This window comes from Cydia strobilella, chromosome 1, assembly GCF_947568885.1.
Source record: "Cydia strobilella chromosome 1, ilCydStro3.1, whole genome shotgun sequence".
NCBI classification, from domain to species: Eukaryota; Metazoa; Arthropoda; class Insecta; order Lepidoptera; family Tortricidae; genus Cydia; species Cydia strobilella.
The window spans coordinates 27,845,173-27,917,261 of NC_086041.1; the positions used below are offsets into that span (position 1 = coordinate 27,845,173).

The window sequence follows — 72,089 nt, forward strand, 5'->3', positions numbered from 1 at the left end:
GACAGACAGACGGACGGACGGACAACAAAGTGATCCTATAAGGGTGACGTTTTTTCCTTTTGAGGTACGGAAATAACAATAAAATAAATTTAAGCTATAGGTAGTCTGAAAGTACTCTATACATTTTCTATACAAGAAATACATGAGCGTTCCATAATATTTCCTATGGCTACTTCATAGTTAAGAGAACATATTCTAACTACAACATCTATAACAATGAGATCAGTGACATGTAGTTATATTCTCTTAGTATGGCTTTGTGGCATTTCCAATCCCGTGGTATGTCTGCGATAAACAAACGAATTCTCGACTCTCAGTCTTCTCAGTTTTCTAGGTTAACGCGTGCCCCTGTCTGAGGTGTCTGGGAAATGCGATAAATTAGAAAATTTATTAAAACCTCCCATTTCCTTTGTCCCTGAGTGAAATGACAAATCGCTTGGTTTATTTATATCCTTATACCTACACCACACCTGCACAACGTGATACGTATGAATGATTTATTTAACACAAAAAGAACCGGAAAATGCGAATCGGGTTACTTATAAGAGGCCTTTTAAGGGGTTCACTCACGGTACGATTAATTGCTTCGATCACTCTGGTGAGGATCGTGACGATCGGTCGTTTCGATCGATGCGCGATCGAAGAATGCAATGCATGCGGCGCCTGCGCAAGAATGAGACAAAAATAAAATTGGTGATCGCAAAGAGCCATACAATGTCGATTCATCGTTACGATATTTATGAATGCACGGGTTTTTGTTGCGATATCCGATATCGTCTTCGACTAAGTAAGTAAATCGTTAACGATATTAACATACACTATCAATCCGTCGTTTTGATCGGTCTGTAACGACGGAATGTACAGATTAATCGTACCATGAGTAAACACTGAACCCCTTATGGTGTCCGTCTTTTTTTTGTTGCAGTATTTTTGTTAGAGCGGTAATAAACAAAACACATTTTTCTGAAAAAATCTGACTACCTAAGTACGACGGTTATTGTCTTTTTTTTTATTAAGTACAACATTCACTATGGTGAAATTTTATTAAAATTACGGAACACGGTAGATTACATAATAAAAGTACATCATTTCTTACCCAGAGTAGGAAACCAAGAAAAGGAGTAAGTAACTAGTTACTTCTCATTATTAAAACCCAAAAGATTATATAATGGAAACGCAAGATTGTATTGTAAGTAATGTGCTGCTCCATTTTATTCAGTGTTTTTGAAGTAAAATTTTTTTTAGCGATATAATATCATCAAGGATAATTTATTTGTAACCGAGCTAATATTGATGACCGAGCAAGCGAACAATTCTAAAATTAGAATCTTGAGGGTTGCGAAGGTTTAAAGGCAGGAGGCTATATTATATATTTCACCACACCAACGCGAGGAAAATAATAATTGTAAAACATTACGTATCAAACCTAAATTAACTTTTACCTTTTAAAATCATCACTTAAGAGAAGTAAATTCTACCAGTGTACATGCGAAAACAACTTAAGATTTGCATCAAATTACTTTGCCACTGTTGATGATAAAATAGAAATTTCTCATCACTTTTTGAAGAATAAATAAATAAATATTAATAATAAATAACTATTATTTATTTTACGTAATTATCACACTCATATTTATGGTTAGTATGTAAGTACTTATAGCTATGTTAGAATCTACATTTTATAGAAAGTAATAATTACTAGGTCAATGTTTCTAGAAGCACCTAAATAGTTAGTAGTTAAACATAATAAGTATTTTTAGAGACATGCAAATCATCTCAATGCCTCACATATGGGAGTCTAAACCATGAAATTCGTTTGCGCATAGTTGTATAAAAAGCAATCTATGCGCGCTTCAGCAAACATCCCTATGTGCAACAGAAGCGGGGCAGCCCCACCAGCACCCGGAACGCGTTGTTAGGTTGTTATATTGGACCCGGAGGGCCCCGCAGGCCCGCTGTGTGTAGTACGTCCGCTAAATAAAGAGAGCCCTTACGAGCTTGTCTGGTGAAAATATTTTTCTCTCGGTGCTTATGTAATGACTTGCGGCGGCGTACAGCTGCAAAAGGGTGTTCGAGTAAGGTAAAGAGATTAATGTATAGGTATGATATCGCTTAGCCCCTTATGGCAAATTCCCGCCGTTTGGCCCGCTGCCCGTCCACGGTCGGAAGCGTCTATCGCTTTAAGTTTCAGTATTGGTAAAAATGTACAATTTCACTCTAGGGGAAGGCTTGGTGAGAATAGGCGAATTGGTTGTATCGGTTACATCGGGTAACGTAGGTTTCAGTTTTAGTATTTTTCAGCAAATGTGAATGTAATTACGCGTAGGAGGAAACTAGGGAGGTGGTCTAGCTATTCTTGGAATATAATATAATAAATTGTGCCCTAATAAAAAGTCTTAGAAACCTAATTTTATTATTATGATGGTATTATTTCGCATTTGTGTCATATGTTTCTACTTAATTATCTCCTAAATTAATTCAAGTGCCTGATGAAATGAATATAATGAAGATCTGAAATTATTTGCGTGTGTTTAGAAGTTCAGACGATAAGCTTACGCAACAATAGGTAAACGATACAAGATAATGAGATACCTATTCTATTACATGAAACGGGTGGTAAGAGGAATACGGCGCGGCGATCCGTTGATATGGGAAAAGATACTTATTTGTTGCTGACACCTCGCGAATAGATAGTTTTACGGACAATATGTACTCGTATAGATTATGTTTTATATTTTTAGAGTGATATATTATTGGTTCATAGTTTTAGGTGGTTTTGGGTAAAATCCGAAAATTTAAACAACATTAATTTGTATTCAGCGTTTACCCGTACACATCTAGATTCTAGGTCTACCCAACGCTGGCTGGGTAATGTTAGGTGTTGCATCTGGCATTATTAAATTTTAGGGCTTTACCAAAGAGGATATAATATTATAGAGCGGTACTGTCATAGTAAATTTTGTAACCACAGTAAATTCACTGCCATCTATTGACACACTTAAAAATGAAGATTTATAAATATACGATAAAATGTATTATATGGATAAATGTTTTTTTTTAATTTGCATTAATTATTTTTATGATATTGACCCATGTTCTTTCACTGATATGCGTTAAAATTTGTTAAATAACAAACGAAACCGTCAACGCCCTCTATACGAGAGTAGACCAAAGGTACTGGCGCCATCTGATCGAGAGTCAAATTTTCGCGATTTTCGAGGCACGTTTTTTCCTTAGACTGAATCCATCTATTACGGAGTTATATCTATGTTTGGCTTTACTCAAAAGGCTCGGGTAATACTAGCTAGTTATACCAGGGTAAACTTGAGTTTTAACCTTCTAATATTACCCGTAACATACCTATATAAGTAAATACTTACTTAATTAACTGTTTTGTTGTTTACCTAAATACTTTTTTATGTTATAAATTATCTTCAGGCTTCCGCAAACAGCGAGAACATTGTTGTACATCTTTTTTGTGTTTTAAGAACTTAAGTACTTGAAAGCTTTATCTTCGAATTTCTAAAACACGATCATGCAGGTAAGAAACTAAAATATTTGTCGGAAATGATAATTTGTCTAAAAACTGTAATAGATGTCATATATTAAAGAAAAAGTGACGAAGCCCTCCAGTGGTGAAGGCCGGATTCGAACCGGCGTCTTTAGCTATCGCGGCTAACGCCATGAACCCCTAGGCCACCCCGCCACGGCGGTGCCCGTCCGAATTTCTCGACTATATGCCATCTTAGTAAGACTAGGCGTCTTTGACCAGCTCTAAGGGCAAGCAGTGCGCGCTTGCACCTCCTAAACGAACTCCTTACGGATTTACGTTGTAGCGAGAGAGACTGGTGCTGCCATCTATGAACAAGTTTGGGAACAAATCAAATTATTTTATTAAATATAGGATGGCAGCACCAGTCTCTCTCGCTACAACGTAAATCCGTAAGGAGTTCGTTTAGGAGGTGCAAGCGCGCACTGCTTGCCCTTAGAGCTGGTCAAAGACGCCTAGTCTTACTAAGATGGCATATAGTCGAGAAATTCGGACGGGCACCGCCGTGGCGGGGTGGCCTAGGGGTTCATGGCGTTAGCCGCGATAGCTAAAGACGCCGGTTCGAATCCGGCCTTCACCACTGGAGGGCTTCGTCACTTTTTCTTTAATATATGACATCTATTACAGTTTTTAATTTATATATAGTAGTGTGACTACTTTAAAAAAACACAAATCAAAATATTTAATAAAATAATTTGATTTGTTCCCAAACTTGTTCATAGATGGCAGCACCAGTCTCTCTCGCTACAACGTAAATCCGTAAGGAGTTCGTTTAGGAGGTGCAAGCGCGCACTGCTTGCCCTTAGAGCTGGTCAAAGACGCCTAGTCTTACTAAGATGGCATATAGTCGAGAAATTCGGACGGGCACCGCCGTGGCGGGGTGGCCTAGGGGTTCATGGCGTTAGCCGCGATAGCTAAAGACGCCGGTTCGAATCCGGCCTTCACCACTGGAGGGCTTCGTCACTTTTTCTTTAATATATGACATCTATTACAGTTTTTAATTTATATATAGTAGTGTGACTACTTTAAAAAAACACAAATCAAAATATTTAATAAAATAATTTGATTTGTTCCCAAACTTGTTGATAATTTGTCTAATTAGATATTTTAACTTTAACTTTCTTTGCTTGGTGTATAATTGATATACAGTTAACTTATATTAGTTACTTAGACAGTTGTTACAGACTTATTAGTACTAACGATATTTTTAGAGCTTTGTGACTATCTTGCGATTTAATAAAATTTCAAAAAATTCGGCAATAAATATTAACAAGTGTACACAAAGTATCGCAAAATAAATAAAAGCATCATCTTCCTCGCGTTATCCCGGCATTTAGCCACGGCTCATGGGAGCCTGGGGTCCGCTTGACAACTAATCCCAAGAATTATTAAGTTTTGAATTAATTAAGTAGGCACTAGTATTTACAAAAGCGACTGCCATATGACCTTTTATTCCAACCCAGAGGGGAAATTAGGCCTTAATAGGATAAGTCCGGTTTCCTCACGATGTTTTCCTTCGCCGATAACCGACTGGTAAATATCAAATGATATTTCGTACATAAGTTCCGAAAAACTCATTGGTACGAGCCGGGATTTGAACCCGCGCATAACCCGCGACCTACGGATTGAAAGTCGCACGCTCTTACCGCTAGGCCACCAGCGCAAATAAAAGCATATAGAAAGAAAATGTATGGAAGGAAAAAAAATCTCTCATGTATTCTGAAGTTGGCAGCAAATTACTCACTTATATCCTGCTAAACGTTTAGCGCAAGAATTTGCACCTTGCTAAATGAGAACATGCCAAACGGCGCCCTGCCTGTCGGAAATGACATCTGCGTAGACGCGCAGTTTCGCCATATCTCATTCCACCAATTACACCTATCCTTCCTTAGGGATTTTATGTTCCTGCTAGGCGAGTCAGGCATTTTTGAGAGATAAGTGTACTATACCTATACATATGTTACATTTTGTAATGTCTGATTAAACTATCGTTAATTGTCACTGTAACCGAATTTAAGGCAAAAAGGGTACCACCATTTTTGTGATAATCGTGATTATGAGTATTAAACCAAGGTGCCGAGACTGCCGAGGGCAGATTCGGCAAACTATTTGCTGGGGTCTCTCCCCCAGAGGTCGAGGTTGTTAAACCACCAACACCTGGGGCCCTATTCGAGATGCACAACTGTCAGTTTCGGCTTCAACATCAGTTCAACAGTGGAATGAATCATTTGTTCATCAACTGTGGAAAGTATCATTTGGTTGTACACCAAAACTCATTCATTGAAAAAATTATGCAACAAAAATCAACTTTGTTTTCTTACTACTATACGGTTTAAAATGGCTCTGAACTCTGCGTGGTTCGGTTTGGTTTCGTTGTCACCTAACTGTGGATTGCTAATGTCAAATTTACCTATTTGACAACACACGATTTCTTCCATTCAACTGAAGTTCAACACGAAACGTCACTTAACGCATGTCGAATACCGCTCCTGTTTGTAATCAAATTGATTTAGGCTTCATGTCATATGTCGACTTCCGGTTCGAGCGCCATCTTGATAGTTAGCATCGTGATTAATTACTTTGTTTTTTGCTTATTAATATTGTTTAAAGTGTAATATCGATAGCTTATTATACAGTAAACTAATGTGGTAGTGTGCAGTGAATGGAGAATTAATTTTGAAGCGCGTTTAACCACCATCTTGGAGTCAACGGCCGGTAGTCCACGTGCTTCTTGTAAAGTCTAGCTATCGATTTACAAGAGCTAACAAATCACCGTACACTGTCTTGTACAACCGTACAATTTTTGTCGTTTGTAAACCTCTCAATACCTTGATACTGGCGAAATAGTCCCACTGGGCTGAAGCCATAATTTTAAAAGAAGAAGAAGAAGATGTCATATGTCATAAATGAGCATCTAAGTAAAATTAAAAAACCGGCCAAGTGCGAGTCGGACTCGTGCACGGAGGGTTCCGTACCATTACGCAAAAAAACGGCAAAAAATCATGTTTGTTGTATGGGAGCCCCTCTTAAATATTTATTTTATTCTGTTTTTACCATTTGTTGTTATAGCGGCAACAGAAACACATCATCTGTGAAAATTTCAACTGTCTAGCTGTCACGGTTCATGAGTTACAGCCTGGTGACAGACAGACAGGCAGACAGACAGATGGACAGACAGACAAACGGACGGTGGAGTCTTTGTAATAGGGTCCCGTTTTTTCCATTTGTATACTGAACCCTAAAAATAAATACCTACTTTTTACAATTTCTTCACGACTCATTCACCCTGCTCGCACATAACTACTAGTCTACACTATGTTTAATTTCAGGTGCCTATACTACAGTTTAAGAGGAAAAAAATCATGCAATATAACAATTAGTTCTCTCATAAAATAAGCACCTGATATTATTCAAGTTTACGAATACAATACATGCTGTCGATTTACTTAATGTTTACAGTAAATACCTACATTACGAAAATATTATAGGTACTCTTATTCGTCTTATAACATAACAGATGATAACAGTTATAACTGTCGTTCACTATGTCATTCCAGTAAAATTAAGTAGGTATCTAGAGATATGTACCTACTTATTTAGTTAAATTTAACTTAAAAAAAATTAGAAACGAACAATGAAAATAAACAAGTAGATACACAAAATTCAAGTTCATAAATTGAAGCCGTTTTCCGTTTTCCTGAAACAAAGTCACTCCACTCAACCCAACTCGGCAAACAAAATTTCGTTGATCGTGTATTTTTTAGTAAGTAGGTACACAAAGTTCACCATGCAATTGGAAAAGGTTCGATGCTATTAATTGTCCCGCGAGTAACAAGGGGTTTTTGTGGAGTCGCACTTGTAGGACCGAGAGGCGGTCGATGCCGGGCGGGGTTGTGCCATACGATACGGCCTCAGTGTGCCTCGCGTCCGCCCCCACGACGCTCGCCCGCGCCCGGTGCACTCGCCGCGACTCGCTGCGACTCGCTCCGTCTCGCCCGACGCGCCCAGCATCGCTCAGCCGGCCCGTTGCGGCATGTAGGAAAAACGCTACAGGTGCCCGCTTTCCTTACTCGCCTCATGAAAAATGAGTGTATCTTCATGTAAACGGACACAAAAAAGTTTGTTCCGTTACGTAACGTGTGTATTATGTGTTTGTTAGTTGTTTAAGTTAGAAAATTCTGAAAAGTTTCGTAAATAAGTTAGGAATACATACACAATATCGAAACTTTTAAAAAAGCAATTCAGCTATCAGCCAAATTTTCTTTCAGTATCTCAAAATACTTACAGATACAAATAAATAAGTAAATATTACGTTAAAGTTAAGTTAAAGTACGATTTTTTAGACGATGGATATAATTAATTAATTTATAATAATATAATTAATTTCGGTAATCTTTAAGCTTATAAAAGTTATCAAGGTCGACTTTTGCTTAGCAGCTCAGTGCGCATGATCTGCGCAAGAGGAGTCAAAAGTTTGTACATAGGTACCCATACTACAAGGATGTACCTGTAGTAGGGTTAGGGCTAAATTTCTTGTGACCTGGATTTTATTCATCGAAGCCGGTGCGCTTCCGCGAGTAACTTGCCGGCTCGAAGGAAACTTAACGGGCCCGGATCTAACGAGATTATTATTTATTAGGTACAGTCTCGAGACACTTGCAAATACACTTAGTTTTTCCTGAGATTTGTTTCAAATCCGTCCTTCTATTTATGTCTTGAAGCTTTTGTATTTACTTAGCTTGAATGAATGTGTTTCTTCTATAATTGTACCTATACTATATGAAAAGATTTTTACTGAAGTAAACGGACCTGAAACTTTTAGGATTTCATTGTCGCTTAATCGGTATCACTACTTACCTACAGTTTTGTTTTAAAAGCAAAAATAAGCGTATAATTACATACACATACCTACATATCGTTGAGAGAAGGGAAATACTAGATACAACTGACGTACTATAACGCATACATACATATATACTATTTTCTTTTACTAAATTCTCGAGAATTTGTACGCTTTTAGTGAACTCTCCTATTTTTAACCAACTTCAATTTCATAGAAGGTGGTTTTGTATTCGGTTTTTTTTATGTATGTTCACCGATTACTTCAAGACCTGTGGTCCGATTTAAATAATTATTATATTTTTTTGTTCGAATCGGTATCACTACTTACCTACAGTTTTGTTTTAAAAGCCAAAATAAGCGTATAATTACATACACATACCTACATATCGTTGAGAGAAGGGAAATACTAGATACAACTGACGTACTATACGCATACATACATAATACGTACTATACGCATACATACATAGTATATATTATATACTATTTTCTATTACTAAATTCTCGAGAATTTGTACCTTTTCAGTGAACTCTCCTATTTTTAACCAACTTCAATTACATAGAAGGTTTTGTATTCGGTTTTTTTATGTATGTTCACACATTACTTCGAGACCCGTGGTCCGATTTAAATAATTATTAAATTTTTTTGTTCGAAAGGTCTTCAACGTGGTCCATGAGGAATTGAGGGAACTCTTCAATTTTTAAAGTCACATGTAAGCACATGATTGCAATTAGTTTAATGTTTTACCATCTTACTGCTGTTACACGCACGGCCTAAACATTTTGTTTCGACATCGAATTTTGGAAGAACTCTAGCCTCTAAGGCACAGGTGCTTTCCTAGTTTAGGAGTCGAAAGTTTGACCTCTCCATACTGTCATGTTTACAAACCCTTGTGTATTTGTTTGTTATGTGACGTGTTCTTTATGTTTTATGTTACAATATAGTAAATATATTATTATTTGTATCTCCTCAGATTTCACGGGCCTATAAATCCCGGTCTTTTGATAGGCTTATATCTTATTTTTGATATTATTATTAAATGATTGGGTGTTTTCTTAAGCATTTCGAGCATTTTCTTTCGACAGCCACTAATTTGATGAAGTGGACCTGATGATGATGATTGTTTTGATGATAATGATGATGATTTTTTAAATGTAGTGCCTATGTTCAGCGATTACTTTACCACCCGTGATCCGATTTGAGTAATAATTTTTTTGTTTGAAAGAAGTTATCTCCAAGGTGTTTCCGTAATATTTTTGGTTCTGATAAAATGATAGAATCCACGAGGAATTGAGGGAACTCCTCAATTCTTAAAGGCACGTGTATGGAGGTTTCGTTATTTTATAAAGTAACTCAAACATTTGCTTCCGAAAACCACCAATTTAATGTTGGTGGTTTTCGGAAGCAAATGTTTCCGAAAACCACCCCTCCCTGAGTTTGACACTGCATATTCGCTAACGTTTTCCTTACTTACTTTTTATACATCTAGCTCGCACTAATCCGCCATACGAGCGAGAGCGAGCGAGATGCATAGAAAGTAAGTTACGTACATCACGCTAGCGAATATATCAATGTTCAAGACCACGAACGAAATGTGGAACTTCCCTCGAAATTGGGTGTATTATGATTTTATGATTTTTGATGTAGGTACTGTTGGAAACGATCAAAGAAACTGAGAGGTGAGGGGTAGGTGTACTTACATTCCATTAATATGGGAAGTCTGCTGGGTATAGTGATCACATTACCTTTGACTGGACTAGACTTCGTTTAACTACTAACAAATTAAATTTTACACATTACAAAAAATATGTAAATAAATAGTACCAATTAACTAATATAGAAACTATAATACGTTTGGAATAAATAATCTTTATTATTAATTATTATGAACATTCGAAAGTCTTAATTAGGGGTCTCCTTCGCAACCCCTAATAACTTTTATCCTATAGTCACTTATCCTAACCGTTTTGTCCTAATGGGTAATAGCCCTAATGCTCAGTCGTCATAATACTCATTCATTAGTCCTAACCGTTCTTGCTGTAAGTTTCAAGAATCCTAGCTAATTCGACTAGCCATAACATTTTCATAAATACTTTGGACCTAAAATCACTTGCCATAAAAGTTTTGTCCTATGCTGCTGCCTCCACGAACACGATCTGTTTCCAGAAAAGTAGGTAAAATTAGGTTGGAACCTCCACGTGGCTGCGACCTCCACGAAACCTAACTGTTGACAGAAAATTAAATTGCTTTAGGTCTGGGTAACACATATGGATATTAGGACAAATGATATTTATGATAAGTTGCTGTTAAGGAAACATATATTAGGACCATGAAGTCACTATAACAAATAATATTAGGATATAATACATTAAGACAAAAATTGGCCATACGATTTTAGGGGCTTACGAGCGTAGATCACAATTATTAGGATATATGAGCGTTATGGCAAAAAGTATTAAGGAATACAGAAATAAGAGAAAATACTTTTCGAATCCCTATATAGATCCTTTCATTAGGTCCACCTTACTGCGGCTTCAGAATTCATTAAAACCTGTAGAAGCAACTTTAGATTAAGCGTAACTTTCAACAGTGAGCATTTTCAACTTTTAATGGATATCAAGGGTGCGGCATATGTGAATCGCCGCGCGCGCGGGATTGAAAAATAAAAGTAATATTGCTACCAGCGATAATTGCGGCTCTGAACTACAAAAATATTGCGGTACATTATTATTCTCTAATCTTTAATATTATTTTGACTTTACGCAACGTTTTCGATGAAAAAACCTTTGTGGAAAGTTTACCGTTATATATACTTTTTAAGTGTGAGATTTTGGATGCGAACGATTTTTAATGATGTTGAAATTTAAAACAAAAAAAAAAACTTTAAAAACAACCATTATATGTGTAACTCTATCTTAAATAAAAAGAAATGAATTGTTGTTGCTTCCTGATTGAGACTTTATGACTTTATAATGGCACCTAATGAATTGTCAGGGGTACACCAAACAGAAGCTGCCCTTGCCTGTGTCATGATACGGACGTAGAGGTGTTATTAAAACTATTAGATTAGTTCCAAATAGGCTACTACTATTCTATTGGATGAGAAACCGGACATCTACCTAATATAACGGTATCCAATTAAATCTCCGGCAGAATACGACTGGCCCTACTCAAGATGGGAGATCATAAAAACCGACATCAAAAATGACTCGAGAGCAAAACCGATGTAGTAAATATATAACCAACTCGTTACTTGTGTTTCCACATCTACCCCCGAGACCGCCGATTTTGGAACAAGCTTTAGAGGCAAGTTATTAGTTGGGTAAGAAAAGAGCATTCAACAAGAATTTTAGTGATATATACTTACAGGGATCCAATCCCCAAACCATTAATTACGAAATGTTCATACGTGACATCTGATAGCACAGAGGGACTCAATTAGTTAATGTCGATCCGGCGATAGGGCGTGACCACACGTGCGCAAGTATCGGAATGAAAACAAAAACACCGACATAATACCCAATTGTTTGTTCCACCTAATGGACTCACAGGGACTTATTGGACGTGAAATAATCAAGGTAAAGTGGGGATTAGATCTAAACAATAACTGCCCTTAATTACAATGACCATTTTAGAAGTCAGAGCATTAATGGGATTGATATGCAATTGACAAACGACAAGAGCTTGTAGTTTTATCGAATATGATGATGAATGACTTTGAATATACAAACTATCACACCCAGAACCCTAAAGTATCAGTTTCCCCTAACTACTTGAAGTTACCTTTGTGTATTTGAAAATAAAGTTTGTTTACTTGTGCTAATTTACCGATAAAAATTGCATTTTCATTTGAGATCAAAAGTAGAACTTTTCCTGAAACTCCATGAATCATTAAACATAACGTGAACATGAGTTTATGAGAAACTTCTGAGAGAGCTAATCTTTTAACTCCCAAGACATAGGCTACATCAGACTTGGAATAATCCCCTATTGAATGGAGCCAGATACTTTTGCGTGTCTCGAAAATTTATTGCACCAGATTAAGTACAGTTTCGGGGTAAAAAATTTATAAATATATTTTGTTTGAGGTGCCCTCTTTTCTAGAGAGGGAAGCCTTGTGGTGAAAACACGTAGTAAGAACAAGATATCTGAAAATTATTCCAGCCATTAAATTGAATTATGCTTCGCTGCTTACCTATGACTAAAAAGGTGTGACTTAAGTGAGGTACTTACAGTTTTATACTTAAAAATATTTTATGTAGGTACTATTTGTTATAGTATGTACTAAAAACGAATATGTATCAAATAACCAACTTTTTATAAAATAAAATCCATCCATATCCATAATATACTATACTATACTATAATATACTTTATACTATATATACTATAATATTATAAATGCGAAAGTCTCTGTCTGTCTGTCTGTCTGTCTGTCTGTCTGTGTGTTCCCTGTTCACGCTTAAACCGCTGAATCGATTTAGATGAAATTTGGCATAGAGATAGGTTGAGTCCCTGAGAAGGACATAGGATAGTTTTTATCCCGAAAATCATCCATTAAGAAAGTAAAAAGCGGGGTGGAATTGAGATAATTAATGAAGTGTCTGCTAATTTGTGTGCATAATATGCTCAAATTGAATAATTGCTATAAGACTTTCTCCAGGCGCTATTCTTACTCTAGCTGGGGTTACTAAGTCCACGCAGACGAAGTTGCGGGCAAAAGCTAGTAAATAATAAAATAAATAGTTTTATTTTCAGGCAACACGTACAGTAAATAGTACACCCATATCAGGCTAATTATAAATACTTAAAACTAAAAGGTAAGAGGTATATATAAGGCTTACTAGCTTTTGCCCGCGACTTCGTCTGCGTGGAATTAGTAATTTGGGTACCTTAATTCTTTAACAAATCTGCTTTTTAATCCATCCTTTTTTCACCCCCAAATTGGTCCACACTATACATTTCCACCCCATTTTTTACACCCTCAAGGGATGATTTCGGGGATAAAAGTTATTTTATATCCTTTCCCACAGCTCAAACTATCCCCATACCAAGTTTCATCTAAATCGGTTCAGCGGTTATTGATTCCCCATACAAATATCCACCCCCCTTTTCACCCCCTTGAGGGGTGAGTTCTGGGATAAAAAGTATCCTATGTCCTTCCCCGGGAGTTAAACTATCTGTATACCAAATTTCAACTAAAACGGTTTATCGGTTTAAGCGTGAAGAGGTAACACACAGACAGACAGACAGACAGACTTTCGCATTTATAATATTAGTATGGATAAGGTAAGAGGTAGGTACGACGTGATTGTTTGGTTGTTGTTTGTGCTGTTTTAATATTCACCGCTTGTAAAATAAATTTAACATATTTTTACACAACAGGTTACATGACTTGACATGCACAGACGCGTTCATTATAGGTTGGAGATTTCAGCAAAACAATCGCCTGCGGCCGAATTGAGCGCCATCTAAGCGTTCTTTTCGTAATAATTATTTTATACCTATATATATGTGAACCTTACTGTATGGTTAGCTGTCACTAGAAATATTTTAACGAAATATTAATCCTACCAAATACATTTTCATGTAAAATGTTGCCAAGACGAAATCATAAGGCTCGCACTGTCAAAAAGTTATCAGATCTCTTGTAGAGCCAAGCTTCTAACTCTACAAGCCCTTACTTCACAAAATATATGGCTTGGCCGTTTATGTAGGCCGTCCTTATGGTTTCGTCTTGGCAACATTTTACATGAAAATGTTTTTGGTGGGACTTCACTTCTTTTTATAAGTTGCTTATGACAACCTTCAATCCCCTAATTTAAAGGCTTGGGGGTAATTTACTATTAAAAATCCAGAAATACGTATCTGGAGGCATCTTTTACACAATCTGCTTTTTACTGATTCGCCATACAAACTTCAACCCCCTTTTTCAACCCGCCGGTTGGGTCGCAATCGGCAATTTATCGGCAATTAAAAAATACGTTATTTAGTTAATAGTTGTTTACTGTGTTTGTCTCCTTTTCAATGAGTCCGTCAACTCCGTCATAGCTTCCAAAAATAGATGCTCAATAAACAACCAAACACAAAACAAAATATATTCTATGTATATGTTTACACTTTTAGCCTAATGACAATGTAATAGGTACGCTATAAGGGTAATTCTTATTCTTTTTTTGTGTTACACGTAAGAATAGCATATATTTTTAAGAAAATAAGTAAACTATATATCAATATACTTAGCAATTTAACTCTAGTTTTAGGTCAACCTAAATGTATGATCCTAAGAGTATTAAAAACATATTAAAAAAAATTACAAGTGCGAAATGTCACGGACCGTGTAGTGTGCTTTCCCCGGAATTTGTGCTATATTTTTTTGGAAAAAATATGACGTGAGTTTGCAATATTTTATATCAAATATAAAACACTAATCGCTGGTCTACAACACTGTTTAAAAATTGTATGGATATATAACGACTTTATATAATTTAAAACAACATTACATTTTGTGCTCAGTTTTCGTGTCACCACCGCGCGTGGTAATATATACATGCGGTACTCGGTAGAAAATTATCTTTACTACTGGCAGCCTCTTTAAAGTTTATTTAGAACAGCAACACTGTGTTGTTGTCAGATTTACAAATGGCTGAAGAGAGAAATTTTGTCGAAAATCGTTTCTTTGTGTTCATTTGAAAAAATGGTCAACCTTAACGCGTTACCGCCGTGTTTGAGTTTTAAAAGTAAGTACCAGTTTCAGCTTATTGTTTGTTACATATGTATCAAAGAACCATATTTGAAATATTGTCCTCGGTTACCGCGATAGTTACTCATGAAATAAAACTATGAAAACGGATTATATCGCGTATATTGAATTTATAATACATCCCGACGTTTCGAACTCTTTACAGCGTTCGTGGTCAACGGGTGACTGAGGAAAAATTACAAAGTGCAAAAATACCCACATACTAAAATAATGAACAATCATAGAGTACAAACTTTAAGGCTGGTTGTACATGCAAAATCGGTTCATAAGGCTAGTTATACACTACAATTATTTTCAAGTAAAGATATATATATATACGCGATCAAAACTACGCCGGCTCCAACCCTACACCACGGACCCGAGAAGATTTAATTCCCTCCTAAATTGTAGGAGGGTATCCCAATATGGGACCGGCAACAAACTCGGCGGGACACATCTTTTCAAAACATCAGAATGTCCAGCATCATCCAACACTAAGGTCTCAGTCTATGTCTCGCTTGCTCCTTTATCAGATGGACTACAGGATCCCAAGCTGGTGGTAGAGAAAAGCCATCTTCCCTATTAAAGTTTGGATATTTCTTAATCTCAATGGCCTCGCGCAGCATTCTGGGTATGTAACGCTTCTCCTTGGCAAGAACCAGAGGCTTCTCAAACTTGATTGAGTGATTGGCTTTATCCATGACATGCTCACAGACAGCAGACCTAGGTCGACGGTGCTTGACATCAGCTATGTGTTCCTTCACCCGAGTGGAAATGCTCCGCTTCGTCTGCCCGACATATGATAGGCCACACTCAGAGTCCAGCCTGTACACTCCTGCAGTCTGTAGAGGGGTATTGCATTTTACAGGCCTCAGGAATTGTGACATCTTCTTCATTGGCTTGAAATATGTTTTTATAGAAGCACGCTTCAAGATGTGGCTGATCCTGTCCGTGACCCCCCTGACAAAAGGCAGAATGGCAGGCCTGCGCTCGACTGTGGGGATTCCATATTAAATTATTCATAATGTAAAAAACTGACAATCACGATATAAATTCCTAAGAATTTACCATGTGTAATGTTAAGTGCAATTGTATATTGTGAGATAAATAAATCATATCATATCATAAGATATACCTCGTACATTGCAGATTAAGCTAACTACTTAACATTTGCAAAATCAAGGTAATTTTTAGATAATACCGAACACGTTGCAAATTATCACGACTGTGGCGTCAAAAATCTGTCACTGCCACGGACTATTGAGTCCACGTTCGTGACATATCGTGGTCGTGATATTATTAATTCGTTTAATAAATTTAGAGGCACATGCACTCCTCAGAAATGGGATTTTATTAGCTATCGATCATTTGCTATTTTTGCCCGACTGCCAAAGCTTAAACCTGTTTTTCGCGTGTATGATGTGTATCCAATTCTTTCTCACGCTCTACAGCCTTTATAGTTTGACGGATTTCAACGTATGAGCTGTCATTAGGTTTGTTGTAGTCATATGAGTGACTTAGGCTATGTTAAAATTATAATACAAATCAAAATAGTGGAATTGGCCAAAATGCCTCAATGTCACGACTGAGGGACACTTTGTCACAACCGTGTTTATGTACTCATTTTATTTACCTTTCCTGAGGGTATTAAGCTTAACCATATGCATCAAAAATTTGCTTTTTGTATGTACTTTTGATATATGTAATAATATATGAAAAATAAAAACATGTATAACAAAAAAAAAATCTGGCCACAATTTAAGAATCACCCATAAACGTTTGTTTACACACATAACAATATAGACAGATTTAGCGTCAACAGTATCTACGTTTAAGGTTGTTGTTGCCCCTGAATTGTTTATTACCAGAGTTCATGATTATGTGACTGCTGTGTTATATTTAGGTAGTTACTGATGAAGTACATGCTTGTTGCTCTTTCAGATTGGATCGATGAAAGCAATTAAAAAGGGAAAGGTGAGTAAACACAATTTAGCCTATATTAGAGACTCGTGTTTAGTAAAATAGGTACCTACTCTATTAGATCAGCAAAATTTGGAGTTTGGAGCGCGTAGGAGGCTATTCTATCGGTCGGGCATAACGTGGGCTAGGTACCACGATGTGACCTTTGAAATGTTTTCCTGGTTTCCTTAGAGTATACTTATCTTAAGTTCGATTTGGGAACTCGCTAACGTATTGATGTTAGAACAATTTATCGTATAAGTTTTACGTTAGTTTTATAGAATACTCTATCAAGATGCGGTAGAGGTATGCTTTAAAAAAATCGATAATTGAACTTAAAAGCGCACTGGCGTGGATACAAAAGTTTGATAGACGTTGTCTCGTCTTTGCACGCTCAGTTTATCCAGAGAGTATGACGCAATTTTCTCGCACACTATAACGCGAGGGATTCGGGCTTTGTCTTTTACCTTAAGGCCTCTTTTTAGGGATGGATTCCCAAAAATAAACCTAACCTTTATGTATGACAATGTAAAAATGCTGTTCCCTAGACCTTTAGAGAGTATTTATATACGTTAGCGCTATTTTTAACGCGTTGGGGTAAAAGTCATTTAATATTAAACAAGCTTTGGCTTGGTTGTACATTATTGATTAGAATTATTTATAATTGACAATTAGATAGTTATATAATGAATGGAATGGGTATAAAATTGATTCATGAAAGATTAAGATTACTTAAGGTTACATTTGGCTTATTTGTACATTATTGACTTAAATTATTTTTAATTGACAATTAGATAGTTATATTATCATTATAACTATCTAATTTTCAATTATTGACAATCTATCTAATTGTCAATTATTGACTCCCCGCCCGTCCCGCGCCCGTTTCTTTATCGCTGCGTAGTGGGATTAGCTAACCAAGTGTGTTCCCACAACTACTTTTATCATTTTCATATCCTTTCCAGCCGTTAAAATAAAATCATAAAGGCTACATTTGAATTGTAACCGCAGCAGCATTACTGCTGCAGCGTTGCAGCAACAGTAAAACATGACATTTTATGATAAAAATATTATCACTTCTAAGTAAAATTATAAAATATTATGTAGGTACTTGTAGTAAAATAGCTAAGTATATTATGTTAACTTCAAATTTTAGTGTCGAAGAACTTTTACCAGTACCTACCTATAAAAAAACCTTCCAAACATAAGATTTTGATTTGACGTCAAATTTATCTTCACAATATATTTGACACCTACGTACTTATTAAACCACATTTAAAATCCGGTCTATCACGAATTTATTTTGCTACCTTTATTTACCGATGTTTCGACACACACAGGTTTCACTGGTCGTGATCGCAGCTAATATGTGATTTAATATGTGTTCAAAACGCGAAAGTTTTAAATGTTATACCTACATACTTACCTGCAGGTGATAGTTCCTGCCTTTTTATTCACATTCGGGATAAAATCGGGTCGCGTGAGCCCTAGCCTGGCACACGTCGCGCCTCGCTTTGTGCAAACCGCTCCCGAGCTCGTGCTCAACTCGAGTGCTAAGTGCATCACCTTTTTGTTCATGCCTGTTTTATTCACTTAGATACCTAAGCCATTTTTATTAATTCTCGCATCACAAAAGGTAAGCTATAAAATATTTATTTATTTATTTAATCGTATGGCATAAAATATTTAGTTCGAGGCCAACGTCTATTATAATATCATTTATTTGTGGTTCTTCGTGAATCGAGCCAAAAAAGTAAATAAACAGCTTAAAAACCAAGGGCTTTGTGAACTGCCATGGTAAAACGAATACATTATGTATTTTAATATTTCATAACAAGAAATACTTGCCTTTTTTTCTCACGCACCCTGAGCAAGCGAATTCCCCTTTATACTCTGTTGATAGACAACCTTTTTTCGTGAATAGTTAAATTGTCCGCCGAATTTACATTTAGGTCGATGCTGACAAAGGGTAAGGCTCTCCAGCGGCGGTACCACGGTCGCATTTTTATCGCTTGTCACCATGCCTGTCACGTTCTAACAAGCATGTTAGTGCGAAAGTGACGGGCATAGTGACAGGCGATAAAAATGGAACCATGCTGCGCCCGTAAATTGTGCCCCATTTAAGATAGGGGGGTGATATAAATGAGAGGGTTAGGTTTTAGTTAGAAGGCAACTCACCTGCAATTGATCTTGGGTAACCTGGCATTTTTCAGCTCGTGCTTGTAGAGCGATATCGTGGGTGTATATTGATAACACTTCATGTATCTTGTGAGCGCCATTTTACATTTTATAAACGATGCAGTGAGAGTTTATCGCCAGTGCCAGACCGTTTATGATGTGTAAAGATTGCAGTCTTTGCAAAATTATGACACCTCGATGATTTAGCTCTCTTTAGACACTCACTTAAACTTGTTTTACAAAATATACTTGCAAAAATACGAACACAGATCATGAGATTCTATGATAAACCCATATAATAATATAAATTCCAGTATTCTCACTAAAAAGCACTCAAAACGCTTCCGTTTTTTCGTAAATATTGCCTGAAACAAATGAATGAAAAATGAGGGACTATTCAGTCGGAGGAAGGCATCACGGCAGGTGATTTTTCGTACTTAGCGCGAGATATCCGCCGAACGGTAGAGAAATTATTAACCGGCTGCCCGCTGAAAAGGGAAAAACCCAATTCCTGAAAAATATAAGAGGCTTTTTTATATGTGATATATTTGTGTAGCTGCAGTATCTGGTTTTCAGGTCAGTAGTAAGTACTTATCTTCAAACGATTACGTGCGATTTTTTTACAATGAAGCGATATACGAGGCGCCGAAAGTCAATCTCGCTGTACCCTATTTAAGTGCTCGGGCCGGCGCTTCTTAGCAAGTAGGTACCGCTCAAAAATATGTAATGTTGTCAATTGTTCAGCTAATCAAATTTGGCTATATACCGACAGAAGCGCCACCTTTCGGGTCCAATTGTGTTTTCAAACCATCCAGGAACCCATATTTAGGTACAAATTACTTTGCCTCAAATGTGGATAAAATGCAACTTTCTTATCAGTTTTTGAAATACAATAAGAGCTGGTGTGGTGAAAAAAAAAAACTCTAGACAAGAGTCAGAGTACAAACAACAGATTTTAACGTAACCGGAATGTTTATATCCATTTAATCTGGCTGACGAAGCATAAATGATCGAAATCGGATTTCTATTAAGCCAAAACCCTACTTAAGCATCACGCAAAGGACCAGTAAATCTGGTGCCAACGGCATAAATTCCTTTTTGGTCCCACTGAGCTCATTTACGAGGGATGCTGTAAAGACTCGTACCCTAAATATTTCCTAAAACAGAAACACATAAATACATCCTCCTCTTTTTACGAAATCGGTTAAACATTTACCTATTGTAAAATTATTATTTTTGGCTTGGCCGTAAAGCGGCCGTTGCGAGTCACCAAACCATTCTTGGCATACCGATATGGGCAACGAAGAATTCCCAATCTTCGGGGTTCGGGGTCCCATAATATCGCTGCCACGTCCCCGCGCTGAGTGTCAACATTAAGCAATTGTATTAAACTCCCAATAGTTTTTTTTATTTTACTAGGGGGCAAAGTTGTTGTTTAACCGCTCGTGTTAATAGTGATACCCGAGCAAGCGAAAGATCCCAAAATTGAACTACGAGCGTAGCAAGTGGTTCGAAAAGTGGAATCGTGAGGGTTTCAAAGCACGAGGGTTAAACAAATCTTGTTTCACAAAAAATTTCACCACACCAACCCGAAGAAAATATTAACTGTAAGATACCAAACAAAATCTAATCCAAATGAACGTCATTAAATATTTATCATTCAAAAACATCATTTATAATATAAGTCAATTCTACCAGTTAACATAAGGAAACAATTAAAAATTTCATCTGATTACTTTGCCCCACATGTGGATAAATGCAACTTTCTCATCCGGTTTTGAACAATCAAGAGAGCCTTTACGAGCTGGTACTGTGAAAGGAATTTTTAGTGTTGAAAAAACAATTCACAGCGAAATAATGTTTACTTTAAAAAAATTGTAACAAGAATAAGCAAAAACCTGACATAAGAGTGTAAGTTTTAGGTATGGATTCACGTATGGGAAATTGGGAATTAGGTACATAATACACAACGAGTAAGTATTATAGGCCCATGATCTAATAGTAGGTATGTAGATAATTAACATCGGAAAAGAGGTAGGTAATTTAAAAGTATAAATTATAAGGTCAAACTATTTCACAGATTCTTTAGACGACTTCTTTTCCAACTTTATACCCCTTAAATATTGATACAATGATTAAAAGGTAATCTTAATTACTTTTTCGATCAAATAGCAATGAGTCCGTTAAGGTAAAATATGTAATAAGAAATGAAATTTAAAATTAGAAAATTATCTACTACTACTAATTTACTCCGCATGAACATGGTCTTTCATATTATGCATAAAAAAACCGGCCAAGTGCGAGTCGGACTCGCGCACCGAGGGCTCCGTACTTTTTAGTATTTGTTGTTGTAGCGGCAACAGAAATACATCATCTGTCAAAATTTCAACTGTCTAGCTATCACGGTTCATGAGATACAGCCTGGTGACAGACAGACAGACGGACAGCGGAGTCTTAGTAATAGCAAAGAGGATATAATAAGATAGAGCGGTACTGTCATAGTAAATTTTGTAACCACTGAAATTCACTGCCATCTATCGACATACTTTAAAACTAAAAAGATTTATAAAAATACGTTAAAATGTATTTAAATATGGATAAATGATTTTTTTATTTGCATTAATCATATTGCAATCACTAGTGGCGCCATCTGATCGAGAATCAAATTTTCGTGATTTTCGAGGCACATTTTTTCCTTAGACTGTATCCATCTATTACGGAGTTATATCTATCTTTGGTAATAGGATCCCTTTTTTACCCTTTGGGTACGGAACCCTAAAAAGTAAAAACAATTCAATAACAATAAAAATAGTTAAAAAAGTAAAATTTAAGAATTTCGATTACGAACTCTTAAGCACCGGAGGCTTTGTTAATTTGCTATAGCAAAGAGTGGCGCAAAATAAAATCCGACACTTTTCCATTTAAACTTTTGGTATCGACCCGCAATGGCGGCATCGCTGACGCACTCGCCTCGCAGTTTCATTTTAAAGTTGCCCGATGAATTCAGCTACACAATTGTGGTTAAATTAATATTGTTTTATTGTTAAGTTCGTTTGAGATAAATGAGCAGGTAAATTTTCTGATAAATGAGCAGCTGAAAATGCTGAAATTAGGGAGATAATGTTATCTTTATGAGAAGTAATAAAAATACTAACCTTAAGTATCCTTACTTTAATTACCTATCTATAGATACCCCGGCTTTTGTTATTTATTTCAGGTATCATTTACAATATTTTAAAGGCACTGAAGTATATGTGCGAACAATACCTACCTACATTTAATTTTTTATTGCCTTGGTCGAGTTTAAAACAATAACGAGTTTTATTGCACCCGAGTGGTTCAGAAACAAAAATTTATTCAGAGCCAAGTCCTGAAAAGGACAAAAACTTGCGGAAATCATTAAAATTAGATTCCGGTAAATTAATTGCTTCCATTTGACATGATAATGCGCTTTACACAGATGAGATGTGAATAAATAAATGTAAAATACTTATTTAAGATTCGTTTATGAAAAATACAGTGTTACCACAATTTTTTATTGTATGGTACTACTTCGAAATGAAACATTTTTGATAATAATATATATTTTTATAACATTTTTGCAAGCGTGATGGGCACCTTTGCGTCAGGAGCGATGCGGGATGGGTTGTTGGACTAGTTTTTATGGGTTAGTTTAGGTTTAGTTTTAGTTAAGTTTATTGTGGGTATTTTTAAGTAATAGGTAGTTTTAATGATGGTATTTTTTTATTGTAATTGTATTGTATTGTGTTGTAAATTAATAAAGTTTTGTTTTTGATAATTAAAATCTAATTGTGTCTGCGAGCCTGGTGGGAATATAATATTGTAAAATACAGAATAAATGACTATTGTGAGTTTGGAATTATTTGAAGCAATATTAGTAGAAAACTAGTTTATAATTGAGTTTGCCTTAAGACTGGAACATCCAGTTGAGAAAATAATTACACAGCAGTCTCAGTATTTAGCTTTACAGAAGTTAATTAGCTAAACTTGCTGGTGCAGCTGCGACGGGGTGTAACCCGAGAATGTTTACTACGTAAACAGACCTAAGGCCTGCTCCGTAACGAATTTGGCAAAATCAAAACCCTATTATTGGTACCGAAATTGGCTGAATCAAGATTTGTTTTTCTATTTTTTATTTGAAATTTGTTGAAAAGTATTATATATTAGTAAATTCATCATTCTCCATTTCTCCCCACTCCTGTCGTAAGTTTTGTTGTATGCCCTCCATCATAATTACATTCGACAGTGTTTTTACAAGCTTTTTATTAACTTGCAATGTACCTATGTATGTATGTTTGTTAGGGTCAATGCATCTAAAAATTTGCATGCATATGTAAGTCGGGTTACAATGCAATATTATGGTACCATCGAACTGATCTGATGATGAAGACAGGAGGTGGCCATAGGAACGCTGTAATAAAACAACTAAACCTAATTTTGTTTGGGGTTTTTAGAATTTTCTCGATGAGTATTAGTTATCTGTGGAAAGAAAAGTACAAACAGCGATAAAATGAAATTTTTGCCAAAAACTTATTCGACACATTCTTGGATTGAGTTATATCAAGAACTATCCTGTTTTAAATATTTTTATTGCATATCGTTCTTGTCGTTTTAACGAAAAACTTACTCGGACACTCAACCCCTTACAGTTCAATAGGTGAATACTGTGGGACTTTGTTGAATCTAGTCTTGCCTTTTAGTAATGGTATAAAGTTGGTTAACAGGTTGTGTTGGAAATTAGTTATACGTAAGTTTCGTCAACATGTATCAAGTTTTTGACAGCAATTTGGCGCAGAATGATTTTCGGCATTCACATTTAAAAAAAAATGATCATCTGATAATTCTTTAAAAAAATGTTTTTAGTATAGGTAATAATTTCGTGATTCTGGCAATTTTAATGGTGGAGTGTATATATAAAGTAGGCTAGACAATAATTAAAGAAAAAGCACTGAATTTGGCAAATTCGTTAAGAATCAGGCTTTATAAGTGCAGCTAGTCTATTAAGGAAACAACATGAGGAAAAACATTATAAAATCGACTAGAGGGTATATTTTGGGTGACGGAGTACGAGCCAGTTTAGCCATTTGGTACACGCATACTGGAGGTCAAAACAAATTTTTTGACCCGCAGTTCTTTAAAAAAAACCCTTAGCAGGGGAGTGCTATTTTTTTGTATGGGATGTTTTTTTTTAGAAACCTATCGCGTGTGGAATTAACATTTTCCATTCAACTTTGAGCCGCTTTTCTAAGTCAGTATCTACCACAAAAACTAAACACACTATATCAACTGATATAAAGGCGAAGTTAAATTGTTAAAGAGGTATTCTCCGTTGGGTATATGGTTATTACGTATTTAGATTTAGATTTATTTATTTCATAATATTATATTACATTATAAATTATTTTAACTTAATCTATACGAATTTATATTATGATCGTCACTTATTATATACAAATGTCAATACAGATAAAAATTCATCACAAAGTCAAATAAATGTTGGGAAATAAATATACGATGTCAATATTAGCATGGTTACGAAAAAGATGTCAATATGGCTAGTTATACCTAGGTATCTCGTAATGGTCGTCAAATTATAGTAAATGCATTACAATATAAGAATAGGTAAGCAATATCATATCATATAATTAATTAATTTTATATATAATTGTCAAAGAAAAAAAAAAACGTTTTTTTTTTCGCACCGGTTGCATATCAGTTCTGACCAAAAGGCTTAAGGACTGTTATATGTAAAAAAATAGCTGTTTTCTTATTCTTTATAAACGTAAATCTCTTTCGTTTACATTTTCGAATATATATATCGCCATCACAGAAAAGACTAGATGAAAAAAATGTTGTACAAACACTTACAAAATCAAGGCATTTAAACGAAAAACTAGCAGTGTAAATCTAGTCAGTAAGACCTGTTCAAAGGGTGTTAAAATAATTTTATGAAACTGGTGGTAGACTATGGCGGACTGGAAATGGTCATAAGCCCGGGTTTTCTAATATGAATATAGAGAAGAACATCATAGCTGCGTTGTAAAAAACGCCTACCCAGTCTGTATTATATTTAGCCAAAAGTGCAAAACGTCCAAAAAATCGACAGTGGAGAGTCTTTAAAAAAATAACTCTATAAAGATCTACAAACAAACTAAAGTACCTAACAAAAATGAAAAATAGTAATAAACTGAAGTGGAAACCACATCTATAAACCTTATTCATAAATTACAACAAAAAATCCTGTGTTGTAATGGATGATGAAACATACCGCAAATTTGACTTCAGATCGCTACCCAGTCAGCATTTTTGTTTCGGTCCTGATAAGAAAACCGCTAGTGACGAGTATAAGATAATTAAAATGAATAAATTTGCGAAGAAGGTTCTCGTATGGCAGGTGATCTATATATGTGGCAAATTTAGCACTTAAAAGTTTGTTAACCTATCTGTAAGTGGCGAAATGTTATACTAAACAGTGTTTGAAAAAACTGTTGTTGCCATTCATAGATCACCACAACAAGCCCTTTCTGCTTTGGCCTGGTCAGGCCACGTACCATTATCCAAGAAAGCGAAAAAGTGGTACTAAGTCAACAATATCGAATTTGTGGAAAAACACCTTATTTCTCCCAACTGCTCTGAATTCCGATCCATTAAAAAATATGCTCGTATGAAGCAGAAGCTCAATAGAATGCCAGTTGAAAACTTCAAGCCGAAATGGAAAAAACCTTAATAATTCATTACAGTGTCCTATGTACAAAACCTGATGGTAGGCATTACAACAAAATTACGAAATTTCTGGATGTTTAAAGTCAAAGATTGCAAACATGCATAGGTACATACATGGCTATGTTTTGTTATACAAGTAGCACAGCATGAACATAGAGCATATACATAATATCATAACTAAAAAGCACCTGACAAAATTGCCAAGTATTAGTTGGAGTGTATTAAAATAACCTCCAATCGAAACCCTTGCCCTACCCTAGTATGAAAGTGAAATGTTTTGTAAAGCGTTAGATCAAGTTGTTCCCATTTATCACATAGACGATTAGATGTACCTAAGCGTAACGTTGATTGATGACTGGTCAAGAAACGGTTTCGTGTAAGCAAGGCTCAAGACACAATGGCCATACGGCCATTGCGTATATACTTTATATTTTAAAAGTGTACCTACGTTAAACTTACAGTTTATTTAGCTAGGACCGACAATTAAGCACGTAAACGTTGCAGCTATAAATGAAAATCTCCATTTTCCTAAATTATTGAAACCTAAGTGGCGCGAGCTGGTGACAGTTTCGTGTGAATCTATAAAAAAAAGTAAGGTATCCAAAACAACCTGACAACGAATATATGTCCCAAGAAAATAAATGTACTGTATACCTAGTTACTCAGATTTAATGCTATTCAGTTTTCAGTTTCAGTTCAATGAACATCCTATACGTATTAGAGAAGTCCGAAAAGATCCAGATGAAAATTTCGGGTGAAATACATAGAGACATATTGAGGGTTCATTGAATAAAATGTCATGCGGGCGGCTCATCCCTATTATTATCATGAGGGACTGATGTCCAATGATAACACAGTCCTTCACATAACAAGGCCTGCCTTATACTTGGGCCTCGGTATGAGAATCCCCATTACTCAGTTGAAGTAATTTCTTACGTACCGCAAGCATTTTCATAATGAGAATTCTTATAGGTACCTTTAAGTTGCTTTAGAAAAACGTTAAACTTAAAAAAACTTACGTTTATCTTTCCTACAGCGCTTCTAATATAATATTTCATTAAAAATACAAATTTGTGATGTTATTAGGCATTAACTAACATTGAGCTCATTAAATAAGAGTCTTTATTACTGGTACGGGTATATTCTGATAGTATCTCCCGTGAAATGTGCTTTGCTCCCCACTGTGTAATTCCTCCCCCTGCCTGCTATACACATCAGAAAATTTATAATTATGGGAAACTTAACTTTATTATAAGATTAAATCTCCAATGATCATTTTTGAGATGTGGCCCTATAGCAGTCAGAAGCTCATTTAAGTGTTACGTAGTGATGGTTTACTTTAAATCGGGATAAGTATATTTGGTTCTTGATGTGTTTGGGGGAAACGACTCTAATAATTACAAATATCTGGTAACTACATAATTATGGATGGACAATGGATCATATAAATCTGAATAAAGAAATCATTTTATTATTATTATGTCGATGTTGCTTGTCCATCATAGGTATAGAGTTACAAAAACAACAATAACCTGCTTCCTTATATGATGTGCAAAATAAACGTATATCGCTTTACTTATATTCATTTTTGTATTTTTGTTGGTTTCAGATCTGGTGGCGATGACAAAACAGGGCAACTGAAAACACGATGCTAAGCACAAGTGATTAATCAGATATTGGGTGGTGATGCTGCTACCACCATGGGTATGGCATTTCTGGATTACACTGCTCATCTGTTCCACAAAAGAGGGTCAGTATTTTTTTTAATGACGTTTATGTCATCGTAACGTGCGTACGTAACAATATAAAAGATGAAATATATTCTAAATCATGCAGAAAATATTCAAAAATATTATATAGGTAGGTATTCACAATAACCGACGTCTATCGGTTTCATTTATCTATCGTTGTGTTTTTAAGCATTTTAGGTCTCATCTCTGCATACTATCCACAGATTATATTCAATATCATGTCATATTTAGTCGTAATGTTGCGTAGTTCTGCAGGAAAACAGTTATGATCTAATATTCAGCGAATCTTTATTACAAATACCGTTGTTATTTTTTGCTTGCACTTACCTAAAATAGTTAGTAGGTATCTACTTTTAGGTAAATGTCCTTATGTTTGAGAGGTTAAAGGTCCAATAGTTAAGCTCGATCCGTATGTGGCCTCTATTGCTAGTAATTAGGAAAGTATTATAACACTATCAAACACATTTAAGTAACATTGCATGGTGTATATTTTAAGCATATCAAATGGGTAACGTAGAGGCACCAATGACCGACAAGAACCAATAACCGAAACTTTTTTTTTAACTAAGATAATAAGAGTAGGAAACCGATTTCTTAGTTTTGCAACACTATGCACTAAATTTGAGCGAAGTCCGTCTTTTTGTTTGAAAATGGCAGCGTGAAAATCCAGTGCGGCTAGAGATCTGGTGAAAATAACAGAATTTCTTATATAGAAATTCTTAAGGAAGTATAATAATATAGTATAGTATAAGAAGTATTAATAAAATAATACACCCTAGATAAGTTTCAAGAATATACCTTACCATACTCAATCGTTACCTACTTTGCCTTAGTGATGACTAACTAACTCTTAATTTTATAGATATCCTAAAAGTGTCGATATTTGGTGCCACTACACTAAATAGTTATAAAAAATGCAATTTTTTATAAGTATCTAATCTATTAAATAAAACTAAAGTAAGGCTAAAAAGTACTGCCTCTTTTCGCATGGTGCCGAGGATGCTGCTGGCAGCATTTCCCCGCTGTATTGTGATGCTTATATACGTTGCGCGAGGAAGCTCTTCAGTTGCCAGTGAAGTCGACTAGTCTTTTGGATAGCTTTTTGAAGAGCTAAAGAGTTTTAGTACCCCACTGGCCAAGGGTCTCAGCCCAAAATGGCATAAAAAATACCTGGGGCCAAGACCCCTGTATTTTTGAAACTTAAGCTTTTCGGCCGTTTTAGTCTACCTACTTAATTAAGGCCTTTATATGCCATTTCTCAAGGCCTTGTAGAGCATTAGCTTAGGTAGTTTAGGTACTCAGTGTATAAAACATTATACACCATTTTTATTTTAAAAATATGCTAATGCCGCAGGTGGCGTGCTCACTGCATTGAACGATCAGAACTATTTCAGTAATTTATGTATAAATATATAGCCCTGTCTGAGATTTGATTTTATACTTCTGTGGAGAGGTCGACACCCTGTATTTGTATGCAGCGGAGGTGCCGACCGTCCCCGGGGGGTTGCAAGGGTGCCAATACCCAAATACAATTACAGTTTGCGTAACGTTGTTCGGTTACGGTCTCAGTCGGGATATGACGTGACACAAATTACATACCTAGTTTGGTATGTACCTATATGGCTTAAATTGAGTAATTTAATTTTCTTTGCTAGTGTAATAATAATTATTATAATTATAGTTTTTTTCTGTTATGGTGTTTGTAAATTTATATTGTGTGTAATTGCAGCTGTCAAATAAATCATTTATCTATATATCTATCTAATGACTAAGTATGAACACACACACATGTTACTCGACTATGCATAAAAACCAATAGCCGTATTATGACATCCGACAGTTCCTTCTCTTACAAATTAATATTGAGTTCGAACTTATTTTTCAAAGTCAATTATGAATGAGTGCCGAAAGTCATTGCCTTAGCTATCATCATACTTATCATCATCATTCGCTTGCCCTTGTCCCATTCACTTGGGGTCGGCGCAGCATGTCTTTTTCTTCCATACATCTCTGTCACCCGTCATCTCATCATTCACTTGCGTTAGTTTCATATCATCTTTCACACAGTCCATCCACCTTTTCCTCGGTTTTCCTCTCCTCGTACTTCCCTCCACATTCATTCTTAATACCTTTCTTGTCACATGACTTTCATCCCTCCGCATCACATGCCCGTACCATACTTATTTATTCAAAAATAGTACACTTAAAAAAAAACTTTATTATGCCATATTATGTAAGAAAGAGAGAGAAATGGAGAGATTATTCTTGTTTTGTTAACTAAATAACTTATGGTAGTTATGGTTCTATATATTTTACAACATAAGAAAAACATTACCTGTATTTAAAACACAAAAAGCGATTAATAAAGAAAAATTGACAATCGCCTTCAATCACTGTTATTGACAATCGCTTCATTTAGGGGTATATGCGGTAGCCAATACCTCGTTTTTCTGATTTTAATAATCATCAAGTGACAATAATTAAAGTAGAGATTTAGTAGATAATAATTAATGCCTTTAAAAACCATGAATTTGAGGTCTGCAAATTTAACTTGAAATATATTTGTACGATATAACAGTTGAATATGGCATGCTTATAGTTAATATTAACGGCTACAGCCTAGTCAAATATCGATTATCCATCATTTCTAGTTATTTCTGTATGAGTTCACTTCAAGGGTACGTCATAATGTCAGTTCCAGTGTATTTTCTCACGCTGCGATAACGCTTTGCAAAGGTTTATGTAGTATATGAAAAAACGGGTGGAAGATTTCTCGCACCTATTTAATAATAAAAACCGGTATTTGTTGTTATAGCGGCAGCAGAAATACATCATCTGTGTAAATTTAAACTGTCACTAGCTATCACGGTTCATGAGATACAGCCTGGTGACAGACAAACAACGGACAGACGGACAGACGGACAGCGGAGTCTTAGTAATAGGGTCCAGTTTTTACCCTTTGGGTACGGAACCCTAAAAATTAGAGCTATAGTAACTAAGGTACTACTACCAAATTGTTTTCCTCTTATACCTTATCTTGGCATTGTAACACCCGTGATACATGGAACATTAAACAATTTAGCAGGTATACTTTATTACTTAACAAAATACCTCTACTATGAATATGTCGAAGTACCCTCCTTTATTATACCAAAAAATAATGCATACAAGTGTCATTGTAAATTAATTAGTAATAATCAAAATGGCGTTTCATACTATAAGTTATGCACTAATTTCTTAGATTAGTATATTTTTTTCACACATCTATATATATAAACGTAAAAGTCCTGACTGACTGACTGACTGACTCACTTAAATCAACGCCCAGCCCAAACCGTTGGACCTAGAGAGCTGAATTTTTCACAATAGGAAGTTATTATAATTTTTTTTAAATTCATGAATAAGGGGTTGAAAGTTTGTATGGAGATCATAATTTTTTTTGAGTGCGAGACTTGAAACTTTGTATAAAGGCATATTATTAGAATACAAGAAAAGTGATTTCAGCGTTTTTAAAAATTCATTCCTTAAAAGGGTTAAAAAGGGGTTAAAAGTTTGTATAGGGTCCAAATTATATTTTAAGCTAAAGAGTTTGAAACTTCGTAAAAAGGTATTTCATTAACAGAGAAGAAAGCTAATTTCAGCGTTTTTGAAAATTCATCCCTTAAGGTGGTAAAAATGGGGTTGAAAGTTTGTATGGAGATCAAATATTTTTTTGAGTGCGGGAATTTAATCTTTGTGTAAAGGCATATTATTAGAATACAAGAAAAGTAATTTAAGCGTTTTTAAATGTTCATCCCCTAAAAGGGTTAAAAAGGGGTTGAAAGTAAGAGCCCATTACAAATGCTTTGAAACTTCTTAGAAAGGCATTGTATAAGATTACAAAAAAAGTTATTTCAACGTTCTTAAAAAATTCAACCAAAGGGTTAAAAAGGGAATTTAAGTTTATACCTATAAATGTGGTACAAGTTTTCTTTTAAGCTAGGAAATTGAAACTTGGTAAAAGGGCATTATATTAAAATACCTAGACATAACTGATTTCATCGTTTTTTAAAAGTTTGTATTAATAAATTTTGCATTGGGAGCGAACATATTTTTTTTAAATAGTGGACTTTAAAATCTTCTAAGGGGATTGAGAGGGATTATATCGAGGCCACTTTTTTTTTCAGTTAGAGGCTTGCAACTTCGTAGTTTGTGAAAGTAAACTTCATGCGTTGTATATTTATTAACAACCTAGCGACCCGCCCGGCTTTGCACCGGTGCAATGCTGATGTATTATACATATAAACCTTCCCCTTCATCACTCTCTTCATCACTCTATCTATTAAAAAAACCCGCATCAAAATCCATTGCTTAGTTTTATAGATCTAAGCATACATAGGGACAGACAGACAGTAGGAAGCGACTTTGTTTTATACCATGTAGTGATGATGGTTAACTGTCCCTACTGATATCTTTTACTGCATAATATTCCATGCTCATGTAAAATATATAACCACCAACATACAAATCCACGCGTACGAAGTCGCGGGCAACAGCTAGTCATTTTATAATAACAATTAGTGATGATTTCTGTTGCATAACACGTTTTATTTTTTATTAAAATCCACATTTTTCTTTTAAAAAGTAGTCAACTAGTTTGTCGAGGGATTGGCATTGTATCAAAGATGATACATATGATTTTCCGAAACTGGAAAAGCCTAGATTTTTTTCATTCTTTTTTAAGTTAAGTATTTTAGTATGGTCAATGGGTGTCAAAAAAAAATAATTTTTAAAATATTTTGAGGCTTGCCAAGATAAGGGTTAACTGTTGTTTTTTTAGGGTTCCGTACCCAAAGAGTAAAAACGGGACCCTATTACTAAGACTCCTGTGTCCGTCTGTCCGTCTGTCTGTCCGTCTGTCTGCCTGTCACCAGGCGATGTATTTTTGTTGCCGCTATAACAATAAATACTAAAAAGTAAGTACGGAACCCTCGGTAGGCGAGTCTGACTCTCAATTGTCTGATTTTTGTTTACTAGATAATTATTAATAAAGGTTGCAATCGTAACGCTGTAAGTAATATTCTGAAAAAGAAAGGTCGTAAAATGAAATTTAGGGTATCGATTCAATCATAAATGTACCTACTCAACTTTATGATCCCAATGAAAGGAATCTGTATTAAAATCAAGGAGTACTTTATGTTGTTTGGAAAATAAACTTCGTTACGTCTGATCAACACTTCATTCAAAGGGAAATCTCAAGGCTAAATTGCCTGGTTTGAATAAATTTGGCTCCTTCAATAAAGAACTCGTGCCTAAAGATTTTTATCAGATATTTTTTATTCAAATTGCACAGCCAGATGGGTGATTCTTAAATTGTGAAGTTTTTATTTTTCACTTATTGTTACATATATCAAAAGTACATACAAAAAGCAAACTATTGATGCATATGTCAGCCAGGAAAGGTAAATAAAATGATTACATAAACACGGTTGTGACAAACCCTCAGTTATGATATTTCGGCATTTTGGCGGCCAACTCCACTATGTTGATTTATATAATAATTTGAACATAGCATAAAGTCACTCACATGACTACGATAAACCTAATGACTACGATAAATTCAAATCCGTCAAACTATAAAGGCTATAGAGCACGACAAAGAATTGGATACACATCATACATACATACATGCGAAAAACATTTTTCTGCTTTGGCAGTCGGGCAATAATAGCAAATGATCTATAGCTAATAAAAAACCTTTTCTGAAAAATGCATGTGCCTCTAAATTAATCAAACAAATTAAGAATGTCACGACCACGTGTCTATAGGTATATCACGAACGTGGACTCAAAAGTCCGTGGCGGTGACAGATTTTTGAGGCCACGGTCGTGAAAATTTGGAACATTTTCGTTATTGCCTAAAAATTACCTTTCACTTTGCAATTGTTAAAGAATTAGCTTAATCTGCAATGTATGAGGTATATCTTATGTTACAAACAATAACATGAAACTGGAACTTGCTTTTAAAACTCAAACATGGCGGTGACGCGTTAAAGTTGACCATTTTTTCAAATGAAAACAAATAAATAATTTTCGATAAAACTTCTCACTTCGGCCATTTGCAAATCTGACAACAACACAGTGTTGCTGTTCTAAACAAACTTTTAAAAGGCTGCCAGAAGTAAAGATAATTTTCTACCGAGTACCGCATGTTTATATTACCACGCGCGGCGGTGACACGAAAACTGATCACAAAATATGTTGTTTAAAATTATATGAATTAGTTATACATCCATACAATTTTTAAACCGTGTTGTAGAACAGGGATTAGTAATTTATATTTGATATAAATTCTTGCAAAATCACTTCAGATTAGAAAAATAAATATGTCCGAGGGTCACACTACATGTTCCGACTTCCGTGACATTTCGAACTTGTAATTTTATAAGAATCACCCAGATGCATATTTCAGTTTTGAAGAAAAAAAACTTAGTTACGGTTAAGAATAATTTCCAATGCTTATCTAACTACAAGGTTGACATTATTTCCTTCGTTGCAGTTGTCGTAGCGAGAAGAGAGAATAAAAGATTTTCGAGTCAATCAGAACTAGATAGTTACTCATGAATGACAATGCCGATTCCGCCTTCATTATTACGAGAGAATAATTCAAAAGCTTATTAGAAGAGCTAACTCAATAATTGCATTCACTTATCAAACGGGACAGGCATACTGGCATAGTGACGTGCGTGGGCAGAAACGGGAAATAGCTAGCAAATGCCGTCAACGTTGGGACAGACACCCGCTTTTCATTAAGGACTTTTAACATTTTTAATACTTTCAATTTTTTAAACATGATCAAACGTCTTCAAATATTAAACTTCGCGTACTATGGTCTGGTGATGGGACTATGGTCAAGGTCGTTGCGGTAGCCTAGAGGTTCGCCTTGAATGCATAGAAAACATACATTAGCTACAATAACAAATATACGTGTTAATGAGACAAAAATACATGCCTTCACCGGATTTTTATATCCAGACCTAATACAACCAGTCACATTGTCGTAAACTACTGGGCTAAACGAATCTTCTGAACTCATGAAAGTTGCTCAAATTGTCGCTGCTTACAAATTAATATTTTTTTACGTAATGAGATTATTACTAACCATAACAACGAATGAACGACGCAATGAGGTGTGTTTCCGGTACAATAAAATCTACGCTGACTCACTGATTACCATGTGCTTAGCCACACACAGCTCCGCTTCGATTACGCAGGAAACACGCCCTCTTGAGGGAAGCCGAAAAAATATAACTATGCGTGTTGCGACCTACCTGGCAACCAATAATTTATGAATCCGCCGCCGCAGGGACTCAAATCACGTCCTACGAGCGAAGCTGGAAAAAAAAACTGAGGGCTGACGGTTTTCAGCTGGAGTAGGCGCGGAAGGAGAAAGGGCGGGAGTGGCGACTGGTGTCCACAAAAGTGCCCCAAACCCTACTCAAAATCCGAAGGGCTGACAGCAGAGGGTGCTGCCACAACAGAATCCGTACAGGCCATGGCAGGCAATTACATGCGATATCATATTTTTAAAGGGATTTTGCCAGTAAAAATTAAAGATACAATTTTATGATACTGAGAAAATAACACACACCAGCTTCCGATAAATATTTAGTAATTGCTCCATATATGACTACCCTTAGTTCCTTCCTTAATAAGTTGTGCGGGAGGCATGGTAATACTTATTTGTCTATGGTAATGTAAGATTCCCGAGGTACCTAGGCACATCACTAGCATAGCACGCGTGGAGGGACAAAGCTTGCAATATACGGACGTGTCAGTTGCACGGCAGCGACCGCGGACCATTGCGCGCGACCCCAATGCCGTGTGCGGAAGAAATGTATTACATTTTGTGTAATAGGGTTGTGATTAAACTTTTCTAGGTCTTTATAGGTATTAGAGGCAACAGTCTTTAGCAATAAAACCTTGTCTAATGTACTTGAATTTTTTTTTATGCTCGCAAACGAATCCACTGCAGTTTTATTGCAATTAGTGATAAAACGATATACAAAATGTAGGTACCTACAATAAGATGTTAACTACTCTGTCTATGCAATTTCCAATATTATACTGGACGTCCCTTTTAGTAAAGATATACACACACTTACATATACATATTATACAGGCTCTTACATATTTTTATGTAGGGGGATGTAGGTCAAATTTGCATACCTTTTTTTTAAATTGATTTTAGGCCCCAAAATGAACTCAAAATACCTGAATACAATATACTAAAAATACCCCGTTTCCCCCTACGTGGTAAATCTGAAAACTTTCTGGCACCGTAGCGTATATGCGTATATAGGAAGGCAAGTAAAAATAGAAAAACGATTTCTTTAGCCTAACCTTTTGATGTTTTAGTCGCCTTAAGAATAAACCTATTGAGGCGGAAAATGTGATTGCATAGTTGAAAGCCTTTGAATTGAGTACAGGGTAAAATCTAGAACGTGATCACAATTATCAAGAAGGGAATAGGGAATACAATACTAGTGGTGATACTTTGTTTCATGATTGTACGGTACTTATTTTATAAAAAAAGGAATTAAAGTAGTTTAAATGTAAACGATGGTTCATTACCATATTACCTATTCTCAAGAATACTTGCTAGGTCAATATTTCACGCTATATAACAAAGTGCTGACATCTTATAAATTACTTTCTTATACCTACAGAATGTGTCAAAAGTTAAAGGGTGCCCAACATACATAACAAGTTTTTTTAAAGATGAGGTGAGCGTGTCAAATTTTCGATGAAATTGTCTATCACGTGAACTTTATTATTACCACGTAGTAAGTAATTAGTTAGAAATCGAACCAGTTCGAAACTTTAATCCACCTTAACTTAAGAAAACTTATGACGATGCAACCCTCTGATACAACGAGGGGAGGTAAATTCCAATGCAATACAACGATGCGATAACTAAATATTACAACACTAGCTGTTGCCTACGACTACGTCCGCGTGTATTTATTTCCCGAAACACACTTTTTAACTCTATTAGTATAATTTTAGTGCTTTTGAAAATTCAGCCCGAATTTTCAAAAGCACTAAAATTACTTTTCGTACCTTCTAATATTTCCTCTTCCTAGTAAATTCAAGTCCCTACTCAAATCGTTCTCGTTACAATTACCCTATTAGGGGATGAATTTTCAAAAACGCTGAATTACTTTTCTCGTATTTTATGAATATGTCTTATAACGAAGTTTCAATTTCCTAACTTTTTAATATAATACTTGGTCCCCATACAAACTTTCATCCCCTTTTTAACCCTCTTAAGGGATTAATTTCCAAAAACGCTGAAATTACTTTACTTCTATTTTAATATAATACATTTTCACGAAATTTCAAGTTCCTAGCTGAAAATAAAACGCCATACAAAAGTTCAACCCCTTTTTAACCCTCTAAGGGGTAGAAGTTTCCAAAATCGCTTCTTATCTCTTGTACACTTTATAAATCCAACCTAGTGTGCAAATTTCAACTTTCTAGCTTCTGTAGTTTTGGCTCTGCGTTGATGAATCAGTCAGTCACCCAGGACACACGCATTTAACGATAATAACGATGAACCATACAGGCAGAACAGGCAGTTCCAATTCCAACCTGTATTAAGAATATTGAGATAGAAAGATTCACAAAATGTGTGACAGCCGGAAAAGGTTTTAGCTCCGCTCGGATCAACAAGTGAGCTTTCACTTCGTTTTCATTTTGGTCAGGCTGGCGCAATGAAATAAAAGGGGTATTAGCTGCACTGTGCCTGACATTTCTCACAATTTTTTAACGGCTTAGGTTCATATTTTACGGCACTGAAGTTTTAATTTGATTCCCGTATGCTGTGCTGTGGGTACCTATAAGGATGTCAGGTCCTTATTGTACTCTAAACTTTTTTTGGCACTATAACAGGACTATTTTTTAACAATCTTGTCAATAACTATATAACAAATACCTTTACAAGCATATTCCACTATTTTCAAAATGCATAACGGATGGTGGATGGAATTGACTGGAAAAATAGAGGTGGCGTTATTCACTATTCCTTCCAGAAGTAATAAATGATGGCACATTGGTAATATAAAATTCTATCAAGACACAAAAGCTAAGCCCTGATCTTAGCAAATAGTCTAACTTGTACGCAAGTACAAGAAAGAACAAACAAGTAGTCATGACACATTAAGCGGCCTTGTTCGTTTTCTAAACATCGTGATTTGGAAACCCTACGGATTGCGGTGGTTTGATCTTTGCCTGATAATTTATTAAGCGCACAATCTGGGTAAACGACTTCGGGATCAAAGATTTACAGTGTCACTTTGTTTTAGTAGATAAAATCGTTACCAAGTAGGTAGAACGTTAGTATAAGTACAATTTACTTATGGCGGCTGAAAATAAAATGGGGATAGCCAAAAAAAAACTTTTCCCCTCACTAGCTCGGAAAGCCGCCTATTATCCTTTAAAACAAGCGGGGAAAAACGCATTTTATCCACTAGTGGGGAAAGTAATTTGACCTTGGATGGAGCGTGTTTAAGTAGCTTGACAGATAACAAAACGTAAAACGCTCATGATAATGGTTCGTTCGATATTAATTATCCTTAAATAAATGGTTTGAGAATCTAATAAAAAATACCAAATTTAGCTTTATTTAATAATTTTAAGTCATAAACCTTAAAATTCCATAAGAAACGTTACATTTTATGTAATGATGTTAAATATAATTCTGAACGCACAAGTTGAGTCGATGCAATTTCAAAACGCATCGTTGACATTTCATACGTCAGAACAGAAATGTCAACATTGTCAACAAAATTTTTACTGTTCTTCTCACCGACTCACGTGAAAATCAGAATTTCTAGTGTTTTCTGTTATAATATCGTAAAAAAATTAGTGATTCCAGTGATGAAGATGATCTAACGCCTGTGGATGTTGCACTTTCCTCGCTATAGTGAGGGGAAAAGTTTTGTGTTACACACGGGTGCAAATGTATTTTACTTCTCGTGTGTTGAAACACTCGCTACGCTCAGGATTCTATTTTAGAACCACTCGCTTCGCTCGTGGTTCAACTATAGAATCCTTTCGCTTGCTCATGTTTCAATTCCACACTCGCGGGTAAAATACAACTTTGCACCCTTGTATAACAAATAACTATTGTTGTGTTCTTGGTCCACCCCGGCTGCCCGCTTATCCGAAAACTTTAAAGTCTGTATCTTGGTAATTTGGTAAGCATTTTGACATCGGTCCAGTCAGAATCAAATAGATATTGATTGCCAAACCGGCCCAAAAATACCGAATTACCGATATATTTGCCCACTTTGGCCTTCACCCTATATTTGTTGCTGACTGTACCTAATTATAGACATAGACATAGACATAATTTATTGGTAATAAGGTATTACAGGTCACAATTTTTTGTTACTTATTCTACACATCTTACATCTTTTAATTATATCACAAATAAATATATTTTTTTATTAAACAATTCAATATTACGCGTTACTATTCTTTATAATCTATAGGTATTATACATATTACACTATTGACTATTCTTTATAATCTATAAATTCTTTAAAATTATAAAAGCTTTATAGATCGTTATATTGTAACAATATTAAAAAGGAAAAATACAAGCAAAAAGTTTTCAACTTTACGTACTTACGTAAGTTAAGGGCAACTTGATTAACCGGGCAGTATAAATAATGACCGGTCATTATGAATTATGCCCAAGAGTGTCGGGCAAAGTGATAAATTTATTCCTTTGGCTGGTAACCTAAACCTACTTTTCTGTACGCAGTTCCTTTCTGTGTGGGGTTGCAGTTCTAACCAAACCTAAACCTACTTTTCTGTAAGTAGTTCCTCTCTGTGCGGGGTTGCAGTTCTTACCTAAACTAAACCTACCTACACTACAGCTCATCTGTTTCATTACATTGCCGAAGGTAGGGTGGTTATTATTCATACTGACCGGTCAAAGTGATTAACCATGCAGTTATAATTACATTTCCCACTTGATGCGGGCATTATGCATACAGACCGGTCATTGTTCATAGTGACCGGACTTATAAAGATGCCCCTAATACTAATATCTACATGGAAACTCTCAAGAACTATGCCGCACACCTAATAAACAAAAAATTCAAGAATAAAAATTAGATTATTAAAAAAAAACGAGGGCTCTGTGCCCGTAACAGAGCCCTCGGCGCGTGAATGCAACTCGCAGTTGACTTATTTTTTTTAAACACACATTTTAGTCAAGAATGTTTTTCGAACGTGTAAAAGAGCGAACATACAAAGTTTTATGTGAAACGTACAGTGAGGGGAGTAGGGGTTTCGGTGTCGGGTTTACAATAGCGGCGGATAAACTCCACTCCTTGTGCAAATAACGAATAAATACTATAATAAACATATAATAAGTGTAGTAGTTTGAGTCGAATACCTACATAAAAATAATTTGCGCAGGAACAATTTATAAAAACACATACGCAAACAGTGCAACAAATTAAAGTAATGCATGTATTATAAATAGCATTCTAGCACTTGGCATACCCTTCAAGTTTTTCATAAGACCTCGGTGAAAACTAGTTTTTTTAACTATGTAGACGATGCACATAACACAAAAAAGCTTGTTTTAAAGTTTTTTTCTATATATCTATATATTTTTTTTCAACCTCATCCATTTATAAAAAGTGTAATACCTACATATTATGTTTTGACTGCTTAATAGCGCCGGCCGAACAAACACATTCTGCTCACGTAAACATTGAGATAGAGGAACTTGACGCCAGACCAGAGCCCTTTAATTATTGTGTTTACTCTCACAGAACTAGATTAGGTTAAATATTGGTTTAGCTGAGAAGATTAGTTTAGCTTTATTTAGAAACGCTATATAAGACTGTAATTAAAACTCCTAGGTATAATATACAGTGTTGAATATTTACGCATGAAATGTGGCTCATTCTCCGGAGTTTAGAAAATTAGGAACGCTTTCTACTGAGCGAAAATATTGCATCAAATATCGCCTTAAGACCGCAGTTTTGATGAAACCGTTAAAGTGTAATGAGAAGCGACATTACCCGTTTTACGGCCCGTCGACATTTTTATTGAGCCAATTTGCGACGCGGAGCAACGATCATGATTGATTTTTAAATCTCAATTTCATAATATTGTGTGATTATTTTTTTGACACATGAATTTTGATTGTGCTCGTTTAACCCGTAGTAGTAAGTAGTCAGGATACTCCAATTTCACATTTTGATCCTGAACCATTGAGACTACAGTAGTTATACGCACTAGAACAACTATGGAGCATGTGGCGTTTGTTATATTACAGGTCTAGGTTAGTCTACTATATATTTGCTAGCCGCTGCTATGACTTAATTAAATGACTATAATAAGGAAATCTAGTTTTATTGTACAACGACGAACGGTTTTTGAAATACGCTGTTTTCTTTGAACTATGTGTTAACAAATTGAAGCATGTGCAATAATAACAATAGAGTAAACTCTATCCCGTAGATGTCACGGATGGAGACACGACCTTTTAATAAGAGGGCAAACAGAGTATTTACTTAGGTATGTTTGTAGATTTATTACGCCGAGCTATCGCAAAATTCTTTACCATTCTAGTTTTATCCTATAACAGACGTATTGAGATAAAGTTGAAATCGTAACGTAGGTTGGTGTTTGTTCTCTTTTTTTTAATTTTTTTGTATTCCAAAACAAGCATGAACGGCTACTTTTTCTGCTGTTGTAAAAATAGGTACGTATGAAAGTAATTAAGTTTAGTTTTATATAATTATGTTTAAGCTAGTTATAAGAAAAATTTCTACACCCCACCGGGGTCCATGTGAAACTTACATAATTTGTAACATCTATGTACATACCATGGTTTGCAATAAAGATTTACTTACTTACTTAGGCCGTTAGCCAATCTATTTTATTGAAAGTTTCGTGAAACCTAAAAATTAAATGGAAATAAAAGCTTCGTTTCATCTGGCCAGAGGCTTATCCTTATTTGTCCCGAAATTTATGTAAACACGTATTTCGGTATTACAATCAAAAAGTTGAAAGGCATCCCATTTGTTAGCAACCCTAGTTGGGAGCAAACACCGGCCGACACGTTCGGCTCGGATGTTAGAGGGACTATGTACACAGCTACAATGGGCTCCCTTCGGTCAAATTGTATACACACCCAACTAATCCACACTAACATAAACAAAGAGTACCTAAAGACCTACAAGTCATATATTTTCATAAACATCACTGAAACTAAATCTGTCTGCAACATAGACATACATAGGCAACACTGAAAGTTCTTAGAAAAGCTCAGTTAAATAGATATCATGTTGCAGCAGGAGACATATACTTTATGAAAATATTGCTCTTTATACATTTTTTTGGTATTTCATGAATTTCATATATAACCTCTAATGACCTGAAATCGCCATACAAAAAGGGCTTTGGGAGAATGAGCCGTGTGAATGCAAGCGAAAACTTATACACGTCATCAGAAAGAGTTAAAAAAGTGACGGCCTAATTACTACAGTTTTCTCTATTCTAGAAACTTTCCGTTTGCCCCTCGTATATTTCTTATTTGAATTGCTTGCTTTTTACAAAAATCGAGTCTTGTTACTAAATTATAATAGGCAGTGAAGCAGCATCCGTTACTCATATTCATTCCTGTCCCAAAATCCATCAATCAATGGCTTCAACAATGAAAGCACAAAAAGAAATAAAAAATATATTGTTAGTTTTGTAAATGCTACAGCCTTAACGAGGAAATCTACAAAGAACATGGCTGTTAAAAAATCTAAACTTCGTCTCGAGGCTACGTGAGCAATCAGTAATTGTGTAGCAGATAAAAACAAGATACAATAGGCACATATTACTTAAATTGCCTGGTAGGTACCTATATCAGAAAACTGTGAAATTGCAGAGCCTATAGGAAGTAACTTCTAACATGGAGAGAAAAACTGAGGTTTAGTAGTTATTGTTCCATTGTTTTATTACACAATTTAGAAGGAACATAATATTTGGCATATTGTCCAGGAAGCGGCCAGGCCACGGACGTGGAGGTGAAGCTGACGGCGCCGAAGTGGGTGGCGCGCGGCGGCTCGGCCACGCTGCGCTGTCTCCACCAGGTCCCGCCGCAGCTCCTCTACAAGGTGGAGTTCCTGCGCTCCGAGTCCAAGCTGCTCCAGTACGTCCGTGAGCGAGTGCCTCCATTCACTAACTACACGTTCCCTGGGGGGCGGTTGAATGTAAGTCATGTATACGTTTTTCAACTTGAATGCATGCACAGACCGTGTACATATTCAGTTAACATTTTAGCATGGAAACGCTATAATCTAAGCTAAACTAACGAAAATCAGAGAAGCATTCATTATTTTTATTATTTACATATATAAAACGTACTGCAAACCATATAACTTTAATTTGACAGTAGTTTCTATTAGTTTAAAACGTAATACCTACTTTTTAGCCAGGGTGTGCTAGGTGTCGAGATTTAGCACATTTAAAAGACCAGTTTCGAAAATTTTCACACAGCCAGCACTGAAGGCAAATTTCCCATTTTTTTATAAAAAGCGTTGTCGTAAAAACAACTTTTTGCTAAAAAGGGCCTTTGCCTAGTCTGGCGACGAAGCCGGGCGGGCAGACACCGTGGATGCATTTATAGCTATAGCTATCTATCCAATTTAATGAAAACTAGGAAAAAGTGCCAAATTGACAAGTGTCTTTTCTGAAAAGCCTCTATTCCGGGCATGTATAATAGGGTATTTGACTACTAGTCAAATCAGTTTCTTTTTTCGAACTGTCAAAACTTTACGGGGTTTAAAATAAAAATTGTGTCTAAAAATAACTGCTGTCTACGTTTCTCTATTAATCTTTTGGTGCTCTATATCATGCATGGTGTAAAATGATTTATTTTAAATACAGACAAATACCCTACTGTATGTTTCTTTGGATTCTAAGGCACCTAAAAATTTTAAACGGTTCTTGTTTTAAGATTAAACGAATATAATTGAATGTAGGTTGAAGTAGCAACACCTGCGCTGCAAAATTACTGATGCTTAAAATCTCTCATTCCCGACGCTGAAAATAGTTTCGCACTGCAAAATTCTAAAATGCTTAAGTAAGATCAATTAAGGCAATTAATTAATATCTACTAATTACCTGAGATATAACGTCGTACAAACGGTTAGATACCTAATTTTAACACGGTTTACTTTGCTGTTAACATGATATTGGGTCTGTTAAAACCATACGCGCTTGTTTCTTCAGGATATAGACACCCATATGTAACCTCACATTTTTCTTTGTAACAAAAAAAGTTATAGAATGTTTTTGCGAGCGACTAATAAAAGTAATTTGACAAAGTTTGTTGGAACTTGACCCAAATAACTGCTCAAACGCAAGAGAAGTAATGGAACTGAGGCTATAGATTTATTTAAGTTTTGTTCGGGAAGTAAAGTTAATGGGTCGGTATTGATTACACTAACGAAGTAGTTACTATAGGATAACCACAATAGGAACGCATTATTAAGACAGCACAGGCCACAACAGTGATCCTGTCCATAAAGATGTTTTTATTTTGGGTTTGAATCATGGTAGAGGCATTTTATTTATGTAACTATATTTATTTTAACCTAAAAATAAACAAATTAAAACGATTGTTCAGGGTTTTAGATATTTTACAGGACCCACTGTATATGTAAGAGTAATATAAGTGAGAGAGTGTATAATATAAGTAATAGACCGCGGGCCAGGAACAGATTTCCATGACCAATCGCCTCCCGGGCGAAAACTCGTATAGTGGTGGTTAACGGCTATGTATGATGAATCCTCGTGAACGTCAGCTCCCGCTCCGTTGGTGGGTTGAGGAATGGCAGCAAATAAAGTCTATAAAAAAATCTTTCGGTGGCTGCCATTCCTCAACCCACCAACGGAGCGGCAGCTGACGTTCACGAGGGTTCATCATACATAGCCGTTAACCGCTATACGAGTTTTCGCCCGGGAGGCGATGACTGACGAAATTTGCGTCTGGCTCGCGGTCCATAAGAGTTTCGTTGTCCAATAAGTACCAGTTAAGATTTTCTTAGCTTGCAAAATTATATACCTACTACTGCATTATACACAATTAATAATAATAAAACAATATTTAACAGTATTATATATTAGAGCGTATAATTTTGCGGCATACTTGCTAATTGTTGTTTAAAATCAGGCAACAGTTAAGTCGCTAATCACTTCCAGAGCTGCCAACTTTGCAACTTATTTTAGCTACATGTGCTTCCTACATACGATAATGTTGTACCTATATGTATATTTTATTAATTTTACCCTCTTTTACATTATCTTCTTCCACACGCACTTTATTAGCTTGTTTAATCTTATTAAGTTAAAGAAGTTCCTGTCTTGAGAGCATGTTGTTTGTACTTAAGTATAATTACAAAGTTAAGCATAATTATCCCGGCTGTGAAATTCATTATAATATCAGTTAAATTACCTAAATAGCTTTTGGTTCGTTTTACTCGGGGTATTTAGATGAAGTGAATTAATGCTAAACCTAATCCAGGTTTGGAAATCTTTATCTAATCCATTAGACTTACATACAACGAATGCCATCTGACTTAAACACAAAGGGAGAAAACTAGGTCTTATTGCGATAACCCAATACAATCCGGTTTGGTAACTGTTGAGTATCAAATGATATTTTGTACGTAAAATTAAAAAAAAAAAATTGGTATAATCCGGGGTGCGAACCTGCGACTTTCTCCATACATTGGTTGTGTTTCAAATGAGCTTAATATATTAGTGGATATTGTAACATGTATACTTACAGAAAAACATAACGTACAGTTACTAGAATTCATTTTTAACTCCTCTTATGTTAATCAAAATTTATTTTAACATTACGGACATACAGACAACATACGGACAACATCCGTACGGAAAGGACATTATAATAAGAACATTTTTATTTAATTCTAAGCTTGTGTAAGGACTAACTGATTGAAACAACGACATATTGGAGATGTTCTTTATTCATCAAGCGCTGTCCTACTCTAATATTATTGATTTTGTATATGTCTATCGTTATTACTCTTAAGTTGTTATTACATATCGATTGTCAGTATTATGGTTCGGCCTGGATATCGACTTTGCCCTTACACTTGTAACTGTGGAGTAGTACTTCGTTTTTTTATTTAAAAGGTAAATGAACCACCTGTTTTTGTTATTGTGAACAGATGTCACTATCGACGGAAGACTCAATCACCATCGAGAACTTGGACCCATCCGCCTCCGGCCTGTACTGGTGCGAGGTGTCCCTCGAGACGCCGATTTTCACGGCCGCGTCACCGCCCCACGAGCTGACTGTCGTCTGTGAGTGAAATATTATCAGGCTCGCTCAAAACGCAGACACTGAATACGAAATGAGCTCATTTGAATAAATACGAATGTGCTGTGTAGGCTAGCAACAAGTGCAACCCTTGATATGGGCTTGTAGATTTATTTACGATGGCAAATAGACATGTCCTTTATGGTTTGGCCTTTTTCAGTCATGATTTAACATAGCTATCTTAATACAGAATTTCATGAAATGTGAGTAAGTCCTCAATGGCACACTTGCCACGATTGCTTGCAACCGTCAATATAATTTTACCAACTATTTTTTATTGTCTTACACGAGCTTAAATAAGAAGTGCGATGCGAGACACGCTTTGGTAATTAAAAAACCGCTCTGATTACGTTCATTCGGGTGGTTTAGTGTAGGTATACTATACAGGTGAACTCATTGAACCCCAATAACACGATTGAAATTAACCATAGATTCCTATGCTTAAAATTAGTGGTAAGAATCGGATGTAACATACCTAAACGCGACGACAGTTTACGATAAATTCATTATTTTTTAAATGTTTGATACAAAAAATCTCTAGACATTGACCGGGATATGGACCGTGATTACCTTTTGCATTGTTTTCGAGCTCCCGATATTTCGACGCAGTTACATGCATCTTGTTCACGGGTAACCCAACCTGCGTCGAAATATCGGGAGCTCGAAAACAATACAAAAGTAAACGGTCCACGGTCAATATAAGTCTAGTGAAACTAACCGTAATCATCATTCAAAACTGTTAATCCTTATCAACCGAATGACGTACAGCGTTTGCTGTCAGTCATCAATTATTATTACGATAGCGTGACTTACAAAAGGTACCTACTAAACGAAGTAGAATTATTTTGTTGATTTGTTTCGAGTTGTTTGCGCTCACCTTGTGTACCTATGCCTAATAATTATATGAAACATAAAACCTAGGTTTTCCACAAAGTGCTTATCTAGTTCGCGTATTTTCTGCACGAAAAAGTAGAACTGCCTTAAGAGGGAAGTATACTACGTACTCGTCTATACAAAAAGAGAAAATATTTTTCATTCTCCATGATGTTTTAGTACGTTATTGACACAGTGAAAAACTGGGCTTATTACTAGTTAGGACTTATAGGTTTTCCTTTTTTCATAATTTGCAGCACAAAAAAAACATTTTTTTTTAAAAGCGAAACCTATAAACCTAGAATATATTATGCTGAAGCGATCGACATCAAAATCAAAGTGATTTGTTAAGTAATCTTAACGAAAACCGTTTTCTCCCGAAATGAAATTTCATAGAAAAAGTACCGTTATCGCAAAGCTATTCTTCCCTCCTAATAAATTTCAGAAAAGCTGCATGATACTCTCGTGCTCAAAGCACGTGTAATAAACTCAGCTTAACTGATTAAAAACGAGCGGTGTAACAGTTCATCATATATTATGCGCGAGTTTATATTTATACAGGCTCCAAGTTAGACCAAGTAGGACTTAAAAAGACTCGTTGAACGTGAATCTTGCTTGATAATGGACTTATAAATTCATTATATTTAAATTGTTCTGTCTCATATATGTCTTAATAAGTAGCGGTAACCAAAGACAATATTTATTAGATTACTAAGCATTTAATATATTTTAATAAAGACCGTTGTTAACAGATGCGCAGAAGCACCCGCCGATCATAAAGTTTGGGAAACCGGACGCGGTTGTGGGTGGACTGTTGCGGGCAAACTGCACTAGCGCGCCAGCGGCGCCCGCGCCGCGTCTCACTTGGTACATTGATAATGAGAAGGTAAACATACTTACATGCTGGACGTAGCAGGCGGGGACTGCTGCGAGCAAACAGCACCAGAAAATGGCTGCGATTGCATATCCCCCAGTACAGACATCGAGAAAAGTAAGCAGCTAATAAAACCCACACACACACTGCTACTTTTTGCAGCGATATATAGTCACGACTCGGGCTCTGAAAAGTAGCAAATACAGTAATTGAAATACATGCATGGTGTTGCGGTGCAATTGCGCGACTATCAAACGCGTGTTTGTATCGCTGGGAGTCAAATTCAATTTGATTTCTGTGCCACTTTGCACTTTGTTTCAGTAACAATAAATATGAAAGCCGCTAGGAATCAAGTTACTGTCACTGTGAGGTGTCAAAGTACAAAGTATAATAAATATCTATACAGTGTAATCTCGATAATCCGGCACTAAAATTGGGGCACAAATCATCATTTTAAGTCCTAATTTACTATGTGTGCTTACATTATCGCACTTTAATCTCTTTATAAATGGCTATGTTACAGATAACGACTAAAAAACACATCCTTATATTATGCAGATTTGCTCTAACTTCCAGTAATTCGAATTTTCTAGTAATCCGGCTCTCTAGTGTCAGCATTAGTACGGAACGAACAAAGGAAACCATCAACGCCCTCTATACGAGAGTAGGCCAAAGCTAGTGGCGCCATCTGATTGAGAATCAAATTTTCGTGATTTTTCGAGGCACGTTTTTTCCTTAGACTGTATCCATCTATTACGGAGTTATATCTATATCTTTGCTATTACCGAAAGAATATAATCTATTATTATTTTCAATTGCAGGATACAATTTGTAATAGATATTTTCTTTTAAATTACCAGTTAAATGTCATTCCCGGTTCTTATCCCTATCCCCCCCCCCCGTCCCTATTCGCCCCGTTTGGCAGTAGTTTTTTTTTTTCAATTTCAGTCAGCGTATTTCTGCTTGGATTTCCTTGCAGACATTTGTCTCTTTTATTCTATTTGCATTATGGAGTAGGGAATAATGTATGCCGCGGGCGCTAGGCGCGAGTCGGAAATTGACTATGTCACCTAGATTTTGGGACGAACATGGTATAACGTGGTTTAAGTAAGAATGAAAACTACTGTGTATAACTGTGTTTTGGTCAAAAGTCAAAACTATGAGCAAATTCTAACATCAATGTTTATGCAGGTAGGCACGCTAGAGATGTACCTAAGATCTTAAGAGTCCCCGGCAGGCTCGGCCAAATTACACCTTCCCATACAAACGTAGTTCCGCTCTCATTTTAAAACTACGTGTTGGATTGTAATGAAACTTTGCACATACAATGACGTGAGGCATATCTAGGTCTGTAATTAGTTTATATAGCTCCAGTTTATAAAACAACCGAAATAGAGCAAAAACAAGTTTTGTATGAAAAACTTAAATTCGCTGTATTTTTTTAACTATGGTATCTGAAGCTACATAAACTAATTACAGACATAGATATACCTTATCCTATTACAAGTAGAAAGTTTTAGAGCAATCTACTAGCTAGTCGTTTTAAAATGAGAGCGGAACTACGTTTGTATGAAGAACCGAGCTTGCCGGGGACCTTTAACCACCTTAGGAAAAATAATGTTGCTTTAGAATCCGAAAAATTCTTAAATACTACCACGGGTTTAATCTATTTGTTATGTAGTAACTTTAAGGTTAACGGTTAAGGGGAAAATTTGGGAACATTTCTGTAAGGTACCCTTTTTGTAGGTGGACGAAGAATCCGTTCGATACTTCTCCTACCGGGTATCCAGTTCCACTCGTACGAAAGGAGGAGGGGGCTACCGGCACAGAAAGCACCAGCACCGCTACATCGCACCGGAATTCAACTACACCGCAAAGTACTGGGCACTCGTGAGTGAGACCACCGCCGCGCCGGTGCTCAACCATACCAAGCACACTAAGTGCACGCTCAACGAACATAGCGAGGAAGCTGCGAAGGTGAGCATTGTACTGCATGCCAGACGAAGAATTCTTGCTTTTATACCACAATAGTGGGTAGCATACTCTGCAACTCAAGAGCTGAACGCGTTTTTTTACATATATACGATTAAGATGCTAATCGTTCACGCTCCGTAGCGTAGCGTAGTTATCTCTCTCTATCACTCTTCCATATTTGTGCGACAGAAACAGATGCGTTTCGTTCGCTACGGAGCGTTAACAATTGGCATCTTGTCTACGCACCCTGAGATGTCACACGTTTGTTACCGCCTGATTGTAAGCATACATTTCGCCTTATAGTCCCATAGAGCTGACAACAGTCCTATTTTCTTTGCCGGCCGTTCAATATGACTCACTGTATTTAATAGATTTAGGGTAAAATGCATAAGCTTCATATATTACCGACTTCCATAAAGAGAAAATTATTAGCTCTATGGTACTTTTTTGCTTGTTGCATAAAATATACATTACAGATTTGACGCTGGCATAAATTGTTATGTTACGATGTAAACTGATTTTTTTAAACATACGAAATTAATGTAAACAAAGGTGTGGCCATATTTTTTAGATTTTTTATATATTCTACTACAGAAATAATGACTAATGTTAATGCTTTTAGTTGTACTGGATTTTTTTCTATTACCCCATTTAGACCCTCGTGAATATTACAAATAGTAATAGTGTGTCATTAATAAATAGTTTTTGAATTAATTCATTTCTTATCTAAGGTAGTTTATTAGTTAGTAATTACAAGTTATAACACACATGTCATTCAAAATAAAACATTACAAAGATCTTAACCTAAACTAAAACCTAACAAACACAAAAACTATTCACAAAATGCGCCCCGCGCCCCTCCAGATGCAAAGGAGCCCATCACGCTCGCCGCGTTGCCACGTTGAACAGCGATTTCTTATCTTCTGTTGATTTCTTATCTACATTTATTTTTAAGTTTTTCTGCGAGCCCTTAATTTGAGAATCCCTGAATTGCCTGCAAGTGTCACTTTAACAGTGACAGTAGTTTGTTTACATTAATTCCGAGTGTTTAAAATTTCCAGTTTAGTTATAGGTTGTTATTTCTATATCATTTTAAAATTATTATTTTAGGTAGTGCCTCGTTGGTATCGTAATTTCTTTATCTTATTTTCTTCTTTTTGTCATATCACGATACTCAATCTCGGACTATCCTATTATCCGATCACTTTGAATGTTATATTACCTACACGCGTTCTGTTTCAATGAGATGCCATTTATTTGATAGCCTTAGTCTATCTTCCCCTCACAAAGGGACATCTTGACAAATTGCATATTTAAGTTACTCGCTTGTTTGGAGAGCCAGTAACTTGTTAATCTTTCAGTTTTGGAGTAAGTAGGTAACAATATGGATAACAAACAACTACGGTATACGTCCGAGTACTCGTCGCTGTCCATTACATGTCATTTTTAAACTTATGTCATTAGCAATAGTGGTGACTGTTGGGTGTCAACTATTGGGCATTAGCATGTCGAACACGGGGACATTTAGATTATTTATACTTTGTGGCGAAAAATGGGTTAGAATTTTCAGCTATTTCTAGCCTCGCAGACAGAGACATCTAAACTGAAAAAATATTTATAACCTACACACTATGCTAGCTCTCACTGCGAGATTGCTCTTAAAACGTCAATCTCGCCATTGATCTCCTTATCTTTGTTAATAAAAGTGATTTGAGTCATAGACAGAGCAAATTGACATGATAGGGTAATAATTTTATAGAAGTAGGTAATAAATAAATCTACGTCATAATATTTCGCCTGCAATAGCGCTTTTTACACAATAAGTATATATTTATCAGCATGTTAGATGTTGGATACCATCGACGTGAGAATTGTCAAGTACCTAGTTAAGTTAAAATATCTTCCGTGCACCGCATTAGTTACCTACCACGACTAACCGCACACGACCCGGGTTAGTTTGAATTGCTTTAATCAATCTTACCTTTGTGCTATTCATGTTCAAGTAATTGCGAATATTTCCTTTCTCGAATATTTCTCACATCTAAAGATGTCTCATAAAGTTTTGAATGTCTCAGGTTGAGATGGTTACATAGGTAAGGCAAATGTAAAACCGACAACTATCTCCACAAAATTTACCACGCCTGACTTTATTTTGTGTTATTTGTTAGATCCGCGAGCGTCCTCGCGTACCTCCGGCGATGCCGATCTCTCTGTGGGTGTCGGTGGCGGAGCTGCGCGCGCCGGCGCACGGCCGGCTGCAGCTCACGTGCACTGCCACTATCCCTGACAAAATCGGTCCGGACGAGCGTTACGCTGACATCAAGAAACAAACCGTTACTGGTGAGTATTCTGTGCTGTTTGGCAGAATTGAGAGCGATCCCAAATTTTATCAACGCCGATATTCATTGGTAGCTTACGTACACCACTACTATCCCCGATGAAATCAATCTGAGCGATGTAGTGATTTACTTAATTAACGCAAGAAAATTAAGGACTCAGAACAAAATCAAAACTTCGCTGCCTTCTTGCCTGCCATCGAATTAACTTCCCTATAAAATACAACACGTCATAAGATTTTCCGTTTTCCGATGTTTTCGATTTGTTATTATATGACTGTGTTTCCTGTTCATTGTTTTAAATTGTATGTTATCCTAACCAAAACAGCTAACATGTTCTTATTCTTCGCAGTTGCTGTGAATGAATTAAGTATAAAGAGGCCACATTCAGATTCAAGCCAAGGTAATTCAACGTCAACCTGCCTGCAGTATTATCCACCTCTTTGGTTCCTCAGTTGGAGTCTGCTAGTCAACCAATATTTCTCATCGTCATCCCTAGGAACTGTTGATTTTTAAAATCGCAAACATGAGTACCAATTTATAGTAATTTGTTTTATTCAAAGCGCAAGCTTTGGAACGGAGGCAATCATCTGCTCCGCGGTAGCGTGTAGCAAAATAATCTAAAGAACACAACACGTTCACTCGCAGCGCGAGCTACGAGCGTGACCGATAACATGGAAAAGCGCCTACGAACAAACCCGCATAGCGGGTCGCTGGTAGTGAGTGGGCTACGCGCTCGTGACGAATAAAATGGGTGACTCGCACTCGCAACCGTCGCACGATGTGGGTTGACATTTTTTTTTCGGTAATGTAGTTATTTTTTGTATGACAATATTAACTTTTAAGCCATATTTTTTTTATATTTACCGTCGTCTCACATTCAAGGTAAATGGTTGTCCTGTTAAGTTTTAGTTCCTATTCTGATTCAACAGTTGCCTACTTAATACACACGTTTTGCTTCTTTAATAATTGTTATCAAAATATTATAAGATTGAATCGTTGTTGTTTCTTAATACTTTTACGGCATTACGTAAGTGTCTATAGCTAAAATAGAGGTCATATTTTAGTATTAAATACATACCTAGTCAATTATTATTTTACCTGAGCTTCTTACAATGTAAGTCAATTATACGACTTTATACTTGATCTTATTCGTCTCCGACAGGGTTAACATAAAACACAACTTTAATAATACTTATAGCTCCTATCTATCCCCTAGATAAAACGCATTTTATGCCTTAGAATATTAGAATCATTCGTTTGTATTTCGCAACTAGGTAACATCAAAACCACAAAGGTTTTACCTACCAAATATATAAGCCTTCTATTGATACCATTGAAATTTTGGAAATTACTTAAACAGTTTTAAAATTTCCGTTAAACAAAATTAAACACACGGTTCTACCTACTAACTAGCATATACGACTGGCCAATGTTATTTTAATCTATTAACAGAATAATACTACACGTAATTTAAATAACATTATAGAAGCAATATTAATATCACCTATTAAATAAAACACAGTGATATTTAATTTATAATGAAGTTTGAAGTACTGAATGCTCATATGCATAATCTGGTTATATTCATGAACATTACGGTGGTTACCGCAAGCGTGTAACGATGCTAATGGGACCTCCAAATAATAATGCGACGGCACAAATCCATCATAATAAACTGATGTGAAAATATTTTTGGCTTGTAAGTAGGTAAAATCTGTTCTTTTTACTAGACGGTTTATAGCTTTGTTTTGGTCTGACCGTAAATGTCCTAAATAAAAAAATCCTAACACTTAAACAAATTATACATTAGATAGGTCTAATGTATAATTTGTTTAAGTGTTAGGATTTTTCTATTGTACCTAATTCTTTTCAATTTCTGATAATGATTGGTTCTACAAAATACATTTATTTGCATACTAAGGTCTTTGATCGGTTTGTATTTGAGAAATATAGCTATTATTATCATATAGGGTAAGTACATATACTTTTTGTTTTCTAAAATAAGACAATAAGGACATAGAACATTTAATGTTTGTCGCCATAAACTGCCAGGTTCTCTTGGATTAAAAGTATTTGTATAAAATCAAAGCCAAAGTATTGTACTTAACAACATAGCTAATACAATAGTTGCATACATGTATGAATAGTTGTTTCTATAAAATGCCCAAATTGTAATAACTGTTTGTTTTGTCCTGCATTATTTAATTAATTGTAAACAACACGAAAGGAAAAATATCTACTTACACTTTACTGCAAATTATTTTCTAGGTATTTAACTAATTTTAAAATTATCAATAAATTTATGATTACAAAAACAGAAAATAAAAGATCTCGATCTCTAATAATTCGACTTGCAGATAGGCAGAATAGGAACCGAATAAGCCTTGACTTTAGTCTCTATTTGCGTTCACAACTGTTACATAATCCGGCCACACACAGAGAAGAGAACACAGAACAGATTGCTTCTTTAGGGTTGTAAAGCTCTTAGATTTATCAAAAGTGTGTCCGATAATGGTGCCCAATAATTCATTTTATGTTATAAACTAACGTTATAAAATGTGAAATGATACTAACTGTATAACTATAAAAGTTTTATAATAAACTTCGTTAGATATTTAATATAAAAACTGCAAAATTTATTGTTACTGCTTTAAATGTTGTCAGATTTCCTTATTAAAAATAAATCGATACCCACTGTCGTTAAATAAACTAATTATGACAAATCTATTTCAGTACTTAAATATGTTTTTTATTTATTATAACGTGATCCTTTTTACAATTTTTTCTATAATTAAGGAGATACCTATGTTTCAATAGGTGGTCTATTAAAGTCAATACCTATATTAAAATATTTACTGAACTTATAATTATGTTTTGTAGGCTCGGCAAAAGCTAAATATACTTTAAACTGGAGGCACGCTAATTAAATTTATATTTAAAACAATTTACATTAAATTATAACCCACATGAAAATAAAATATGATATGAAATAAGTAATACGAACTATCAATGTTCCAAAGTTTGATTTTACTCTTGCCAAGCAACTTGAAAAACATAGGTCTTCAGAAACAACATAATGAGAGTTTCGTTATAATTTTTACCAATTTTGGAAATCAAAGTGCATCATTAATAATATCGTTTTCTGGAGAATCAGTATTATTACATCTTTTTGATTCTTTACCTTTTATAAGTACGTAATTTTCTTACATTTAGGTTGAAGTAATTAGTATAATGTGTTTTTATAGCCCATTTTATTTGTATAAAAAAACCTGCTGGTATCTAATGATTTGTATTTCTTGAATCTTTAACTTCATGACTTTTGTAAATATTTGCTTAGGTACTTATTCTCGCCATAAGTCATTAACAACTTCAGAATATTACGTGTTGGTAGGCAATTTAAAAGTGAGACAGTATTTTAAGAGTTCAATTATTATGTATAGTCTGTGTAATTCAGCAGAATATTTTCGATATGATTAGAATAAAACTGTGAAAACGGATTTATGTATGTTAAAGTAATCATATGTAATTGCCAAAGAAGGGTTTGACTTTAAACATGGCATTTTCAGAACTGGCTTTAGTTATGGTCAATTTAGGTAAACCGTGTCAAATTGAAAACAAATATAAACTAAAGCAAGATTATAGTATATGATCTGTACCTACTTTTATTGTGACCCGGTATTAAAACATTAACATTATTTACCTATCACTTATAATGTGTTAAGTAATTATTCAATTTATAGTAAGTTATAAGCAAGAAAATGCTTTGAACAAGTTTGAGAACAAACTTGTTCATAGATGGCAGCACCAGTCTCTCTCGCTACAACGTAAATCCGTAAGGAGTTCGTTTAAGAGGTGCAAGCGCGCACTCTTGCCCTTAGAGCTGGTCAAAGACGCCTAGTCTTACTAAGATGGCATATAGTCGAGAAATTCGGACGGGCACCGCCGTGGCGGGGTGGCCTAGGGGTTCATGGCGTTAGCCGCGATAGCTAAAGACGCCGGTTCAAATCCGGCCTTCACCACTGGAGGGCTTCGTCACTTTTTCTTTAATATATGACATCTATTACAGTTTTTAAAATGCTTTGAGTTTAAATTGATAGCCTTGTGAAAAGTCATTCTCGTCGATTGGTGTTCAAAGTCTTCCTGCAGCTCTTTACACTGACTATTGTAGAAATTTATTTGTTAGGCTAAAAGATGTGATATGTTAGGAAAATGTGTATATTTAACGCAAATCGACATATTTATTTTGAAAACATTGAGCTATTGTATGGATAAATTATATTCAAATTATATCATAATGTACGTAGATACTTTAGCCGTAATATTTAGAAACGACGTCAACAGGTAGTATTATCCATTTTTGGGTCCCGTTAAGTTAAAAAAAATTGTTACTTTTGGTACATATTCTTATAAAATATTCAATCCAATAACTAATTTTTGAAAATACTGTACGTAAAGTAACTTAATTTGATAGAGCAGATTTGTTATTTAACTAATATATTATTTTCAAAATATCAATGTTGAGATGGTTGTCATATTTTGAAAATACTTACTACCTATACTTACTTACATACAATTTATTTAAGTAAATAATGTTAAATAATAAATATTATGTCTTGATGTTGCCACACATATTCATCGCAGTTATGAAAATGGGACACCAAATATTTATTAAGAGCAAGATATTAAATTTAATGCCTGCTGAATGTTAATGTTACAATGCAAAAGACATCTAACTAGTTATACCAGTTTAATACTTGTCCTTAATAAATAATAAATTAAACATATTGTAACTAGCCCAAGCCAATTTAGGCAATTTCCGTTTAGCCATAATATTTGTTTTGGTGAGTCCTTTAATTGGGTACTGACTGTATACATTTTATTTACAAGATGGATGGACGTACAATGTAATTAAAATAAAAAGCTTATTATGACATGACGTTGTTTCTTTTTTAGGGTTCTGTATGCAAAGGGTAAAACGGGACCCTATTACTAAAACTCCGCTGTCCGTCTGTCTGTCCGTCTGTCCGGCTGTCCGTCTGTCAGGTTGTATCTCATGAACCGTGATAGCTAGACAGTTTTTACAGAAGATGTATTTTTGTTGCCGCTATAACAACAAATACTAAAAAGTACGGAGTAAAAGTACTCGCACTTGTCCGGTTTTTTAGTACTTATACCATGTTATCACATTCTAAATTAAGGACGTTCAGCACGAATAATTTTGTTCATTAACCCGTCTGTTCCTATCTCTATCGCACGTGCGAAGGTAATTATATTGGTGTCCCGTCTTATATGAAATCCAAGAAAATTTAATTATTATTTTTTAGATTTTTATTTAACTATTTCACATTATTTGAAAATATGATTTATAAGTCATTAAGTAGTAGTAATAAACATTATATATATATATGTTTTATGAATCTTTGTCAGCGTCAAAGTTCCGGCCATACTCGAGCCCGTAGGTCTGGCTCTGGCTAGGGACGATGGCAAGAGGCCTGACGGTATGACGTTGGTGCCTTGGAAGATGGGACACATATGGGTATAGATTGTAATAATGTAGTACGTCCCACAATAAAAATGGAAAAATATATTTAAATTTAGGTCGGTTTATGTACGAAACTCCTAGCTTAGCTTCCTAACTTTAAAAACTGAAGCTACAAAGCTTGAACGTATGGTTTCAAGACACTGATCATATGACCGATCCACATCCATGTCTCAAAGCTACTATTGCGATGTCTGTTGATGATATTCTCTTACCTAATTGTTAACCCCACGTATTCGTAAGCCGTAAATATCCGTGTAAGGAGTATTAACAGCTGACTTCATCGCCGTTAACGTGCAGCCCTTGGGAGCCTGATAACATGTGACACGGTTATATGTGACAGTCTCGCAGCACCTCGCATCGATCGTTCTATGTACTTATGAATAATTCAAGTGCTTCTCAACTCGGTTATCGTTCATATTTCGGCTCACAATAATGTTTCGCCTCATTCGGAAGGCAATAAATTGTATTTCAGATCAGGTGGTAATCGTATTTGTGAGTGATATTGAGTATTATTTCCCCGCTGATGCCTGTTTTGCTTTGTACCGGAGGCAACCAAACAAAGTAATTTTTATGTCTTGAATGCCTGACATTTTCATTCGTTGTCCAGTCGGTTAGGAAGCCACAGGCAATGATTAGGCCCTATAATTAGGAAGCTTCAACTGAAGGCATGTTTACAAAAACAACATAACTAACAATTTTTGCGGATTTGAGTTTTTGGTACCATAGCATTCGTCTAAGCAGGATCTACACGTAGAGCAAAAGATAGTGTCCAAAAATTTCCCCTAATTGTCCAAAATCAGTAAATCCACTAGTTAAGTAAGATAATATGTACCTCTCTGATACCAAACATAATTTCTATAGAAACTTGTTTTATTTTCTTACAAAAAGAACATAACTAACAAAATTTTACAAAAACAGCATAAGTGACGAACTTATTTTTCAGTTTTTTTCCAAAAATACTGGTCTTTGAAATGTGTAATCGTATTTTTCGGTACTATTGGCCACTTACTAAAATCACTGTAAATGTATGTCTAGTAGTGTAGTTATGTTGTTTTGTAAGCATGCCTTCAACTGTATAAAATAATAGATAGATTAAAAATTTGCGTAAACGTATTTAAAAATACAATTTTCAATGTAGGTATTCTGGTTATGCCCATAATGCGAGTTGAAGAGTATAATTTATTATAAATTTATAATTTTATGACGTGAATTAAATAAATCAAGTTAAGTAAGTTTTTAGGGAAAAGATATAAGTAGATCAGGGAAAATCGTACAGCAAGCTACAAATGTACATTGAATTGGTGACATTCCCGGTGAACCACTTCAGATTTTTTTGCCTCAATCCTTACGAGCGAGCTAAACTCCGCCTCAAATAGAGATAACTAATTACGATGCATGTAGGATTCTTTATGTTAATAATAAAAAGGATAAAATCTAGGTAATCAGACAAACAATAGGTAGTAAGGACAGTTTATTAGTTGTTTAGGCTAAGCTTCGCCTCTCCATAAAGATAACCAAGTAGGATGCATTTTGGATTCCTTATCTTAGTTTGGTAGTAGTTTAATTTTGTGTAAAAATAGTTTTATTCTAAACTAAGTATGTTTTCTAACCTCTGTTTTTACTAACCTGAAAGAGTGTGACATTGTCAAAGGCCTCTCCTCCTTCCCGCCTAACGGTATATACTTAGGTATGGGTATATATATATATATATATATATATATATATATTGTATATGTTTTTATACTAGTTTTATTATAAATATTATTAGTAATTAACTAATTTGAAACGATATTGTTTTATGAATTCAAAGGGTATTATTTTGACTAATCTTGAAAAATGTCGTCTGAGGAAAGCTCATTCCTTTGCGTGTGTATAAAATGATCCCTTAGAATCGTAAGCGGTGGCGTGGCTTACAAAACGTCATGTAAGTAGGTAGAGAGCACCCGTAATGGCATAAAAGGAAGAGAATCCAATAAAAGAGGTGTAACGTATTGAATATAATGTACATCATTTGTGATGGTTAATAAAAATCGTTATTTTATAGTCATCGGTACCTACTGAGTACTACGGTATAGGCCAATAGCTATAACCTCCCTCTGGTCGAAGATAATGGAGTCCATTATCAACTGCCAGCTTCTTCGGTGCCTAGAGGACCACCAGTTGCTTAGTGACCGACAAAATACGGTTTCCGTAGAGGCCGCTCGGCTGGTGATCTTCTAGTCTACCTGACACATCGTTGGGCATAGGCGATCGAGACAAAGGGTGAAGCATTGGCTGTTAATTTGGATATGGCGAAGGTCTTCGATCGCGTTTGGCACAAAACATTTCTTTCGAAACTACCGTCCGGCGACTTCCACCGCTGATCTTCTGATGAGACCATCAAGTGAAAAATAATTACGGAAGATAACAGACAAAAAAAAGAAACAAAAGAAAGAAACATAAAATAAGCAAAAAAACACACAGTTTATATACATTTATATACAAAGAAATACAACATGACACAAAGTCACAACAATTTTCTACAAGTTAAAGTAAAATTGCACGGATCAACCGATCGAACCTGTACATGCACCGGTCCGGTCGGATCATATCGTGGCGCGGCATCAAGCGTGCATAACTAGTGCCAGCAGAAGATACACGAAATTAAATTCAATGACAGAATTGACAAACATAATAAAGTTAATCTCATGTTTTATTAATCTCAATCCGTTTTTGATCATGAAAACCATAAAACAATGTTATAAAGTTGACTAATACATAAACAAAACAGCACCAAAGAAAACGAATAGAATCATATAATGACACACAGATAAAAGGATGGCGTGTCGAGAATGGTGTCGATTCCAATGCGGAAGGCATGCGGAAGGCACAAAAACGATGGGTAGGTAATAATAGTAATAGTCATGTCATGACTACATGTACCTCGTTTCCAATCTGCAGGCACCTGCAGGTTTCCTGGTTAAGCTGGTGATTGAGCAAATACTGTTTAAGCTTTGTCTTGAAATTATATATACTTTGCAGGTTTCTCACTGGTGGCGGAACATTAGTCCAGCAGCGTGACGCAGAATATTTAAAGCTTCCTCGGAAGGCGGCCGAGGCATGACGCGGCGTCAACAGATGAATCTCACAATCACGGCGATCGCGAAGCTTAATGGAAGATAGCTTCTTGAAGAGACATGCAGGAGTTTTATAGTTCAGTACGCCAAAGAGCAAACAAGCCAAGTGAAGATTAATATGTATGCATTCTTACTGCCAAGTTTGTGCAAAGATAGCGTGGTCAGAGTCTATTTAATTTTCATTAACCATGTATTTGTTGTTTATGTTTATATCCGCATTTTTTAAATTATTGTCACTTGGCGTGGCCTCGAGTTCAGTAATTCGATTTAAGTAACACGATAAGGTTAGTATTTGTTTTTAGTGTCACTTTTTTGTCATTATTAGAGGGAGCAAAACAGATATCGCTCAGCCGTGCTAAGTGAAATGCTTAAATTCAAAGTTGAGCAAGCGACTTTACTTGACTTTAGATATAAACACTCACAAACAACAACTTTGCACCCCAGCATAACGAATAACTATTGATGCCTTTTGTGCTTTCAGTTCACTCAGTGGTAAGGTTTTTAACCGATAAACTTTTAGGTTTAAGCGATAAACACTCGACAGATCTATTAAGGATGCACATCCTCTTTACACTAAAGTGTTCTATTTTTGATTTATTCTATGTTGCTAGTAAACGTTGATTTGCTGTTACTTTTGACTTATCTAAATAAAATATACACGTAAACACATTTCTCGTTCTACTTTAATATTAAGGATGCACATCCTCTTTACGCTAAAGTGTTCTATTTTTGATTTATTCTATGTTGCTAGGAATCGTTGTTGATTTGCTTATGGATGGTATAGAAAGGATCGCAATCTCTTATGGCAGAATTGTTGTAAAAGTGACCGCGTTAAGCTTTAAATAATAGTTCCTAATCTCTCCGGTGGCGCTAGTTAGGCTCTGGGACATGAGTATAACATGAACCTATATGGTGGTTAGGCAACAAATAACCCGACCAAATTACGTAGGTTGTTTTTGGTAGTATTTCGGTGTATGGTGGCGCCGCCTAATTACTGTTTTTTGATGGACACTTTTCGTACATAGAGATTTGGCTCCTTTATACAGTGTCCATGGATTAGCTGTTACTTTTGACTTATCTAAATAAAATATACACGTAAACACATTTCTCGTTCTAATTTAATTACATTTCACGTCAAACGTAGGTATTTTGATTCTAATTTCAAATCAAAATTTTTGAATATTCTGAAACTACCTATTTTAAATTTGAATAGAACCTAAATAGGTATCATAGAAATAAAATTAGCCTTACAATTACATTAGCCTTAATTACATGCAATTTGGGCATCAATAAGAAAACAAATTTTATGAAGCTACGTTATAAACAAAGACAAAAGTACTTAAGGGGGGTAAAAAAGCAAACTACTTTTCTTTAGAAGATTTTAGGGCCGGATTGCATCTATAATTTCCTCTAATAAGCTTCAAGTAGTTACACACATTACGCCACAAATATTTTTATTTATTAAATCAATCGAAGTATTTAAATCAACATGCAAGTAAATTTATGGTATAATAAAATAAACAAAACAATAAATAAATCTAAAAGCAATACTAAATTAACAAAAAAATAAACCTGTAAATATCCCCTGAACCGCAGATGCTGGTTAACCGGCTATTCTAAACTTTAGTTCAATATCTATTTGCGTAGGCAGCACGTGGGCTGCATGTTGCACGTTGCCTTTTATAATTCTATTAAAATGTACCCACAATCCTACAGGATACATTATCCACCACGCTAACAATGCTATTGTTAGCAGAAACGCCCACAATTTCAAATTACCTATCGACATGAATTTATTTTTAAAAGCTAATCTTACTTTGATATTAAATATCCGAGTTCAGTTCACATACGAGTATATATTATAAAAATGCGGCAGAAAATTATTTAAGCTACTACTAAATACTATACTATTTTACTGGAAACTAACATTACATAAAAAGCTTGAAACAAATTGCATCCGGACTAACAATTATAACTGTTTTGAATAACTTCTGACGCGCACACGATCTATGCGTCGATTTTTAAGCAAACCTTTAATACGTCATAACCTCATAACGAAGGTGTATACGAGTTTCCAGCTTATTATCTCTCATTCCGAGGTTGACCCCCTTTTTAGGCTTAAAATGACTGGCCCATGAGCGTTCTTTGATAATTGCTGATGTACCTAATGCCCGAAGTGAAAGTTTGCCTAATTGTTTAATTATTTTAGCTGATATGTATATTAATCTTCATAGAGAAAAAAAAGATTTCATGCATTGATGAAAACAGAGTACTGAAGACATTTAAGAGTACTTATGTTGATCAAAAATCGTTGAATCTTGTAATTTGCCAATTGATTGATCTACAGCACGTCTATTATGTACAATTAAAGCGCAATAGACTTAAGTATACTACTCATTCCGAAGTGAAACCCTTAATTTAACTGGGCCAACATGCTTTTTACAATAAGGTTGTTTTTATTAATTTTGATCACTTCCACCGCTTAGTTCCTACCTTTATTTAAATTTTTGGATCTAATTGACAATATTATTAATAATTTAAGAGGAAAAAGGGGTCCGGCTCACCTGTTATCTTACAACTGCAGGATCAACGAAGTTCCTAAATAAATAACTATAGTAAAGAACTACGTAAATAATAAATATATAATATCATTATTTTCCAAACTCATATTTTATTCAGATTAACTTCTACGAAAACGTTTTTTTTTTTTTTTTTTTTTTTTTTTTTTTTTTTTTTTTTTTTTTTTTTTTTATGTGATGTTCAGCAAACGAGCAGACGAGCCGCCTGATGGGAAGCAGTCATCGTCGCCCATGGACGTAAGCAACATCACAGGAGCCACTTAAGCATTGCCGACCCTTGAGAACCCTAAATACCCGCTTCTTGAAGAATCCCATAAAATGCTCCGAGAAGAGAATCCTAGTCTACATTTGGCAATGTAACGATGAGTGTTTAACGACAGTCGACGTGTAAGAGATAGCGCTACCGACGATGTAAAACGAGCAGAGATATCGTAGACATCGTTCTAAATTCACTAGATGTGGCAACTAGTGTTGCTATCAACGATCATCAGACATTTTGGTGCTTTGGGCCACAACGTTTCCTTTCTTCTCTATTGCTAATAGCTTTACATTTTTTAAACACATCCCCGTAATGGATGAATTGGTCGCCTATCTTACAATGATCATCTGACCGTCCGCGACCATCTGATCGTCATGTAGTTCAAAATGACGTACCTTTAAAAAAAAGATAGACCAAACGAGTAGAAAAAAAGTGCCGGGATGACAGACGTTACGAAAATCACGTGACTATTTACATACATTATTTAAATTTCAGTTGGAATTTTCTATCAACGATTGTCATTTTGGCTAGGCCCCCGGTAATTAATATTGCATACGGTCGGTGAAAGCGTCGTATCGTAATATCGGTTAGTAAAAAAATACAGCTAATTAAGAGGACAGAACTTACGATGAGATTAGAAACAAAATTTTGACGTCCATTAAATGAATGTTACAAAGGATAACTAGACTTATATTGATTATTGACTGGGATATGGACCGTAAATTGATTACCTTTTGTATTGTTTTCGAGCTCCCGATATTTCGACGCAGTTACATGCAATATAAGTCTAGTGAAACTAACCGTGAATCATTCAAAACTGTTAAAGGATAAGTAATTGGCAAACTATGTAATACTCTTTAAGCATAATAAATTTAATAATGTTTGCGGCAAATCATAGCACGAGTATAAGGTAAATAAATCCGGCGCCCGATTGCAGTCAGCTGCTCTGAAAATAATCAGAGCTTTTAATGATCGCACAAACTATTCAAAAAGTTACGTTTGATTTATGAAAAGGTAAGTACCCAAGTACTTCTAGTTGTGGTGACCTTTATATCTGCGGTATCCTAAAGACCGAGGAGAATACTTGTATACATTTATATATAACGCAAGCTACGCCGTCGCCATGTCAATGTAAAATCAATTTTTAGTAGGAGTGTCTGTAAAGGTTAAAGAATAACTGCATGTTAGAAATTTGCTTGCGGTTGCTTTTCTTGCCAAAAGGAAGCTTGTAGAAAAGATGGATATCTAAATTTATTTAACCTTGACCTTTTCGTGAGATACGATAGTGAGTAGAGTACCTGGGTCACAGCGATTAGTTTCAAACAAAGGGCCTAATTTTCTAAATGTTTAATCAGATCAAATACAATTCTTATTCGCATGCGTATAAAATCGTTACTTATATGCAGATAAGCCGTTAAGCAACTATTGCGCACAAGAGTGGCACCTTTTGTTTTAAAATCTGTATTTGACCCACTACAATTTAATAACACTGTAAAATACTTAATAAAATTAAGTGATTGGCTACGGCCGGTAAAATTAAAGAGGTCAAGTGCAAATCAAACCATCGTGCCGTACGTACGTTGGTACTGCTGGCGCACATTCGCGATGATCGACAAACTTGAATTTGGCGTTCGACGACTTTGATGTGGTAATCTTTCGTCATCTTAGCGTAATCCGTTGGATCCTAAGGAGGCCAGGATCTTATAACATCAGTAGGTTTATGTACCTGGGTAATCATATTTTTTTAGCAATATGTTTCTAACCAAACGTATATAATGAAATAAAACTATGAAAGCGAATTATATCGCGTATATTTTTAATTGAAAATAGTTGTATTGTATAACTAGCCTTGAAATTGAACCGAAATTGAATGAACCGATTTTGCATGTAACAACCAGCCTTAAAATTTTAAGCTTTAGTGTAGTTTCCGCATATTTGGAGCCTTAATGGCCGTAATGGTTGGAATTCGATTCAGCATGGGTTAGTCTGACAGTGAAGAATGATCCTCTATTTTCAGTTCAAAATTGAATTTCCAGTTTTCCGGATTCCTGCCCCTCAGTGTTACCATGTTAATTTGGTTTAAGCACATCGCGAATTTTCATTAAATGCATATCGTTGTGTATGTATGTTGTTTACTACAATGCGCTTGCTTTGTAAATTTAACTTTGTTTTTGAATTGAATATAAAATAAAAGCGTTGTTTAGTGTTTCTTTTCAATTTGATTGATATGTGATTAGGAGAAAATTTGATGTCCCGTTTTAATTTTACGATTAGGAGCTTTAGGGCCTGTTTCACAATGTCCAAGTAAAGTATTGGATAGCTAATTAACAAATAAATAAACTGCCAGATAAAATTTCCTACAAAAAAAACACTTTATCCTGCAGATAAAGCTTATTTGGAGATTGTGAAACGCCAACGATGACTTTATTCGTCAGATAAGTGGCAAGTAGCTTATTCAGGACTTTACTTGGACATTGTGAAACAGGCCCTAAATCTGGAAGAACTTGCCTTTTATTTATACTAAACCTATGTACCTACGCACTCTGGAACACTAAACTTACACAGGCTTGGCAGATGAAAGACAGCATGTCATTTACGTAAATTGCCTCAACATGTGAGGTTCTCTGCTAATATTATTATAAAGGGGTTTCTGTTATTATTGTGAAACATAAGATGATTTGAAATCCACAATCATTTACGGAATGGAACATGACCTTTGCTTATAATTAACATTTTATCTGGCTTAAACTAAAATAAAGAGTTGTGGGTGTACTTCGCAATTTAGGCCAAGACTCGCTTGGTTAATATCATTTTGGTATTTTATCGTAAAGCATAATAAACGCATTGAACTAGAATTTCAGTATAAATTTTAAAACTATTCAAATATAAATTCCACACAAAACTTGCATGAAGATGAAGTTGGATAGATATTCAGCGTGACCTGACTAGGTATACCGTATACTGAGCGGACTGAGCCACGTCCCTTGGGCGCGCAGTCAAAGCACTTTGAGACGCAGCACCGCGGTGTCTCGCAAGTGTCACAACCTTTTCAGCGTATGTAAGCGGAATAATTACGCGGAGATTGCTTCACTGAAACCATATATTATATTTAGTGGGTTCTTTTAAGTAATTTCGAAGAAGTCTACAGATTGCCAACATTATCTTATCCTTGCATAACGCTATGAAACTTTTATTCTTGTATATTTAGATATACAAGAGTAAAAGTAAATATTAATATATTTATCTATATTATAAAATTGCACGTGGAAGTTTGATGCATACGAATGCATCATAATTTACATAAGAATTTTATATACATTGGTAAGTACCAAACCAACGTTACATTTTATTTCGTTAACCTTTAGTACCTGGGAGACCGAGGTTTGCTTGGAAAATATATAAATACTCAAAAATGCGCGTTTTGCCAGAGATAAGACCAAGCTAGATCGATTTGTCGCCCCCGGAAACCCCCATATAGCAAATTTCAACGAAATTGTTAGAGCCATTTCCAAGATCCCCGAAATATATATAATTATTCTTACTTACAGCATTACGAATAATCGATCTAGCTAGGTCTTCTCTGGGAAAACGCGCATTTCTGAGTTTTTTATGTTTTTCGAGCAAAGCTCGGTCTCCCAGATATTAACTATTTAAGTTCCCTGCCCAACAACGGCAAAAGTGGCTTATCGTTTTGTGGCACAATATTACACCGGTCTGCTATTCATCCAAACTTTGGTCATTATGGTATAAATACTCGGTACCTGACTTTTCTTGAAAATTAGACAATTTTTCAGGATCAATCAATAAGTAATCTTCTCTTATCCCGAGTTAAGCCATGTGACTATGGAAAAAGTTAATTGGTCAATAACCTCCTTAGAGGGAATAATTTATTAGAAATCAAGCTGTCAGAACGTCATGTTATTTGCGTTAAAGGGCACGTGAGTGAATGTTATGCTTGTATCTATCCTTCAGCACTTAACATTATAAGACTTATGAATAAAGTATTGTTTTTATCTGATGAAAATGCTTTATTGTTTTATCATCTTTTATACAAACAAAAATGAAAATGCAGTTTAGAATTTTAAATTGTGCACTGACCCATTTACCAACCACTGATAAATAGCGTTTGTGACGTAAAATAGTGCTGATGTTTGGAATGCATAAGCTGAAATTGTTATGCGAAGTCACGGGATGGCTACACTCTAACGTGGCCTAGATGTTGACGTCACTCCTACCATTGAATTCTCAAATGACGAATATTAAAATGTACTACCTATTTTTACTTTAACCATTTATCTACTGTCTCCATTTTTACGTCGAAATAAATATTTAATTCTTTCAGATATATAAAGCCTATTGCTTACATATTTAACCAGTGTCATGAGGTTTTACTTCCACCAAAATATGAAATACGTTTTATCATTTTTTAATGTAGGAAATTACAGACTCTTATTATTTTGTAAAATTATATTAAAAACTATTTACTAAGATAATAAGAGGAAACGCACAGTCTAAACAATTAATGGTAGGAACTAAGGACCTTCATTTTCAAACATCAGCTCAACTAAAGAACATTTTTTTTTACACCTCTAAGGGGTTATATTTTTTTATATTACTTCTATGCGAACAAAGGTGCGGGTGGAGGCAAGTGTGTGTATTAGTCCTATAGATCTGAGGATAGATATTTCAAAGTACATACCTACCTATCCATTAAAATATTAACATTTGTATGCACGGAAAATAATCGCCTGCGCATGTAATTTTAAATTAAAGTAGTTTTCAAATTAGTATCCAAAATAGACGACCTAACTTGTATGCAAATTTGCCACACTACTGGTTAATCTTATGGTAAAGTTTAGCCCCGTTCTTGTATCAATTATCCGCACGCCAGGCAACATGCTCGAGCAGCAACGCACAACAAATATTGAAAATCTACCAAATGGGTCAAACAATCGAGTTTTCGAAAGATAGTTGATTTATGAAAATTCTTGAATTTATTCATGTCATGTTACGTATATAGATTTACTCAAATGACTGCAATTTATTCTGGACAATGATTTGCAGCACGCAAGATGTGGAAATAAATTAAAATTTATTTTTATTTGTTGTACATAAAATAAATTATACCTACGTGCGTCAAAACGTTACCTATCCAGCAAACCTTTACGTAATGAACAAAGGGGCTTGTAAATATGGGAAGATATTTGCGAGGACGGCTCAACTGTGAATGGTTATAATGGAATACACCTTTTGTTTTTTCATTAGTAACTTAACTACTGGTTTTATTACAAGATGGAACCAAAAGGATATATCGTTTCAGTATGTTGTTTTCGTTTCAGCTTTTGTTGAGGATTATTTACGTACCCACTTTATACAAATACCGATAATATACCAGGAAAGCAATCCTATCTATTAGTTTCTGAAAAACATATTGTTTTTAAACATTTGGGAATGATATTAAGTTAGGACAGGATTTGAAAATTTTAAATAGGTTATATACTTTATCCGCAGCAGACACTGTCACAATGAAAATAATAATTGCAATGAATAAGTACTTCTATACCACTTCTATACCTATACATGCATTTAGCAATTCAATTTAAATTGAGTTATTTGTACCTCGGTCTATGCATTGACAAATGTATCTAATTCATCTGTTAACACGCTACAATAAATGTACCATACTATGAAAGCTCATAAATAATTAAAACCAAATGTCAGCGAGATTTTGTTATTTATAATTATGTGCTATTAGAACAATATCTTGGACGCAATCTAGGTCGGGCGTGCAATACCTACTAGCTTCTTACTTTGACATACTCGTATCACTCTTAATTTTCTATTTGAATTTGCAACGTCAGCGACTGTATATAAAGTTGGAGCTCCAATAGCATAAGTAACTAATACAATACTGCGGAGACGAACAGGAAATACGTCCGTGTATGTGATATGTGACACGCGCCCGTGTTTCCCCCCAGGCAATTCTGCGATTGAATGTGGGCAAAGAAATTTACATTTGTAACTACACAAAAGATAAATTTCAATATAAACTCTTATAGCGAAGTCCTATTATACAGTAGCGGCAAAAAATATATCATATTGCTATTTTTTTGCACGCATTCATTTGAAAATTCGTCAAATTAGACTTTATATCATGTAAACCATGATTGTAACTATCATCACGACCATATACATATACTTATGACCCACTGCACGTGGCAACGTAGGCAGCCACGTTAGCACAATGCGGATTGGGGACTTCACACACACCAATTAATGTATGTTATAAATATTGAATTTTTTTTATTTTAAAACACTCAAAGGCGACTTACCAACAATAAAACGTAGATGGATCGATTTTCCGCCCTCGTTAGCCCCTGCTTTGAAAATTAAATCGAATCATTATTTTACAATTTAATACCTATCTAATAACTGGGCTACCGCGAAAACTCGGACAAACTAATTATTTTTTAAAATTTACCCTACCTAGTTTGATTGAATTGTTGTTTTCATACGCCCCTACGCCTGTGGGAGGTTGTGCCGCTCACGCATCGGCCTCCACAGTCACCAAACCCGCTGATTTGTTGTCTTGTTCTTCATTTTACGCATTTGAGACTATAATATCAAATCAATCAATCAATCAAATATTTATTTGCTATAAGCACAGTTGCATGCATGCAAATACAGTTCACTTAAATTACAAAATAACACAGATAAAAACAAACACACACTACTACTACACTACTACTTAGATCGAGTTATGCCAGAAGTTTTCGCATCCTACCCAATTCCAGAAAAGACAATATAAAAGGGCGGTGCGGTGCAAAATCAACTTAAAAGAGGGTTTAAAACCGACTTTATTTTTATTTTCCCATTGGCTTGTGGCTATTATAAGAGAATGAGCAGGAAATAAAATCTAATGGAAGGTACGTTCTGTAATTAAATTAGGGACAAAAATTTGCTGTGTCCATAATGGCGTGTACTGTAATGGGAAAGGGTAATTTAAATAGAAAGTAAGCTTGACGGTGTTAAGAGATTTTTGGAAGTTTAATGTTTGCTTAAACATCGGTGACTAGAATGCCTACAGTAGGCAAGTCAAAAGTGATAGAAAATAATATTAAATAAGAAAAAAAAAAGAGATTCAGGTATTATCTCGTCTGGTATTTTCGTCGTTATAGTTCCTTACCGGGCGTGTTACCGTCTCGGACGATAAAAATCGTGCTGCATGCTCTTGCTCAGCAACTATTAGACAGGAGATATTTATCGTATTGGTGCTATACATACAAGACGTAGGTAATAAACCATAATAATAATTTTTACTTTAACTACCAACTAAACAATAGTTTCTACTACTTTAAATGTCTTTTAATTAATACTATTACTTATTTTCGATTACTGCGATATAGCTACGCATGAAATAAAACTATTCTAAAAGATTATCCGGGTTGGGATGTATTTGAAATTTATTATACACGATATATTCCGTTAAAATAACTCTTCATTTCATTTCATTTCATTTTATTTATTTCCCACATATAATATCATTATATTATTTCTCTTCTAATTCTGTCCAAAATTTCGTAGAATCCTTACTAAGTAGGTAACTATTAATGCAAACAATATTTGCTTCCAGATTCCTCTTTAAGTTTTCTTTCAGTAAGTACGTACTTACTATTATAAGTACCTATCAAGGTTGAGTAAGCAGTTGAGAATGATCAAGACGGGCGAAGCGTTATTTCGAACACAACTTTGAGGCGTCATCGTCAGAGATCCGACGAGCGAGATAAGCGATCCATTCAGCGCGTTCTTAAGAACAGCATTTACAGAATCACTTTTTTTTCTCTGAAACTTCGCTCGCTGCAGTTGATGCAAATATTCTCAATGTCTTTAGGGTTCAGTCATCATCCAATTGATAGTGACGGCCAATTAGTTATTTTATTATTTGTTAATAATGTTTACCAAAATTAGCTAATGCCGCAATAAAATTGCAGTCAACTAACATCCCACCAACCCGGGGTTAACCGGTTAAACCGTTAACCCAGTGTCAAATTCATAGATATATGAAAAGGTACACATTGTACTAAGCGCCATGGTAACTCCCGGTTTAACCGGTTAACCCCGGGTTAGTGAATGGTGCCAGTAATCTTTTTAATTAAGAAAAATGTTAAAGTACTTACCTGTTATATTTTACTACTGCAAGCAACGCAAAGAGTAAATTTTCCAGTAAACAGAATTATTGTGCATAGAACCCAACTTTTGGAATAAACGGTGCAAACTTTTACCACTTTTCCGTAACTGTAGATCGAACTTCAAACACCTACTGCGCTCCAAACGAAACAGCAGCTACTTCAA

At 35.3% G+C, this 72,089-nt stretch overlaps 1 protein-coding gene across 1 annotated transcript; it reads left to right on the forward strand.

Annotated features, from left to right (window-relative positions):
• The first annotated feature begins 7,353 nt into the window (after positions 1-7,353).
• On the forward strand, positions 7,354-53,973 carry LOC134744033 (uncharacterized). The gene is made up of 8 exons (XM_063677676.1): positions 7,354-7,603; positions 27,626-27,766; positions 42,830-43,041; positions 46,030-46,165; positions 47,807-47,940; positions 49,675-49,905; positions 52,071-52,242; positions 52,591-53,973. The coding sequence occupies exons 2-8, from the start codon at positions 27,703-27,705 to the stop codon at positions 52,752-52,754; spliced, it is 1,113 nt and encodes a 370-aa protein (XP_063533746.1). The 5' UTR covers positions 7,354-7,603; positions 27,626-27,702; the 3' UTR covers positions 52,755-53,973.
• The last annotated feature ends 18,116 nt before the right edge of the window (positions 53,974-72,089 follow it).

Bases quoted from the DNA above. Each gene is read 5' to 3' on its own strand.
- LOC134744033 (XM_063677676.1), top strand. From the start codon at position 27,703: ATGCTGCTACCACCATGGGTATGGCATTTCTGGATTACACTGCTCATC. The intron at 49,906-52,070 runs GTGAGCATTGTA...GTTATTTGTTAG, and splicing joins ATAGCGAGGAAGCTGCGAAG to ATCCGCGAGCGTCCTCGCGT. The intron at 52,243-52,590 runs GTGAGTATTCTG...TATTCTTCGCAG, and splicing joins CAAGAAACAAACCGTTACTG to TTGCTGTGAATGAATTAAGT.